A 71,254-nucleotide genomic window follows, 5' to 3' on the forward strand; every position below is an offset into this window, starting at 1 on the left:
TTTCAGAGTAGAATCAGCAGTGTGGCTCAGATTTGGACTCTCTCTCCATGGCCCCTCTGCAGGTGTACAGCAGCATGGAGCACCTGTCCCAGTTGGAGCAGAAGGCCCCCTCAGTGACTCGACGGGAACACAAGGGCTCCCGGGAGGACAACAGGGGGAAGAGAGAGAGTCTGGGAAGCTTCCCTATCAGGGACAAGAGCTGGAGAACCGGTTCACCTGAGATGTGAGTTTAGTGGGTTGAGAGAGAGAGATAGATGGGGGGGGATTTCATGTCTGAGTTTCATAAACAGGTTGGTTTATAGAATTGAGATCCACTGTCTATAATTGACTCTAGTGAGTGTGATAGTGTGAACTCTCATGCTGAGCTCCTGTATTGGGGAAGTGTCAGAACCTAAGGCGGTGGTAGCAGCCATTAAATCATCCAAACAGAGAGATGTTAACACTAAATTTAAGGGGGTATACATAGGCATTCATGAAATGTATACAAGTCATGACACCTTTATACCAACATTCACAACACATTGATTCAACATCAGTTTAAATACGTTTTCAAAATAAAAGTCCCTTAGCATTGGGAATAATAGCCTCTTCTCTTCTCCTGGCCCCTCAAAGGAAGCGTCTGTCCGGTTCTGAATCCCTCTACATGGACGGTGATTCCAGCCCTCCACTCGGGGCCCGGCGCCGTTTCTCCGCCCTCATGGACACCCATCGCTTCGCCTCACAGCAGGAGGACAACCCAGACCCCCTGACACGCCAGCCCCCTGTCAAGGCCAGGGGGACTTCACTGGAGGTGGCCTCCGTTCCCTCCACACCCCCCTCCACCCCCAGCACCACCCCTGACCCAAAGGAGGAACATGTAGGAGGTGAGAGAGAGAGATTACGGGGTAGTAGAGGTTTGTTTCACTTGTATTGTCACCGGACAAACTGGTGATTTTATCAGGTGAGGTGACAATTGAAAAGTCAGTAGAAAGTGATGATGTGTATAGATTGTAAGTAAGCCAAGAGAGGACATTAGCTAAGCTCCAACAATATACTTGAGACTGGAGAGTAATATTTTTTTCCGCCAACAGAGAAACCACCAAGCCCAGGCGAGACTCTGGGAGCCACGCCCACTCCATCCACTACTCCTGGACCTACATCAGCCAATAGGGAGCTGGGGGCAGGACCTGTGTATGACCCCCTGGGCCCCCGGGCCACGAATGACCTGGTCCTCCGCAGGGCGAGACACCAGCAGATGTCTGGAGACACAGGGGAGAAGAGGAACTCACGGCCTGGCAACAAGGTTATCAAGTCAGCCTCGGCCACAGCCCTGTCTGTCATCATACCTGCAGGTAACTATGCTGAATTGTTATGTGTTGTCCCTGGCTTGAGTAGCTTTATATGTATTTTAATAATCAAATACATTTAATCAGGCAGTCAATTAATCACTATGGTGATTTACACAGCATGCTTCAAACCACATGATGAAATAGTACACTGTAATATGTGTATCCCTATGCTTAAAACCTTTCTTACTCTTTTTCTTACCCACAATCACTATTCCATTCTCTCCCAATTTGTTATTCCTTCATCTTTCCCCTTTCACATTACTCCTCTCCCTAACATTCTCCCCCCCACCACAGTAGACCAGTACGTCCACAGTCACAGCTCCCCCTTGGCCAGCCCCATGTCCCCCCGCTCCCTGTCCTCCAACCCCTCCTCCCGGGACTCGTCACCCAGCCGTGACTACTGTCCGGCCCCCGCCGTCAGCGTACTGCGCTCTCCCATCACCATCCACCGCTCAGGGAAGAAGTACGGATTTACCCTCAGGGCGATACGGGTCTACATGGGAGATACGGATGTTTACAGTGTCCATCACATCATCTGGGTGAGGAGAGGGGGAGGAGAAGGGGGAGGGGTGGATTCATTAATTAAATAACTTGAAAGGTATACACCCTCCTATTTATTGATTGACAATGTATCCTCGTCCTATGGCAGCACGTGGAGGATGGAGGCCCCGCACAGGAAGCAGGACTGTGTGCTGGTGACCTCATCACCCATGTGAATGGGGAGTCTGTCCACGGATTGGTCCACACGGAAGTGGTGGAACTCATTCTAAAGGTATGATGGAAGAAGAGACTGAGTTCTACAATAGACTTTGTTGATATTCGTAGGTTTGCGTAACATCCATGCTCATTGTTGGTCTCTTAAGCTATGAGTAAGGGTGTTATTCGTCAATGTAGATGTGAAGGAGGTCGTTCTATGACCATGCTCATGTGATGCGTAACTTGCCTGCATACAAGCATTGGCTCCCTGAGCTTGTGCCCAGGCTTTAGCTCAGCAGGCTAACCTAGACTTGTGGCATGCAGAAAACCTGTGATCAAACCCCAGTCAGTCACATAGACATGGCTCATCATCATTCTGTGTGCCCCTGCAGAGTGGCAACAAGGTGACAGTGACCACCACACCTTTTGAGAACACCTCCATCAAGGTGGGTCCGGCACGCAAGTCCAACTACAAGTGCAAGATGGCCCGACGCAATAAGAGGCCCATCGGCAAAGAGGGACAAGAGAGGTACTCATTTACAGTAGCTGTTATCATGTATGCTGTCACATGGAGAAGAACAGTTACATGTATTTATTCAGCATTCTGCTAATACGTTTCAGTATCTCTCCATGTTATACATTGCAAAACTTTTTTTTAAATGAAAACGATTCTCTACTACCCTCTGCTACTCCATCCCCTATCCCTCTGTCCCCCTCCTCCCTCTCTCCTCCCTACAGTAAGAAGCATAGCTCCCTGTTCAGGAAGATCACTAAACAGTCTAACCTGCTCCACACCAGCCGCAGCCTGTCTTCTCTGAACCGCTCTCTGTCGTCCAGTGATAGTCTACCAGGTTCTCCCTCCCACAACCTGTCAGCCCGCTCCCCTACACAGCAGGGATACAGGTCCACACCTGAGTCCTCCTACCTGGGTGAGTAACAGACCTGAGGGGTACACTACAAAGCAGCATCAATGAGTTAGCCAGCTAACTTGCCTAACTATTCTAAAATATATATTTTTTTAAGATAAGCTTGAAATGTACGTGGTCTAATTGACTCAAACACATATCTAAGTTTAGCTTTCTTAATGAACTAGAAAGTCAATAGTTATTTCTGGTTGTTTATGGAAGTTAGCTGGCTAACTCATTGATCCCGCTTTGTAGTATACTCCTCAGGGTTCCAAATTGTATTTGTTTTCTTTGAAGTAAATAGAGTGTTTGAGATTGTCAGATGAGTGTCAGATGGTCAGGGTTTGGGAACCAGTTTTGGTTCCATTGCACCAGGCAAGCTGAATCAAACATTGTAATCCCAGTTGTGGCTGAACTGATTATTAATCTGTAGCTGAAGAATCTGTTTTTCCCTCTTCCTCTCTCACCTTTCTCTTTTCTGTCTATCTTCTCTCTTCTTGTCTCTCTTTCTCTACCCCTCTCTCTTTTCTCTCTATCTTCACTGTAACCTCTCTTGTCTTTCTCTTTCCTCTCCCCCAGGTGTGTCCTCTCAGAGCAGCTCTCCTGCCTCCAGCACCCCCAACTCCCCTGCCGCCTCCCAGCACATGCGCCCCAGCTCCCTGCACGGCCTCTCCCCCAAGCTCCACCGCCAGTACCGCTCGGCCCGCTGCAAGTCCGCCGGCAACATCCCCCTCTCCCCCTTAGCCCACACACCATCCCCCACCCAGTCCTCCCCTCCCCCACTCCCGGGCCACACCATCGGTAGCTCCAACACCACCCAGACCTTCCCTGCCGGGGCAAAGCTCCACTCATCACCACCCGTGGTCCGCCCCAGGCCCAAGTCCGCCGAGCCGCCCCGTTCCCCACTCCTCAAGAGGGTCCAGTCGGCAGAGAAGCTCACCTCGCCGCTGTCTCATTCCCAGTCGTCGAGTGGTGGGGTGGGAGGGCCTCTGAGGAAACACAGCCTGGAGGTATTGTGAATGTGGCGGTCTGAGATGTGTATTAGAGGTGTGACACATGGGTAACGTGTGCTATGGGTGTATTATGAATGTGTCCAGTTTGTAATGTACAGTATAGTGTTGATTTAGTATTTTCATCTCGTTTATTAGTTTAAGTATACACGGGGAAGACATTTAAATACAGTTAAAACAACACATTGGGAATTAAAAGAACTTGAGTCTTTTTTAGTAGACCTACTGTATACAGCATCACTATGTGTCTAAGACAATTTCCCCCTAAATAAAAGTTTATCCTATCCTATCCTAGGTCCAGCACTCTGACTTGTACCGCAAGGACCAGTTCCACTGTTGCGAGCTGGGGCTCCAGAGTTTGTTGGAGACGGAAGGGGAGAATCTACCACCTCTGAACCCCCCACTGCTGCCCTCCGCCCCAGGCTCCCAGGGTTCATCTACAGGGGCAACTACCACGACACCAGAGACGGGGGTGCTCAAGCCGATGAGGAAGTTAGGGAGGCAAGAGTCGCCGCTGAGTAGGGATACACTGCTGGCTGGTAGGGAGAGGGAAAGAGAGAGAGAGAGGAAGAGAGAGAGAGAAAGATCGAGGGAGAGGGTGGGAGAGATCATTATGGCTTATAGCAACAGGACAACAACCGTCCCAGAGAGGTCACCTAACCGAGGAGGAGGAGCCACAACAGATAATCACCAATCAATAGCTAGAAAACCCTCAACCAGTGAGCATACCTTTAGCCCTCAGAGTAGCCCCACCTACAGAGCCCAATCCAGCCAATCGTCAAATCTGGATTCCATCAAAACTACAAGTCCCAAAACTACAAGTCCCATTACTCCCACTGGGTCACCAGGTATCTTTAGGGGCCATCCAGAAGGAGCAGAGAAGAGCCAGCGTCAGACAAATATGTCTATCAAGCAACAGAGCCTCCGAACGGCCGTGAGTACAAGCCCTCTCAGCCAAGACTCCCAGGAGAATTACGGGGAGGACAGAACGGAACCAAAGCTAAATGGAGACAAGGTGTGTCCTCCTCCCAGGCCCAGCATGCCCTGTGGGGGCCCTCTAGGGAGAGGCACTAGTCCAGACAGAGGCATGGGTATGGGTGGATCATCAATAACGTCAGGGTCTACAGGTATGTTCAAGGCTAGTGTTAAACCATCAGGAATAGTAGGAGAGAGCCTGAGAAAGAATGGAGCCGAGAACAATGGCTCTCCAAGAACTTCAGAACTGGGGTTGAGAAGCCCCAAAAGCCCCAAACCTCCAGCCAGGGCCCTGGCTCCAGCTGTCCCACCCCACGGACAACCCCTCTCCCTGGGCAAGGTGAGGCAGGGCCTGGGGCCTGTCAACTGCTACCGAGGGACCCTGGACTGGGAGGATAAATGTCGGCTGGAGGTAGTGGAAGAACACTCTCCATCCCCCTCCCCCTCCCCCACAGGCATCACCCCCTCGCTCTGCGCACCCTCCTTCTGTCCAGGCAGGTCCAGGCCTGTTTCCCCCGGCGACAAGACCAGCTTTGTCACCCAGCTGACCAGTGCCGCTAAATTGGTCCTGGGGCCTATAAAGGGGTCAATGGTGTCCCAGTCCCATGAGGGGCCCAAGGGGAAGGAGCTGAAAGACATGCCCAAGCCGGGTGAGGAGAAGCAAGGTGCCTCGGCAGGAAAGTCTGAGGCTTCGTCCGGACTCGGAGTCCGGATGGTTGGCGGTGGCACCACAGTGGCCCAAAGTCCAGCTAACTCTGTTCCTCAGTCTGATAAGGCGAACACAGGTAGCCACCCCCCCAAATTGTAACCCTTCTATCTGAAAGGAGTTTAGAGAGGGGGGCATTGAGAAATTAGATGCCTTTTCAGATTTCTAGAACAATTCCACAATGTCAAGCACTTAAGACGACATTCCAGTTCTAGAAAAGAATATCAACATGGTATTGACTTATCTGTAACCATGAGTGAGCAGAACTATTGTAAAGGTGCTGTTACGGCCATTTTCTATTATACAGTTAGTATATATTAAGACAACGCTCCACTTTATGAACTATTAGATATCTATAACAGATCTGTATGTATGTATGTGAAATGAATGCATGTCATGTGGTACATTTTGTGTGTTTCTAGAATAAAAAGGAGTGAAAAGTGCTTTACTGATCAAAACATGCTGAATACTGTGAAACACCAAATCCAGTTACTTACTCGGTTTTTCTATCTCGACTAAACGACCAATCACTTCTGTTTCTGTAATTCACTCAAATAAACGTAATCACAAGCAGAGGGTATGCTGAGGCACAATCAAGTCATTACAACATTGACAGCAACAACAACAAAACACAAAATCCAATCGGCCTGTAGATTTGTCTTCGGAAAGTAAATGACTAAATTACTACTGTAAAAGACAATGACGCGGCCATTAGATTTTATCTTTAGAAAGACACTCGACTGGGCCACACAGGACCAATGACTACTGTAGTTTTCTGTTACTACTGTAAGGCCGCCCATGACAAAGAATTATGGTCCAACACTACACTCACTGAAGTCCTCAGTTGATTAGCATAGCCAGATTAGCATAGCATGCTGTCAGTGAATGTCTGTAAGTGAAGGATGAAGTGAAACAACCTTGAGTTAGTTCTGGGTGAATCTTGAAGGCTATGGCACACTTGTGTGCCATGGAATGCGTCTGAAAATGGCATCCTATTCCCTATAAAGTGGACTACTTTTGATCAGAGCCCCTGTGGTAGTGCACTATATAGGGAATAGGGTGCATTTGGTGCCTTGGTAAAGAAGAGTAAAGCTCCTCTGACAGTTCTGAAGCTCAGAGCGCTTATCTCTACAGAACAGGACTACTACTGCAGCCCACACACACACACACACACACACACACTGGTGTAAGCGGAGTTGATATTCATGGATTTAAATCCCATACCCCTGTGGTGGATGATTTGGGCTGTGTGCGTGTGTGCGTACCCCAATGTGTGTGTGTGTTTCAGGGATGGGTTCAGTAAACCAGAAACTATATAGAAACGAACAGAATCCAAACTTGAATAACATTGATAAATTAGAATAATTGTATTTTGTTGTGAATAAAATGATCTGTTACTTGATCCTGACTGCACAGCTACGGTAAGGAGATTACTGTAAATATCTGTAAAGACTATGGCTCTACTATTCGTACGTTCTAATTGTAACTCATCATGTTTTGTTTTGAACCAAAAAGGTGAAGAAGAAAAAGCAGGTGTAAATGGATGTAGCATATTTAATAGATGTAAAATGCATATTAAGGGCTTTATGGATGGATAAGGTTTTTCATTCTTTGATGTCAAATGTTCACTTGCTGTTGCTGTTATCGTTTATCCATCTGTTTTTCTATTAACCTTATTTTCATATTGCATTCCTTCCTAATTCTGGTGTCAGGTATCTGAGAGTTTAACTGTCTGTTTTTAGCCTGGGTGCCAGTCTGTTTCTTGCCATCTCTGTATGGAATTGTCATGTCAAACAATGGCAATGGAGTAGGCAAAATCACAAACAGATCTGGGACCAGGCTAGTCTGTGTTGTGAAATAATAATATGACTATGTTTCACTCACCACAGTAGGATTCACTGTAAGTTGAGCACTACAACTGTATGTGTGTTAAGATAATACACTGTGCATTATTTCAATGGTGAAATTATGATGATCTCGCTCTCTCTCTCTCTCTCTCTCTCTCTCTCTCTCTCTCTCATGTATCTTCTCTATCAAACATGTAACACCCATAATCTTTATGCGAATGATTGGCAAATGCTTGTTAGTGGGTGGAGAATATCAGATGTTGGAATTAGTCTGGTAGAATATGCAAGCTTTTATGTACTACATTACTTGGCTACTTTTCAGACAACTTTCTGACTGCAGCCTATACCTTGGACCATACCGCCCCCTTATGGTGTGTGTATATACACAGTACCAGTCAAATGTTTGGACACACCTACACGTTCCAGGGTTTTTCTTTATTTTTACTATTTACTACATTGTAGAATAATAGTGAAGACATCAAAACGATGAAATAACACATAAAGTAACCACCCTTTGCCTTGATGACAGCTTTGTACTCTCTTGGTGTTCTCTCAACCAGCATTATGAGGTAGTCACCTGGAATGCATATGAATTAACAAGTATGCCTTCTTTAAAGTTAATTTGTGGAATTTCTTTCCTTCTTAATGCATTTGAGCCAATGAGTTGTGACAAGGTAGGGGTGGTATACAGAAGACAGCCCTATTTGGTAAAAGACCACTTACATATTATGGCAAGAACAGATCAAATAAGCAAAGAGAAATGACAGTCCAACATTACTTTAAGACATGTCAATCCTAAAAATGTCAAGAACTTTGACAGTTTCTTCAAGTGCAGTCGCAAAAACCATCAAGCGCTATGATAAAACTGGCTCTCATGAGGACTGCCATAGGAAAGGAAGACCCAGAGTTACCTCTGCTGCAGAGAATAAGTTCATTAGAGTTAACTGCACCTCAGAAATTGCATCTCAACATCAACTGTTCAGAGGAGACTCTGTGAATCAGGCCTTCATGGTCGAATTCCTGCAAAGAAACCACTACCCTACCAATAAGAAGAAGAGACTTGCTTGGGCCAGGGAACACAAGCAGTGGACATTAGACCGGTGGAAATATGTCCATTGGTGTGATGAGTCCAAATTTGGGATTTTTTGGTTCCAACCGCCGTGTCTTTGTGAGATGCAGAGTAGGTGAATGGAGGATCACCGCATGTGTGGTTCCCACTGTGAAGCATGGAGGAGGAGGTGTGATGGTGTGGGGGTGCTTTCCTGGTGACACTGTCAATGATTTCTTTAGAATTCAAGGCACACGTAACCAGCATGGCTGCCACAGCATTTTGCAGCGATACACCATCCAATCTGGTTTGCACTTAGTGGGATTATCATTTGTTTTTCAACAGGACAATGACCCAACACACCTACAGGCTGTATAAGGGCTATTTGACCAAGAAGGAGAGTGATGGAGTGCAGCATCAGATGACCTGGCCTCCACAATCACCCTACCTCAATCCAATTAAGATGGTTTGAAATTAGTTGGACCGCAGAGTAAAGGAAAAGCATCCAACAAGTGCTCAGCATATGTGCGAACTCCTTCAAGACTTGTAAAAGCATTCCAGGTGAAGCTGGTTGAGAGAATCAAGGCAAAGGGTGGCTACTTTGAAGAATCTCAAATATAAAATATATTTTGATTTGTTTAATCATTTTTTGGTTACTACATGATTTCATATGTGTTATTTCATAGTTTTTATGTCTCCACTATTATTCTACAGTGTAGAAAATAGTAAAAATAAAGAAAATTCCTGGAATGAGTAGGTGTGTCCAAACTTTTCACTGGTATTGTATATATATAAAACATTGTTCCATATCATAATCATTATGCCATGTAATTTAACATTGTTTATTCAAAATAAATATCTCATTTTATACTATTATGGAGTTTATTATCATCATATCTGAGAGCTACATATTGTTGTAATGACAGGTCAAGGTACTTAATATAGCAAGATATATTTTAGGGATGCTGTTGTAATGAAGAGGCCTAGGGCCGTGGCTTATTCAGACTTGAGATAAGAACACTTAACTTGGACTTAAGTCAAGAAATGTGGACTTAAATCGAGGTTTTATTGACTTAAATCCATGTTAACTACTTATCTCAAGTCTAAATTTGGCCCCTACTGAATATACAGTTGTCTCTTGTTTTGGTAGATAACTGGAATGTTTGCAGTAGTTTACAATATATTCTTATTGTTATATGAATCATTCCACTTGTTGTTATTCTCTAACTGTTCAGAGATGGGTGGCTCTTTAGCGTTATTCTGTGACTGTTAGTTCTACCTTCAAATATAAAGGGAACCAGATAACATTTTGTCATATTTCCAATGTTATCAACCTGATCACTAAGGTGGTGTTTATTGTATTATAATCATTGAAACATCAGGAGTAGATAAATTAGTCAAAACTGGTCTGTGAAGAGAAAATACATGCACATTTTGAATAATAAACTCTCTCATTATTTGTATGTGAGGTTTTTTGCAGGCATATTTTACTCAAAACTTTGCATGGAGGAATTCCGTGGTATATAGAGATCTGTTTTATATGTTAACTATGGCAGAAAATGCACATCCTAATCATGGTTTTGATGAATTGTTTGAAATGCACTTTATATTTTCAAGCGTTTTTTTTCTTCATTTCTAAGTGTTTGTTTTGGTCTGTATTGCTACAGTTATGTATTATCTGGGCGAAAATAAAATCTAAACTGTACTTAAACAAATATACAATTATATTTATTCACAATTGCCACCAACGATTAATATGTCTCATTCACCTCATTTGAAAATGTTATGTAGATAAAGGGCAAGTATGATGACATTATACCTTTCTCTTGTTGTTTGTCATTTCGGCGTTTCTTATTTACATTGAACATGGTGGTCCGTTACCTAGCAGATGCTCTTATCAAGAGTTACTTACAGTCAGTATAGTCAACTAAGGTAGATACAGCCATCACATTTTACAGTCATTGCGGGTATTTCTTCAATAAACCAGATATCAGCAAAAATCAGTGCTAGTAAGAAAGGACAAATGGGAGCGTTAGTGCCAGAAAGACAAGTACAACAGTCTAATACTAGACACGTGAAGGGAAGAACGTGTAATACAATTCAGAGAATTTATCCAAACTTGAACTTCTGCCACCATCATTTTCTTGTGCATACCGATAATAAATACAGGCGTGGAGCTCATAACGTCAGCCTATGATCTGCACAACCTGGCTCCAGATGGCCAATGTTCAACAGCAAAAGGATACATAAACATTTTTATATTCTACAACCTTTGTTTTCCACATAACATCTTGTGTGAATTTATTAAAATTACTTAAGTCTAGTGTAACCTAATGTGCATTCATAACTACATTATGTCCATCATAAAAATATATATAATTATATGCAGATCAACTAGGCTAAATGTAGTAAACTAGACAACAGAGACCTTTGGTATTAGTAGTAGTGGTTAATCATAATAAAATGCATGAACTAATTTCATTCACAATTTTACCGGTACTTATCTGTAGCCAACACCCCATGGACGTCAGATGCTTTACATAATGTCAGTGTAAAATATTACCCTATGAAAAGCGCACTATGCCTTAAAAAATATATATATATATATATTTTGATATAATAAATCATTCATTTTTATTACAAATGATACAGTACATCGAGAAACAGTAAACGCAGAATTGTTACATAACAGATCAAATAACATAACAGATGACAGAAAAAGTGTCTACATTTGTCTCACTGCCCCCACTCTCTGATCATCGGTACTCTCTCTGATCACACTGATCGATCTTTTATCTCTCCAGATTAGACGAAAGACAGAATATCCACAGAGGGCATTCCCAGGCTCCATCACCACTGGCAGAGGCAGCCCCAGGCACTCCACCTGTCGCCTGTACTCATCCATCGCCTGGTCGAGAGCCTCCAGTGATAAAGGGTTGCTCAGGCTTCCTGCGACGAGGGCCCATCTCCCCAAGAGCTGCTGGTCTATTCGTGGTGGATCCATGGGCTTAAGGAGGTCCTCACAGCCTAGAGCAGCAGCAGTTGATTGGCTAAAAGACAGGAAGTAGAGGAGAGTCGTGGCACATAGACCGAACATGGCTTCAGTGTCTAGGTCTCAATATATCTATGCACCAGTATATCAATAAATCAAATGTATTTATCAAGCCCTTTTTACATCAGCCGATGTCACAAAGTGCTATACAGAAACCCAGCCTAAAACCCCAAACAACAAGCAATGCAGATGTATATCTATTTACTGTGGGTCTATCTATATCTATAAAATCTACAATATGTATCACTATATCTACGTTATATATTTCTACGTCTCAATATATCTATCTTATATATTTCTATATCTACAGTATCTATCTACTGTCTATGTGTCACTGATGTGTCTGCCTGTATCGAACACTGGTGCTTAGCTAGAGGGGTCCAGTCTTATACATGTAGCTCTCCTGTCATGCTATGGCACAATGTTCTTCAATATCAGAAAGTTCCCAGTTGCAACAGAATGCCAGTAAAATGGCAATTTCCCTGGCAAATCCAGGATTGTGAAATAAAAACAATACTTTTTTGGTTTATCTATGTTTTGTGCACGCATATTAAAACATATTGACAAAAAAGAACAATTCCATATTAAAGTCAGGCAAGATCTCACATTACACACACCACTGTACACATACACATCTAAATAAATAATATAAATCAAACAAAGATGAGAGATTGCAATTTCTTTATACATCAACAATAATATTTGAATGTACAAATGCTTTTTTTTTTTGTAACTAAAGGGAATTCAAAAGACCTACAAAGTCATATGTAAAGTCTTAAAATCTGGGGACATTAAAAAAGTAATTTATGAATATAGAATTTACTCATAAGTATCATAACATTAACAATGAATTTGAGTTTCTTATCTATGTTATTGGAATTTTTTTGAAAGTATTTTTTGGCTCAAGGTAAAGTTATATAGAGACTTAGCCAGTTGAGAAATATACAACAAGATCATCCCAGAGTTCTACAATTATGACTGAACGATATTTAGACAGCAGGCTTTTGGTAGTTTGCACGATTAGTCACATGACATGCTCAGGGGAGCATGACAAGGATATGCAGTACAGGTTAATCTTAATAAAATGCATGATCTCATTTCATTCACACAGTTACACTAGGTCTTTACACCCCATATACGCCAGTTTATTTACATAATATGACGAACGTCAATCTGTAAAATATTAGCCAATAAAACGCGCGCTATGATTTATTGTTAGGATTTAAATCAATATATTTGCTGTTTTCAGTAGGTTGACCAATCACGTTGTTATTACAGCCTATCAGGAAGTATCTAGAGCCCTCCTTATTGTATGTTGTCAACCCGCTGATCCTGCAAGCTAACTAGCTAGCACGCGAAGTAAATCGCTGGGTGAACTATAATTCGACTGAGTTTAACGTTACTCGTTGGCTGAAGAAAATTTCATTTTAATCGCTGACATTGGCTGTGGTTGTCCTGGAGTCGTCAAGAAAGGCGAGACATTAACGCGTTAGCCTATTTTCTACAAAGTTGCTAACCAGATCCGTTGACAGCTAGCTAGCTACTGTAGCTTGGTAGCTAACTGTCTGTATTGAGTTACCACAGCAAAGCTACGTAGTACGTGGTCTCAACCCTGCACTTCCGAGCCGTCGCCGTCCTATCAAGCAATTTTAAGATTTTACTTGGTTAAAGACCTCCCATGTCAATGACACTCTTCACAAAGTGGTAAGGTTATGATCTTGGCTATGTTGTGTTGGATGATGTTTATCTAGTAACTAGCTAGGTAAGTTAGTAGTTAAGCCAATATCATCTAATTTAGCCAGACTGTAGCTCCTTAATAGGTGTAACTAACTAGCTGTCATGTTAGAGCTAGTGATTTTTAAGAAACGTGACAGCTTGGTTACTTCTTTAAATAATAGGATGGTTATCATAGCTAATAGGTAGGCTACGATGTAGAAAAGGCTAGTTAGCTACATCTTTTGACCATCAGCTACCAAGGCTTCTCACTGTCACCCCCAGCTGTGTTGTTGTCACACACCAATCACATGATGGCTATTCTATCGTGTTTTCCCAGAAAGGACAGAAGTTCCTCATCATTAGGTTAAATAAACTATTTCCAGTTTCAGTACAGAGTAGGAAGTGAAGTCACTTGTTCTACATTCCAGTGTTACCGTGTCTGTTAACATCTGTTCTCTTGTCACTCAGGCTCACTCACAGTTTTTTTCAACTATACTGAACAAAAATATAAAACGCAACATGTAAAGTTTTAGTCCTATGTTTCATGAGATGAAATAAAAGATCCCAGACATTTTCCATATGCGCTAAAAGCTTATTTTTTTCAAATTTGGTACACAAATTTGTTTACATCCCTGTTAGTGACCATTTCTCCTTTGCCAAGATAATCCATCCTCCTGACAGATGTGGCATATCAAGAAGCTGATTAAATGGCATACAAAGCAACAGGTGCACCTTATGCTGGGGACCATAAAAGGCCACTCTAAAATGTGCAGATTTGTGTCACAACACAATGCCACAGATGTCTCAAGTTGAGGGAGTGTGCAATTGGCATGCTGACTGCAGGAATGTCCACAACAGATGTTTCCAAATAATTTAATGTTCATTTCTCTACCATAAGCCGCCTCAAGTCGTTTTAGAAAATTTGGCAGTACATCCGACCAACCTTACAACCGCAGACCACGTGTAACTAAGCCAGCCCAGCATGTCTGTATTCCCAGTCATGTGAAATCCATAGATTAGGCCATAATGTATTTATTTCAATTGAAGGATTTCCTTCTGTGAACTGTAACTCAGTAAAATTTTAGAAATTGTAGCATTTCGCATTTAATTTTGTTCAGCGCAGGGGAAGGAGGGAGAAGTGGTTTACTTTGAAACTGACTGTGACTAATATTGTTTTTCCCAATAGCATTCACTAGCCTAACCACTGCGACAGCTGCTCTGGTCTGCATAATAATAGCAAAGTCGTCAAAAATGTTTAATCCCTGCCACTTTCAGATCCACTTTCTTGTGAATCAGCATGAAATGAGAGAAAATCGGCCTCACATCAGTCATTGTTTAGATGTACAACTAGCTTAACCTCTCTGTCTTTCAATGTTAATGTTTAAACTTCATCTTAGTGCTGGACAGACAAAAGGAGAGCGACACATATAGCACTTACTCCATGGCTAATCAAATTACACATGCATGCACTGTTGTAGAAAATCAATGTTTATCTCTCTTCCCCACCCCTCTCTCTCTCATCCCTCTCTTCCGTCAGGTCCCTATTGCTATGAGGATCTGCAGAGCCCTGCTGTAAGCCTGAGCCATGAACTCCGTGTCTCCCAGTGCAGTTCAGTATGTGGGGGGAGTAGGAGTGGTGTGTCAGGATGACACCCTCCAGAGAGAGGAGACCAAGAGGCCTCAGCAGCCACAGCTGGTGGACCCTGGTGGAGGAAGTGGCTTTGGGAAGCGGCAGGGTACTGATGTCGGTGGGGGTGGAACCAGAGATGCCACCACCGCTGGAGAGCCAGACGAGGTGGACAAACTCAAGACCAAGCTGATGTCGGCGTGGAATAATGTCAAATACGGTCAGTCAGTGGGTTCATATGAACTTTTTTCCATAAGGTGGATAGTTCTATATAGCTGTTTAACTAGCGACAAACATAACTTCAAGTTTTTCTATACAGTCAGTTTTAACAATGGCTTTTTTTATTTTCTTAAGAAATAGCAACAAGGGGGATTTTATAATCTTTGTACTTTCTGTGTGAATAATCTTTGTTAGGTCTTTTTTTTTTTTTTTCTCAACAGAAGTCTCATACAAAGCTATGTGTAATAGCCCTCCCGAAGTCAACTTCCCCCTTCCTCACCCAGTCATCAAGACATAAAGAATCCCCTCTAAAAAGGTCTGTTCTGTTTCTTTTCTCTCTTTAGGCTGGTCAGTCAAGTCGAAGACCACATTCAACAAGAGCTCTCCGGTGACTGTAATGGGCCACTCCTATCTTCTCAATAGTGAAGGTAGCTAACCTCCAACAACCCCACTCCCAACTTCAAATAGATGACGCTCTCTGCTCCATACCCAGTGAGGAAAAACTGGTTGGAAATATGTATTTTAACCAGTTCTGCTCACTGGGTATCTCTCTCCCCTTCCAGACGAGGTGGAGTGGTTCAGGCGGGCGTTCGTGTCTCGGCTGTGGCTGACCTACCGTAGGGAGTTCCCCCAGCTGGAGGGCTCCACCTTGACTACAGACTGTGGCTGGGGCTGCATGCTGCGGAGTGGACAGATGCTGCTGGCCCAAGGCCTACTGCTACATCTGCTGCCACGAGGTGAGACAACTCATAGAGTTAGAAAGAGGGCTCTAAATGGGTAGAGATACAAAGATGGGTCCTTTAAAAAAAAAATCAAATCAAATTTTATTTGTCACATACACATGGTTAGCAGATGTTAATGCGAGTGTAGCGAAATGCTTGTGCTTCTAGTTCCGACAATGCAGTAATAACGAACAAGTAATCTAACTAACAATTCCAAAAAACTACTGTCTTATACACAGTGTAAGGGGATAAAGAATATGTACATAAGGATATATGAATGAGTGATGGTACAGAGCAGCATAGGCAAGATACAGTAGATGATATCGAGTACAGTATATACATATGAGATGAGTATGTAAACCAAGTGGCATAGTTAAAGTGGCTAGTGATACATGTATTACATAAGGATGCAGTCGATGATATAGAGTACAGTATATACGTATGCATATGAGATGAATAATGTAGGGTAAGTAACATTATATAAGGTAGCATTGTTTAAAGTGGCTAGTGATATATTTACATCATTTCCCATCAATTCCCATTATTAAAGTGGCTGGAGTTGAGTCAGTGTCATTGACAGTGTGTTGGCAGCAGCCACTCAATGTTAGTGGTGGCTGTTTAACAGTCTGATGGCCTTGAGATAGAAGCTGTTTTTCAGTCTCTCAATCCCAGCTTTGATGCACCTGTACTGACCTCGCCTTCTGGATGACAGCGGGGTGAACAGGCAGTGGCTCGGGTGGTTGATGTCCTTGATGATCTTTATGGCCTTCCTGTAGCCTCGGGTGGTGTAGGTGTCCTGGAGGGCAGGTAGTTTGCCCCCGGTGATGCGTTGTGCAGACCTCACTACCCTCTGGAGAGCCTTACGGTTGAGGGCGGTGCAGTTGCCATACCAGGCGGTGATACAGCCCGCCAGGATGCTCTCGATTGTGCATCTGTAGAAGTTTGTGAGTGCTTTTGGTGACAAGCTGAATTTCTTCAGCCTCCTGAGGTTGAAGAGGCGCTGCTGCGCCTTCTTCACGATGCTGTCTGTGTGAGTGGACCAATTCAGTTTGTCTGTGATGTGTATGCCGAGGAACTTAAAACTTGCTACCCTCTCCACTACTGTTCCATCGATGTGGATGGGGGGGGTGTTCCCTCTGCTGTTTCCTGAAGTCCACAATCATCTCCTTAGTTTTGTTGACGTTGAGTGTGAGGTTATTTTCCTGACACCACACTCCGAGGGCCCTCACCTCCTCCCTGTAGGCCGTCTTGTCGTTGTTGGTAATCAAGCCTACCACTGTTGTGTCGTCCGCAAACTTGATGATTGAGTTGGAGGCGTGCGTGGCCACGCAGTCGTGGGTGAACAGGGAGTACAGGAGAGGGCTCAGTACGCACCCTTGTGGGGCCCCAGTGTTGAGGATCAGCGGGGAGGAGATGTTGTTGCCTACCCTCACCACCTGGGGGCGGCCCGTCAGGAAGTCCAGTACCCAGTTGCACAGGGCGGGGTCGAGACCCAGGGTCTCGAGCTTGATGACGAGCTTGGAGGGTACTATGGTGTTGAATGCCGAGCTGTAGTCGATGAACAGCATTCTCACATAGGTATTCCTCTTGTCCAGATGGGTTAGGGCAGTGTGCAGTGTGGTTGAGATTGCATCGTCTGTGGACCTATTTGGGCGGTAAGCAAATTGGAGTGGGTCTAGGGTGTCAGATAGGGTGGAGGTGATATGGTCCTTGACTAGTCTCTCAAAGCACTTCATGATGACGGATGTGAGTGCTACGGGGCGGTAGTCGTTTAGCTCAGTTACCTTAGCTTTCTTGGGAACAGGAACAATGGTGGCCCTCTTGAAGCATGTGGGAACAGCAGACTGGTATAGGGATTGATTGAATATGTCCGTAAATGTGGTCTGCGCATGCTCTGAGGGCGCGGCTGGGGATGCCGTCTGGGCCTGCAGCCTTGCGAGGGTTAACACGTTTAAATGTCTTCCTCACCTCGGCTGCAGTGAAGGAGAGACCGCATGTTTTCGTTGCAGGCCGTGTCAGTGGCACTGTATTGTCCTCAAAGCGGGCAAAAAAGTTATTTAGTCTGCCTGGGAGCAAGACATCCTGGTCCATGACTGGGCTGGATTTCTTCCTGTAGTCCGTGATTGACTGTAGACCCTGCCACATGCCTCTTGTGTCTGAGCCGTTGAATTGAGATTCTACTTTGTCTCTGTACTGGCGCTTAGCTTGTTTGATAGCCTTGCGGAGGGAATAGCTGCACTGTTTGTATTCAGTCATGTTACCAGACACCTTGCCCTGATTAAAAGCAGTGGTTCGCGCTTTCAGTTTCACACGAATGCTGCCATCAATCCACGGTTTCTGGTTAGGGAATGTTTTAATCGTTGCTATGGGAATGACATCTTCAACGCACGTTCTAATGAACTCGCACACCGAATCAGCGTATTCGTCAATGTTGTTGTCTGACGCAATACGAAACATCTCCCAGTCCACGTGATGGAAGCAGTCTTGGAGTGTGGAGTCAGCTTGGTCGGACCAGCGTTGGACAGACCTCAGCGTGGGAGCCTCTTGTTTTAGTTTCTGTCTGTAGGCAGGGATCAACAAAATGGAGTCGTGGTCAGCTTTTCCGAAAGGGGGCGGGGCAGGGCCTTATATGCGTCGCGGAAGTTAGAGTAACAATGATCCAGGGTCTTTCCACCCCTGGTTGCGCAGTCGATATGCTGATAAAATTTAGGGAGTCTTGTTTTCAGATTAGCCTTGTTAAAATCCCCAGCTACAATGAATGCAGCCTCCGGATAAATCGTTTCCAGTTTGCAGAGAGTTAAATAAAGTTCGTTCAGAGCCATCGATGTGTCTGCTTGGGGGATATATACGGCTGTGATTATAATCGAAGAGAATTCTCTTGGTAGATAATGCGGTCTACATTTGATTGTGAGGAATTCTAAATCAGGTGAACAGAAGGATTTGAGTTCCTGTATGTTTCTTTCATCACACCATGTCTCGTTAGCCATAAGGCATACGCCCCCGCCCCTCTTCTTACCAGAAAGATGTTTGTTTCTGTCGGCGCGATGCGTGGAGAAACCCGCTGGCTGCACCGCTTCGGATAGCGTCTCTCCAGTGAGCCATGTTTCCGTGAAGCAGAGAACGTTACAGTCTGATGTCCCTCTGGAATGCTACCCTTGCTCGGATTTCATCAACCTTGTTGTCAAGAGACTGGACATTGGCAAGAAGAATGCTAGGGAGTGGTGCACGGTGTGCCCGTCTCCGGAGTCTGACCAGAAGACCGCTTCGTTTCCCTCTTTTTCTGAGTCGTTTTTTTTGTGTCGCTGCATGGAATCCACTCCGTTGTCCTGGTTGTAAGGCAGAACACAGGATCCGCGTCGCGAAAAACATATTCTTGGTCATACTGATGGTGAGTTGACGCTGATATTATATTCAGTAGTTCTTCTCGGCTGTATGTAATGAAACCTAAGATGACCTGGGGTACCAATGTAGAAAAAAAAAAAAAAACTGCATAGTTTCCTAGGAACGCGAAGCGAGGCGGCCATCTCTGTCGGCGCCGGAAGTCTTCCTAACTCTGAGACAACTGCACCAAATCTGTCCCAATCCAATCCCAAATGGACCCCAATGCACATACAATTGTGGAGATCTGAGAGGATTTGTTTGGTGTAAGCAATATGATCGGTGAAACTTACACCTAGCAGGGTGGAGCTATTAACATATTGCATACACTTGTCAGATCCTCTCAGATCTCCACCAGGGCGTAGGGGTCCATTTGGGATGGGGCCCCTGTCTCTCGCTCTCACACTTGTTTCTCTTTCTGCCACATCTCTCTTCAACTGTTTCCCTCTCTCTTTCCTGGTCTGTCTCCCTCTCTCTCCTCTGTCTCCTCCATCCACCTCTCCATCGATCACTACTAACTAACTGTCTGTATTGTGTTGTCTAGACTGGTCGTGGCCAGACGCCCAGCAGTTCGCTGATGTAGACTTTGAGGCTCTGAGACCCCGCTCCCCGTCCCGTGCTGGTGGCGTACCCATCCCCTCCTTCGGCTACTCCTCCTCCTCGCGGACCCCCACCACGTCCCAGAAGACCTCCATGCCAGGGGGCACGGCTCTCAACCATACCCAGAAGAAGAGGCCCGAGTCGGGCAGGGACAGGCAGGCTGAGCCCCTCCACCGGAGGGTTGTGGCCTGGTTTGGGGATGAGCCGCCGGCCCCGTTTGGGGTGCACCAGCTGGTAGAATTGGGGAAGAGCTCAGGGAAGAAGGCGGGGGACTGGTACGGCCCCTCAGTGGTGGCACACATACTACGGTGAGGAGCCCTCCATGGGGTGTGGTCAAGATAATGATGCTGTCAGAGCATCAGCCATAGAAGTAGAATCTATAGAACATACCTCATTCAAGTCAGTGATGGCATTAGCATGCATTTGATTTCTGTACTTAGATTTTTGATAGATGTCTGTAATGCCATAGTGCATCAGAATGATCTCCAGCAGACATGTTTACTGATGCACCTTTATTGTGTAGATGTTTTGGTTGCTATTATATTTTTAAAAGAATGCTCGGTGGTATGCCTGACTGCATGTTGACGTTTACCAGGGTTGGAGTCAATTACATTACAATTCCACTCAATTCAGGAAGTAAACTGAAATTCCAATTGTTTTCAATGTTGTTCAATGAGGAACATTTGGAATTAGAATCAACATTTGGTTTACTTTTTGAATTGAAATGGAATTGAACCAAACCCTGATATTTACTTCATGCCCAGTAGCATCAGTATGTTGTGACATTAAACATGAGCCGTATGTTTGTTTTCCAGAAAAGCAGTTGCCAAGACTTCTGAGGTTCACAACCTGGCTGTATATGTAGCGCAGGACTGTACCGGTGAGTTTGACTTTACACTGTACCTTTCCTACGGGGTAGTTGGTTGGTTGGTGTTGTTGGTTGGTGTTGTCATTTGTCGAATTCACCAGATATTGTATGTTTGGTCCATCTCAAATGTTCTTGTCATAAGTGATGTTTCTGCCATTGGTCTTCTGAATGTAGCTTAACTGTGTCTCATTTCTGTATCACAATTTAAATTTACAAAATGGGGAGGGCAAAAATTACATTTCAGAATGTGGGGGGGGACATGTCCCTAGTGAAACTTAGGCCCATAGTAGCATTGTGTGTTTCTTTCAGTGTACAAAAAGGATGTGGTGCATCTGTGTGACCAGTCGTTGAACCAGAGTATATCAGATCCTGAGCCCAGTGGTCCAGGCTGGAAGTCTGTCATCATACTGGTTCCAGTCCGACTAGGAGGAGACTCTCTCAACCCCTCCTACATCAAGTGTGTCAGGGTGTGTACACGCATGTACACACACACACTTTCATAACCTAACCTTCGTCACAAAGCTTGTTATTTCTCCATGGTTGATGTCGCTCTAACATGAATATGGATTTCTTTGTGTCTGAAGAACATTCTCAGGTTAGAATGCTGTATCGGGATCATTGGCGGCAAACCCAAGCATTCGCTGTTCTTTATCGGCTGCCAAGGTAAGAAATGCACTCTTCTTCCTGGTTCAGTTGCTTCTGATTGGACAGTGGGCTTCATTTAGCCTAACCTCGCCTTCTTCTTATTTTCTGTCCAATCAGACGAGCAGCTGCTGTATCTGGACCCTCACTACTGTCAGGGCGTGGTGGATGTCACTCAAGACAACTTCCCACTGGAGGTTGGTTGGACTTTATATCCCTCTGCTATGACCCAGATAAGCATGTTTTGACTGGATCAAAGTAGGTCATTTCAGATTCAGACGTGTACCTTGTCTGTAATGCTCTCCCTCTCTCCCTCCCCACCTCCCCAGTCGTTCCACTGTAGCTCGCCCAGGAAGATGCCCTTTAGTCGCATGGACCCCAGCTGTACTATAGGCTTCTACGCCAAGAACAAGAAGGACTTTGAGTCTCTATGTTCTGCCGTCTGTGTGGTGAGCTCAGCCTCTTGTCCTCATTTCAAGTCTCTTCTTACTCATGTATACATTCCTCACTTATGCATCATTTATACATTAGTTATGCATCACATATAGATCATTTATAGTTCTTTAATTTATAGATCTTTGACGCTGATATGATTTATAGATGCATGAGTTGAAGCGATGCAACTTAGATGGCTTATTCGTCACTTATAGATAGATAGACATGTTACACGTCTCTTATGCATCAGTGATACATCACTTATACATCCGTTACTGGATACATCACTTATACATCTGTTACTGGATACATCACTTATACATCTGTTACTGGATACATCACTTATACATCTGTTACTGGATACATCACTTATACATCTGTTACTGGATACATCACTTATACATCTGTTACTGGATACATCTGTTACTGGATACATCACTTATACAGAACCATTCAAAAGTTTTGACACCTACTCATTCCATGTTTTTCTTTATTTGGACTATTTTCTACGTTGTAGGACAGTGAAGACATCAAAACTATGAAATAACACGTATGGAATCATTTAGCAACCAAAAAAGTGTTAAACAAATCAAAATATATTTCAGATTGTTCAAAGTAGCCACCCTTTGCCTTGATGACAGCTTTGCACACTCTTGGCATTCTCTCAACCAGCTTCATGAGGTAGTCACCTGGAATGCATTTCAATTAACAGGTCTGCCTCTTTCCTCAATGCGTTTGAGCCAATCAGTTGTGTTGTGGCAAGGTAGGGGTGATATACAGAAGATAGCCCTATTTGGTAAAAGACCAAGTCCATATTATGTCAAGAACAGCTCAAAGAAGCAAAGACAAATGACAGTCTATCATTACTTTAAGACATGAAGGTCAGTCAATCTGGAAAATTTCAAGATCTTTGACAGTTTCTTAAAGTTCAGTCGCAAAAACCATCAAGCACTATGATGAAACTGGCTCTCATGAGGACCGCCACAGGAAAGGAAGACCCAGAGTTACCTCTGCTGCAGAGGACAAGTTCATTAGAGTTAACTGCACCTCATATTGCAGCCCAAATAAATGCTTCACAGCGTTCAAGTAACTAACGGTCACATCTCAACATCAACTGTTCAGAGGAGGCTGTGAAAATCAGGCCTTCATGGTCAAATTGCTGCAAAGAAACCACTACTAAAGGACACCAATAAGAAGATGAGACTTGCTTGGGCAATGTAGAAAATGGCAAAAATAATGAAAAAATCATGGAATGAGTAGGTGTGTCCAAACTTTTGACTGATTACACCAACTGTATACATCAGTTGCACTAACTGTTACTGTATACATCACTTACATAAAGCTTCTATCTTATTCTGGGTGACTTTAATAAGTGACCAATTCAACACTTTTTCCATATCCCCCCCACCCCAGGCCCTATCGTCGCCCGAAGAGAAGTACCCCATCTTTACCTTCGTGGAGGGCCAGGCCCAGGACTATGGACTGGTGGGCCACAGCTCCTCCTATCCTCACTATGACACCTCCCCCACCCCTGGCCCCGCCCACATGCTGCCCCAAGGCAAGCTCAGCAGGAGCAACAACATAGGCAGCTCTGACGACTTTGTCTTCTTGTGAGTACTGGTTTGTGTTCCTGAGGAACGAAATGTAAGCAAACGGGGAAAGACTGACTTAGAATTTTGGGATGGATTCCATTTCCCTATTTTTATAGAGCTCAAAGTGGATATATGCTTTCTGCTATATCACAAACTCTGGCATTTGTGTCCATCCTATTCGAGGCGAGGCTTCAACTGAATCTCACTGTCGGCCTGTCTCTGTCTGGGCACAAACAGGTCTTAGAAACTAACGCTAGGCATTACTAAATTGGACTGTTGCCCCATCCCAAATGGACCCTAAGCCCTATACACTTATGGAGATCTGACAGATGTTAATATGACTAACTAGGCTAGGTGTAAACTTCACCATATTGCTTATTTATACCAATCAATTTCGCTCAGATCTCCAAGGCCGTAGGGATTTGGGATGGGGCCTCTGACTTCATTTTGGGAACAATAACAACTGGAAACACGGAGCCTGTTTGATACATGCTACATGACAGGGGTCACTAGTAGTGGAAGACAAGGTACTCAGCCCTCTTCTCTCTGACTTGTATTATAAGACTGCTGTACAATTTTTACATTCATTTCTGTTTTGTAAGATTTATTGTGTGTGAAATGATTTGTGTGTGAACTGAAGCTGTTGGTGTGTTGATTTGCTGTTACGTTCACATTCCTCTACTGTACTCTTATATTCCCTATGCCATCTTAATTCAGTGTCATGGCTATAGTACTATATTCATACTACATGGCTATATGAATTTCATTGTAGCATTCCAACCCTCTCTTTAGTTGTGCTGTCCTTTGACACACCATTCAGGCAACAGTAAATGACCTGGACTGGGCTCCCTACATAACCTCGCTCACTGTTTTCCAGACATGGGTTCAAATAGTATTTGCTTTTTTCTTCTTCCAAAAGGTACTTACTTTTGGGACTTTTCTTTTTGCCCTAGCAAGCTCAGAAAACCAATACTAATTGAACCCCAGGTCTGCTACACTCTCACACTATTTCATCAGCTCTCTCTTGTCAATTAGTCTACCAGTATCAACTTGCAACACACTAACAGGAATCCAATGTTACAACAATTGCCCCTTTTGTGTAATGTGTTACACTAGCTCCTATCTGGATGATGGGAAATGATCCATTTACCAAGAGGCTGTCCAAAATGATGTCCAAAATGACACCCTATTCCCTACATCGTGCACTACATAGAGAATAGAATGTATTTTTGGATGAGGACAGTTTTTGGTTGTAGTGAGACTTGTTGAATGAATGATTCTGAACTCTATTCCTTTTAGGGTCCTCATAATGTTTTTAACAAGGTGGTGCTGCTGAGTACTGGCAGGGGGGATACCTCACTTTGGACTCAGATTTCTTTGCATTTTTGAACATGTGTAACTTCAATTTATTATGGTAGAGTTAAAAGCCTTGAACTTTGGAGACCTGCATATTAATATCTAAGCCAGGGCTGTTCAATTCTGGTCTTGGAGGGCCAAAACACTTCTGTTTTTTTGTTTCTACCTGGTAGTTAATTGCACTCACCTGGTGTCTCAGCCAGGTCTCTCCTTATTAGAAGGAGAGGATGAAAACCAGGACCGACATTGAACAGCCCTGATCTAAGCATTAAACCCCCCCAAGTTAGATATCAGTCACAAGCTCCCTCAACCCCAAAATAAAATGAAATAGTCTGGGAAGTGGTTAAAACACTGTTGATTGGATGCTTGATCTCACATTTTAATTAGGATTCTGACCTGTGTGCAACAGGTATCCTCTAAGGGGCAAATCTTGACTTTCACTTAACCTGAATGTTCACTGATCATTCATTGAAGTCAATGGGAGAATAAGTGAGAATGCGAGGTGAGTGAGTTAGGATTCACCCCAGTAATCTGTGTACTTCACTCTTGTCCATGTGTATATTATCTCATAAAGGTGACATTTATTTTCTAAATAAAGTGAAGAATTGGCATATGTAGAAATCTTAAATGTGCTAATGACCACCCTAATAAGGGACTGCATTCATGTGGACAACATGATTTTGTAAAGCTGTTGTATAGAATGTTATTAAAGGTAACTTTTTTGTATTTATTGTCTGAATATAAGATTGATTGAACTCTTGGCCTACATGTGTATGTTGTTTTGTGCCAGCCAGGATTCTGGTGAGTAACAACCTCCTTATCCAACTATCTATTGTCCCACATAGTCACAATCTTTATCCTGTATAAAAAACACTATCTCCTACAGTGCCTTGAGAAAGTAGTCACACCCCTTGACTTTTTCCATATTTTGTTGTTACAACTTGGGATTAAAATTAATTGACTTTTTGTGGAGGGAAAAATTCTAACACTTAAAAAAAATATATATTTTAGTGGGGAGAACAAGTATTTGATACACTGCTGATTTTGCAGGTTTTCCCACTTACAAAGCATGTAGAGGTCTGTAATTTTATATCATAGGTACACTTCAACTGTGAGAAACACAATCTAAAACAAAAATCCAGAAAATCACATTGTATGATTTTAATGTTATGCAATAAAATGCAAATTAATTACTTAAGTATTTGATCACCTACCAACCAGTAAGAATTCCGGCTCTCACAGACCTGTTAGTTTATCTTTAAGAAGCCCTCCTGTTCTCCACTCATTACCTGTATTAACTGCACCTGTTTGAACTTGTTACCTGTATAAAAGACACCTGTCCACACACTCAATCAAACAGACTCCAACCTCTCCACAATGGCCAAGACCAGAGAGCTGTGTAAGGACATCAGGGTTAAAATTGTAGACCTGAACAAGGCTGGGATGGGCTACAGGACAATAGGCAAGCAGCTTGGTGAGAAGGCAACAACTGTTGGCGCAATTATTAGAAAAATTGAAGAAGTTCAAGATATACGGTCAATCACCCTCGGTCTGGGGCTCCATGCAAGATCTCACCTCGTGGGGCATCAATGATCATGAAGGTGAGGGATCAGCCCAGAAATGCACGGCAGGACCTGGTCAATGACCTGAAGAGAGCTGGGACCACAGTCTCAAAGAAAACCATTAGTAACACACTACGCCGTCATGGATTAAATTAAAATCCTTAAATCCATTCAATCCTGCAGCGCACGCAAGGTCCCCCTGCTCAAGCCAGCGTATGTCCAGGCCTGCCTGAAGTTTGCCAATGACCATCTGGATGATCCAGAGGGGGAGTGGGAGAAGGTCATGTGGTCTGATGAGACAAAAATAGAGCTTTTTGGTCTAAACTCCACTCGCTGTGTTTGGAGGAAGAAGAAGGATGAGTACAACCCCAAGAATACCATCCCAACCGTGAAGCATGGAGGTGGAAACATCATTCTTTGGGGATGCTTTTCTGCAAAGGGGACAGGACGACTGCACCGTATTGAGGGGAGGATGGATGGGGCCATGTATTGCGAGATCTTGGCCAACAACCACCTTCCCTCAGTAAGAGCATTGAAGATGGGTCGTAAGCTGGGTCTTCCAGCATGACACCACCATGGTGGAGTGCTGCAGAGGTGGTTGTCTTTCTGGAAGGTTCTCCCATCTCCACAGAGGAACTCTGGAGCTCTGTCAGAGTGATCATCGGGTTCTTGGTCACCACCTCAATTTTGAGTCTCATAGCAAATGGTCTGAATACTTATGTAAATAAGGTATTTCTGTTTTTTTTTTTAAATTTTAATACATTTGCTAAAAATTATTTTAAAAATTGCTCTGTTTATTATGGGCTATTGTGTGTAGATTAATGATGGGGAAAATATATTTAATCCATTTTGGAATTATGCTGTAACAAAATGGGGTCTGAATACTTTCTGATTGCACTAATATATATATATATATATATATATATATATCTACAGTGTCTTCGGTAAGTATTCAGGCCCCTTGACTTTTTCCACATTTTGTTACTTTACAGCATTATTGTAAAATTGATTAAGCAAAAACAATTCCTCAGCAATCTACAAAAAATACCCCTGTTTTTGCTTTGACATTATGAGGTATGGTGTGTAGATTGATGAGGGGGGAAATATATTTTAGAATAAGGCTGTAGCGTAACCATGTGGAAAAAGTCAAGGGGTCTGAATACTTTCAGAAGGCACTATATATCTCTTGTATTCACCCCTGAGCCAATAAATGTTAGAATCACCTTTTGGCAGCGATTACAGCTTGAGTCTTTCTTGGTAAGTCTCTAAGAGCTTTACACACCTGGATTGTACAATATTTGCACATTTTATTATTTTTAAACTTCTTCAAGCTCTGTCAAGTTGGTTGTTAATCATTGCTAGACAGCCATTTTCAAGTCTTGCCATAGGTTTTCAAGCCTATTTAAGTCAAAACTGGTAATAAGCCACTCAGGAACATTCAATGTCTTCTTGGTAAGCAACTCCAGTGTATATTTGGCCTTGTGCTTTGGGTTATTGTCCTGTTGAAATGTGACTGTGTCCCAGTGTCTGTTGGAAAGCAGACTGAACCAGGATTTCCTCTAGGATTTGGACTGTGCTTAGCTCTATTCTGTTTGTTTTTATCCAAAAAGCTTCCTCGTCCTGGCTGATTAACAAGCATACCTATAACATGATGCAGCCACCACCATGCTTGAAATGATTAAGTGGTTCTCAGTGATGTGTTGTGTTGGATTTGCCCCAAACATAACGCTTTGTATTCGGGACATAAAGTTAATTTCTTTGCCACATTTTTTGCCGTTTTACTTTAGTGCCTTATTGCAAACAGGATACATGTTTTAGACAATGTTTTTATTCTGTACAAGCTTCCTTCTTTCCACTCTGTCATTTGTGGAGTAACTACAATATTGTTGATCCATCCTCAGTGTTCTCCTATCACAGCCATTAAACTGTTTTAAAGTCACCATTGGCGTCATGAGTGGTTTCCTTCCTTTCCGGCAACTGAGTTAGGAAGGACGCCTGTGTATTTGTAGTGTATTGATACACCATCCACAGTGTAATTTATAACATCACCATGCTCAAAGGTGATGTTCAATGTCTGCTTTTTTATTATTCTTTTACCCATCTACCAATAGGTGCCCTTCTTTGCATTGGAAAACCTCCCTGGTCTTTGTGTTTATAAAGGATCCCGTCAGCAGCTACTCTTCCTGGGATCCAGCAACGTTAAGGCAGTTATATACTATGTAAAATATTACATTTATATAACCCTTTACACAATACATTGTGTTTGTGGTTGAATCTGTGTTTTGAAGGCACTGTATGCCCCTACATGGATGGTGGTATTTGGTTTAGATAGAACATCTGTAACACAGAATAGACTCTTTGCTGTAATGGCTTCAAATCAAATAGTATCCTTGGAACTGATGTTGATCTAAATTCAGTCTGGAAATAAGTCACTGCTCAGTCTGTGCGAATGATTCATCTTTGCATTTGTTTTTTTTTTATAGAAATATCAATCATGAAATAACATATGACTTGGAAATCTAGACAAGACAAATAACTAATATACAATGTACAGTGTGTATCCTAGCCTACGGTCAGCTTGTAACAATACACAATAGGCTACCTTGGCTCTGTTGCTGCACAGGGACGCATGCGCAATTCTCGGCGGCCGTGACTCTACAGTCGGTCCTCACTGCAACCGTGAGGGAGGGGGCGCTCGAGCCACGTCGTTGAATCAAATAACCGCTTCAAGCGCAGCTCCACTGTTTACGAAAGAGCAAGGGTGAGAACATTAATTACGACAGTCGCGACGTGTCTAATAGAACCAAATTCAGGACAACGGGACACCGGCGAGCCTTGAATTTATCCCGGGTAAGTCCGACTGTGGCACAATCACAGACAGTCCGCCATTCCCCCTTCATCGAGACTCCCATTTAATGCTCTATAGGCAAGGGATAATATAATGTTCATGTTTCCCCCTTTTCAAGTTGAGTCGATAGACCGACGTGTATAAACAGCGGTGTAATTGCTATGCAACGAGAGGCTGTGCGCAACGAGTGCTTTGATGCAGCGCAGGGTGTGAGTGCATCAAACTGCAGGACAGAAAGGATGGATAACTAGTGAAATCATATTTTCTATGAAGCAATCGCGACTTAGTAGCGAAAGACAGATAATCGATAGGTTTGTGGCTTTATATATTTATTCAATAAACCTCCGGCATGTCATCATTCCAAACATTAATTGTATTATGGCCATACCATTTAGCTATCATGGGTGGGTCCTATTAAAACGCTTATTACATAGTAATTTATTTATAGACATGACAAACTACACACATTTTAAAGGATTAGGCCCAATGAGATTTCAATACTAATTAATGATCAGTCTTAATGCACGTTTATCCTCTGTCTCGCTCTCCAGTGGTCCCTACTATCATCCAATAGCAGGAGGGTCTTCCCCCTCCAACCATCCCATTCATTCAGGATGTCCACTCCAGACCCTCCCATTGGGGGTACCCCTCGACAGGGTCCTTCCCCAGGCCCGGGGCCCTCTCCTGGGGCAATGCTTGGCCCCAGCCCTGGTCCTTCTCCAGGGGGGTCCTCTCACAGCATGATGGGGCCAAGCCCAGGGCCTCCATCCTCAGGTCACCCCCTGCCTCAGCCTGGGCCCTCTGGATACTCCCAGGAGAACATGCACACTCTGCACAAAGTAAGGACACCTTGTGGATTATTGAGTGCTACTGTACCTAACCAGCGGTACCCATCAGAACCAAAGGCACATTTCCACATTGAGTGGACAATTATGTTTTTCTTCTTCTGTTGTGTTCTATTCTATTCCATGCTACTTTGTCTGCCATCTACAGTGTCGGTCAAGGGTTTTTCTTCATTTTTACTATTTTCTACATTGTAGAGTAATAGTGAAGACATCAAAACTATGAAATAGCACATATGGAATCATGTTGTAACTAAAACAGTATTAAATAAATACAAATATATTTTATATTTGAGATTATTCAAAGTAGCCACCCTTTGCCTTGATGGCAGCTTTGCACACTCTTGGCATTCTCTCAACCAGCTTCATGAGGTAGTCACCTGGAATGCATTTCAATTAACAGGTGTGCCTTTTTAAAAGTTAATTTGTGGAATTTCTATCCTCAATGTGTTTGAGCCAATTAGTTGTGTTGTGACAAGGAAGGGGTGATATACAGAAGATAGTCCTATTTGGTAAAAGACCAAGTCCATATTATGGCAAGAACAGCTCAAATCAGCAAAGAGAAACAACAGTACATCATTACTTTAAGACACTTTGACAGTTTCTTCAAGTGCAGTCGCAAAAACCATCAAGTGCTATGATGAAACTGGCTCTCATGAGGAACACCACAGGAAATGAAGACCCAGAGTTACCTCTGCTGCAGAGGATAAATTCATTAGAGCTGCCAGCCTCAGAAATTTCAGCCCAAATAAATGCTTCACAGAGTTCAAGTAACAAACATATCTCAACATCAACTGTTCAGAGGAGACTGAGTGAATCAGGCCTTCATGGTTGAATTTCTGCAAAGATATGGAATCATGTAGTAACTGTTGTTTCTGTTTCCTTATTTGAGCTATTCTTGCCATAATATGGCCTTGGTATTTTACCAAATAGGGCTATCTTCTGTATACCACCCCTACCTTGTCACAACACAACTGATTGGCTCAAACGCATTTAGAAGGAAAGAAATTCCACAAAATAACTTTTAACAAGGCACACCTGTTAATTGAAATGCATTCCAGGTGACTACCTCATGGAACTGGTTGAGAGAATACCAAGAGTGTGCAAAGCTGTCATCAAGGCAAAGGGTGGCTACTTCGAAGAATCTCTTTGTTTAACACTTTGGTTACTACATGATTCCATATGTGTTATTTCATAGTTTTGATGTCTCCACTATTATTCTACAATGGAGAACATAGTAAAAATGAAGAAAAACCCTTGAATGAGTAGGTCTGTCCAAACTTTTGACTTGAACTGGAACTCATCCCTATAAATACAGTGCATACACTTTTTTGAAACAATTCCTTGCAACAATCAAAACCTCTTGCCATGTAGATATATGTACATTTGTTTGTATCTATGTCTCCCTCCCTGTAGCCACTGGAAGGTATGGAGAGAACTACCATGGAGAGGACTACCATGGAGAGGACTGCCATGGAGAGGACTGCCATGGAGAGGACTGCCATGGAGAGGACTGCCATGGAGAGGACTGGAATGGAGAGGACTGCCATGGAGAGGACTGGAATGGAGAGGACTGCCATGGAGAGGACTGGAATGGAGAGGACTGCCATGGAGAGGTCTGCCATGGAGAGAAATGCCATGGAGAGGTCTGCCATGGAGAGAAACTGCCATGGAGAGGACTGGTATGGAGAGGACTGGTATGGAGAGGACTGGTATGGAGAGGACTGCCATGGAGAGGACTGCCATGGAGAGGACTGCCATGGAGAGGACTGCCATGGAGAGGACTGGTATGGAAAGGACTGGTATGGAGAGAACTGGTATGCATGAGAAGGGCATGAGTGAGGAGTCCCGCTTTGCCCAGATGAAGGGCATGCCCATGAGACAGGGAGGGCACAGTGGCATGGGCCCTCCTCCCAGCCCCATGGACCAACACTCTCAAGGTAGGTACACACTCTCACCAGGGGTCTGTTCAGGAGGGTGCACAGTTGATCAATGTTCAGAAATATAGTGGGGCAAAAAAGTATTTAGTCAGCCACCAATTGTGCAAGTTCTCCCACTTAAAAAGATGAGAGAGGCCTGTAATTTTCATCGTAGGTACACTTTAACTATGACAGACAAAATGAGAAAAAAAATCCAGAAAGGATTTGTAGGATTTTTTATGAATTTATTTGCAAATTATGGTGGAAAATAAGTATTTGGTCACCTACAAACAAGCAAGATTTCTGGCTCTCACAGACCTGTAACTTCTTCTTTAAGAGGCTCCTCTGTCCTCCACTCGTTACCTGTATTAATGACACCTGTTTGAACTTGTTATCAGTATAAATGACACCTGTCCACAACCTCAAATAGTCACACTCCAAACTCCACTATGGCCAAGACCAAAGAGCTGTCAAAGGACACCAGAAACAAAATTGTAGACCTGCACCAGGCTGGGAAGACTGAATCTGCAATAGGTAAGCAACTTGGTTTGAAGAAATCAACTGTGGGAGCAATTATTAGGAAATGTAAGACATACAAAACCACTGATAATCTCCCTCGATCTGGGGCTCCACGCAAGATCTCACCCCGTGGGGTCAAAATGATCACAAGAACGGTGAGCAAAAATCCCAGAACCACACGGGGGACCTAGTGAATGACCTGCAGAGAGCTGGGACCAAAGTAACAAAGCCTACCATCAGTAACACACTACGCCGCCAGGGACTCAAATCCTGCAGTGCCAGACGTGTCCCCCTGCTTAAGCCAGTACATGTCCAGGCCCATCTGAAGCTTGCTAGAGAGCATTTGGATGATCCAGAAGAATATTGGGAGAATGTCATATGGTCAGATGAAACCAAAATATAACTTTTTGGTAAAAACTCAACTCGTCGTGTTTGGAGGACAAAGAATGCTGAGTTGCATCCAAAGATCACCATACCTACTGTGAAGCATGGGGGTGGAAACATCATGCTTTGGGGCTGTTTTCCTGCAAAGGGACCAGGACGACTGATCCGTGTAAAGGAAAGAATGAATGGGGCCATGTATCGTGAGATTTTAAGTGAAAACCTCCTTCCATCAGCAAGGGTATTGAAGATGAAACGTGTCTGGGTCTTTCAGCATGACAATGGTCCCAAACACACCGCCCGGGCAACGAAGGAGTGGCTTCGTAAGAAGCATTTCAAGGTCCTGGAGTGGCCTAGCCAGTCCAGATCTCAACCCCATAGAAAATCTTTGGAGGGAGTTGAAAGTATGTGTTGCCCAGCAACAGCCCCAAAACATCACTGCTCTAGAGGAGATCTGCATGGAGGAATGGGCCAAAATACCAGCAACAGTGTGTGAAAACCTTGTGAAGACTTACAGAAAACGTTTGACCTCTGTCATTGCCAACAAAGGGTATATAACAAAGTATTGAGATAAACTTTTGTTATTGACCAAATACTTATTTTCCACCATAATTTGCAAATAAATTCATAAAAAATCCTACAATGTGATTTTCTGGATTTTTTTTTCTCATTTTGTCTGTCATAGTTGAAGTGTACCACCTATGATGAAAATTACAGGCCTCTCTCATCTTTTTAAGTGGGAGAACTTGCACAATTGGTGGCTGACTAAATACTTTTTTGCCCCACTGTAACTGTATTGTATAGAACCTGTATGATTATCTGTTATGGTAGAATTGGATATTGTGTCAAATCTTTTCATTTTTATGTCATGTTTCACCTCACTAAATATCCCCTTTCTCTCTCTCTCTCTCTCTCTCTCTTTCCGTCTCCCTCTCTCTCCACCAGGCTACCACTCCCCACTCGGCGGCTCTGACCACTCCAGCCCCGTCCCTTCCAACGGGCCCCCCTCTGGCCCTCTCCAACCCTCTAGCGCTGGCCCAAATTCCTCAGACACCTCCTCCAACCCAGACTCCCAAACCTTGGGGGGTCAGAACCAGCAGCAGAACCGGCCCGGTGGGCCCCAGCAAAGTGGCTCCGGCCCTGGCCCTCATGGCCCCAGCCCTGGCCCCACCACCCCTGGTGGCCCCGGAGGAGGCCCTACTCCTTTCAACCAGAACCAGCTTCACCAGCTGCGGGCCCAGATCATGGCCTATAAGGCATGTACAGAATATTGATGATTTAAGGGTTGAAAGACCGATACGTGTTTAAGATGATACATTATAAATGATATATAATGTGTAATGACTGCCTATGGTTATATATAATGTCTCCAAACTCTGAGTGGTCCACAATGTTGTTTTTAATATGTAGCTAATATGCCTTGTCACCTGTTGTATAAATATTGTAGAGTGACACTTTATATGCTTTTTAATTTAATCACAATTTCATGACTAAAGGGTAGACAAGCAAGTCAATGAACATCATTCACATGTTACAATAACTAACATTAACGTACTAGATTGCTACTTTAATAAACTTTTCTCCCTGTAAGATGCTGGCCAGGGGGCAGCCACTACCGGACCATCTCCAGATGGCTGTCCAGGGGAAGAGGCCCATGGGGTGCAGCCCAGGGATGCAGGGTCCGGGGCCAGGGCAGGGGGGACTGGGGCAGCCCATGCCCAGCCTGGCTCCTGGAGGTCCTGGAGGTGTGGGACCAGGACCAGGAGGACCCATGGGCCAGGGCTACAGCAGAGCTCACGGTGAGGGAGGCAGAATGAAGAGCATTGGATATTGATCAATGTAATTACAGTAGCTAGTTGAAACAGAAAGATTGATCAGTCAAAGCATTGATCAGTCTGCTCCAGCCTCAGTCTGCTCCAGTCTCAGTCTGCTCCAGTCTCAGTCTACTCTAGCCTCTCCGACCTAATGTGTGTGTATCGGGTGGGTTTGGATACAAAGCAGAAGACACATTTCCATCTCGTGTGGACTAATAAAATATATTTTATCTCAAGCATTTCACTGCACCCGCAATAACATCTGCTAAACACGTGTATGTGACCAATAAGATCTGTTTTGATCAGTCAATTAATCAGCATCTAAATGCTGTGAGAAGTAGCAAGCTTGTATTGTTTTGATCTGGTACAGTAGCTAGATATCTGTTTTCCAATAGGTCTGAAAAGAATGAAACATGAGTTTTTCTCTGAATGTACCACTGATATAATGTTGTAGGGATGATGGGACCCAACATGCCCCCTCCAGGCCCCTCTGGTCCAACCGGCATGCAGGGTCAGAACCCCAACGGAACCCCCAAGTCCTGGTCTGAAGGTGAACATAATAACACCAGCGTTATTGTCACTTTCTTCTGAGGGGCAATGAGTTCAAGTTTATTATAGTTAGTCACATAGTAGGAACAGATGTGGGATCTTAATTTGATCACTGTTTTGTTGCTGAGAATTTTCCTTCAAAGCTGGAAATGTGAACATGTAGTGTATTTGAATTTTTAAAAGTCTTCTAAAGTTTGTAATTTCCACTGAAATTGTTGACTTGATTTGCCCTAATGAACAATCTATCAACCCATACAAAAATGTCCTGTTGCTTCAGGATTATTTTCCTGCTGTAGCAAACTAAGATCCTACATCTGCACTCACATAGTAGTTAGTCACATAGAAGTTAGTCAACACAGAGTTAATTGTTAAAACATTATTCATGATGGCATTTCATGATTTAGTCCTGTATATCATTTTAATCCATGTTAGGTTTTGGTCAGTTACAATCACATCAATAAATTGATTGATGGTTAGTTACCTTTGCCCTTTCTTTCCTTCCCCCAGGTCCGATGGTAAACGCCGCCGCCCCCTCTAACGCCCCCCAGAAGTTGATCCCTCCCCAGCCGACGGGCCGTCCCTCCCCCGCTCCACCCTCCATACCCCCTGCGGCCTCCCCAGTCATGCCCCCCCAGACCCAGTCCCCTGGGCAGCCGGTCCAGCCCTCACCCATGGTGCCCCACCATGCCAAGCAGAACCGCATTACCCCCATCCAGAAACCCCACGGACTCGACCCAGTGGAAATACTGCAGGAGAGGGAGTACAGGTAACCTATGAACCCTGACCCTTAAGCCCTGACTCTTAAGCCCTGAACCCTGACCCTGTGGAGAAACTGCAGGAGGGGGATTACAGGTAATACACTAACCCTGACCCTTAACCCCTGATCCCTAACCCGGTGGAGATACTGCAGGAAAGGGATTACAGGTACAGTACACCGTTAATCAAAATGTATTTTTAAAGCCCTTTTTACATCACAAAGAGCAGTAACCTGGCCTAGACCACAAGGAGCAGTAACCTGGCCTAGACCCCAAAGAGCAGTAACCTGGCCTAGACCCCAAAGAGCAGTAACCTGGCCTAGACCCCAAAGAGCAGTAACCTGGCCTAGACCCCAAAGAGCAGTAACCTGGCCTAGACCTCGAAGAGCATTAACCTGGCCTAGACCCCAAAGAGCAGTAACCTGGCCTAGACCCCAAAGAGCAGTAACCTGGCCTAGACCTCGAAGAGCAGTAACCTGGCCTAGACCTCGAAGAGCAGTAACCTGGCCTAGACCTCGAAGAGCAGTAACCTGGCCTAGACCTCGAAGAGCAGTAACCTGGCCTAGACTCCAAAGAGCAAACAGCATTATACATCATTCATCATACATTAATTGAATAGATAGATACATAGTTACACATCTAGTCATACTATATATACATTTATAATAGCAGACTGAGTTCTCTACAGCACGAGTACTGTCTCTCTCTCATACTATCCCCCTCTCTACTTTTCTCTCTCTTTCTCTCTATCTCTCTCTCTCTCTCTCTCTCTGTGTCTCTCTCTCTTGCTCTCCTTTCTCTCCCTCCCTCCTCCCTATCTCGTGTCTCTGTGGTATCTCCAGACTGCAGGCTCGTATCACCCATCGTATAGCTGAGTTGGAGAACCTCCCTGGCTCTCTGGCTGGAGACCTGAGGACCAAGGCCACCATCGAACTCAAGGCCCTCCAGCTGCTCAACTTCCAGAGACAGGTAGACTACTGGCCCGCCCTGCGGATCACACACAGGACTGTGTTGTACTGCAGCACTCCTTCGTAGTGTCTACATGACACTGTCATTATAATGACCCTTCATAACGTCTACATGACACTGTCATTACAATGACCCTTCATAACGGCTAAATGACACTGTCATTACAATGACCCTTCATAATGGCTACATGACACTGTCATTACAATGACCCTTCATAATGGCTACATGACACTGTCATTACAATGACACAACAGAAGTCCTATAAACAGTCATGACTCTTTAACTGTGTTGTGCTGTTGAAACAGTCCTGAAAACACTGGAGCCTGTTGAGACCCTCTCCCCTACAGTATTACACATGATGGGGACGATGATGATGATGCATTTATATCCACATTTCTCCTTCCTCCGGTCTCTTCCAACCCCACAGCTGCGTCAGGAGGTAGTGGTGTGTATGCGTAGGGACACCGCTCTGGAGACAGCTCTGGACGCGAAGGCCTACAAGAGGAGCAAGCGCCAGTCCCTACGAGAGGCTCGCATCACAGAGAAACTGGAGAAACAGCAGAAGATCGAACAGGAGCGTAAACGTCGACAGAAACACCAGGTAGACTGACACAAACCTGGTTACACCTGCTGGTTACACCTGCTGGTTACACCTGCTGGTTACACCTGCTTCTAGACTAACAACTATTTACAATGGAGATTATTTGCGAGAAGTGTTGAGCTTTTCAAGGCACAATGTCAGATAACATCCTTTATGAAGTTTAGATTATTTTAACTCCTTTTATCCGTAATGAGGATATTTGGGAGAAGTATATCTCACTCTAATATATTTCACTCTTTCGCTGTTCATCATAAAAACAAAAAGTTATTAGATACATTATGTTAATCAGTAGTAGTAGTAGCAGTAGGGAAGGAGGATATCTAGTCATGTGGAACAAACGAATGCCTTCAACTGAAATGTGTCTTCCACATTTAACCCAACCCCTCTGAATCAGAGAGGTGCGGGAGAGCTGCCTTGATCGATATCCACGTCTTCGGCGCCCGGGGACCAGTGGTTTAACTGCCTTGCTCAGGATTAGAAGCAGCAGTAGTAGTAGTAGCAGCAGTACCACCACGCCAGCTGGAAATGCTATGGGACAGAACTGAATACTGACTCTCATCTTGTCTGTCTCCAGGAGTATCTGAGCATTATCCTGGCCCACGCCAAAGACTTTAAGGAGTACCACCGCTCCATCACAGCTAAGATCCAGAAAGCCACCAAGGCCGTGGCCACATACCACGCCAACACAGAGCGCGAGCAGAAGAAGGAGAACGAGCGCATCGAGAAGGAGAGGATGAGGAGGCTGATGGTGAGGACCATTACATACATAGACAGACAGTACATGTTCTTATTCACACATAAAGACACACACGTGCAAACACTCATACTCTTTCCCGTACTTAAGACACACACTCATGTGTATACAAAGACATACACTAATGTGGAAACACGCTCTTACAATGCACATTACTTTACACTACTCTCTCTACTCTGATTCCCGCACACAGACTCATCCATCTCACATCAATGAGTTTTGTCTGAATATCTCCCCCCTCTCTCTCTCGCTCTCTCTCTCTCCCTCCCTCTCTACACTCTCTCTCTCTCTCTCTCCCTCCCTCTCCACTCTCCCTCCCTCTCTCTCTCTCTCTCTCTCTCCCTCCCTCTCTACACTCTCTCTCCCTCTCTCCCTCCCTCTCTACACTCTCTCTCCCTCTCCCTCCCTCTCCACTCTCCCTCCCTCTCCACTCTCTCTCCCTCTCCACCCTCTCTCCCTCCCTCCCTCCCTCTCTACACTCTCTCTCCCTCTCTCTCCCTCTCCACTCTCCCTCCCTCTCCACCCTCTCTCCCTCTCCACCCTCTCTCCCTCTCCCTCCCTCTCTACACTCTCTCTCCCTCTCCACTCTCCCTCCCTCTCCACCCTCTCTCCCTCTCCACCCTCTCTCTCTCTCCACCCTCTCTCTCTCTAGGCTGAGGATGAGGAGGGCTACCGTAAACTGATTGACCAGAAGAAGGACAAGCGTCTGGCCTACCTGCTGCAGCAGACGGATGAGTACGTGGCCAACCTCACTGAGTTGGTCCGGGCTCACAAGCTGGTACAGGCCCTCAAAGAGAAGAAGAAGAAGAGGAAGAAGAAGAAGGTATGAGAGAGAGAGAGCGGTGCGACAAAGGACACATACACACATCCAATAGGTTCAGGTGCTGGACAGAAGGGGGGAGGACATTATGCCCATGACTGATATGTTCCTATAGTGATTAGTTGAGACAGACACATGACAGACGAGGTTTCAACCCAACTGGGATCTCCTGAGGAATTTGTGTGTGTAGATGTGGTTGTGAGCTGTCGTCAGCACTAGTCTCTGTAGGGAGTTGATAGAGTCGGTGTGTAGATGTGGTTGTGAGTGTGATAAACACACTGATGTGTGGATGTCTTTCCTACAGAAGCTGGAGAACGCTGAGGGTCAGACTCCTGTACTGGGACCTGATGGAGAAGTGAGTGGGATATTAAACTAACGTACTGGACATTTGAGTCATTTATCAGACGCTTGTATCCAGAGCAACTTACTGTATTGAGTGCATATATGTTCATACTTTTTCATAACCAATCTACAGTACACTGTTATAGATACATCACTATGGTTACCAATATGTTCCCTGTTGTTATACAGTACTACTAGACATAGTATTTGCCAGCACAAAAACATTCTGTGGCGTACTGCACTAGCATCGAATAGTCCCCACGATATGCAACTTTTCAGGGAAGTCAGGAACAAATACACACAGTCAGTTAGGAAAGCAAAGGCTAGCTTTTTCAAGCAGACATTTGCATCCTGTAGCTCTAACTCCAAAAAGTTTTGGGACACTGTAAAGTCCATGGAGAACAAGAGCACCTCCTCCCAGCTGCCCACTGCACTGAGGCTAGGTAACATGGTCACCACCGATAAATCCATGATAATCGAGAACTTCAATAAGCATTTCTCTACGGCTGGCCATGCTTTCCTCCTGGCTACCAGAACCCCGGCCAACAGCTCCGCACCCCTGCAGTTACTTGCCCAAGCCTCCCCAGCTTCTCCTTAGCTGATGTTCTGAAATAGCTGCAAAACCTGGACCTGTACAAATCATCTGGGCTAGACAATCTGGACCCTCTCTTTCTAAAATGTTCCACCAACCATTGTTGCAACCCCTATTTACTAGTCTGTTTAACCTCTTTCGTATCGTCCGAGATTCCTAAAGATTGGAAAGCTGCCGCAGTCATCCCCCTCTTTGAAGGGGGTGACACTCTAGACCCAAACTGTTACAGAACTATATACATCTTTCCCTGCCTTTCAAGTCTTCGAAAGCCAAGTTAACAAACAGATCCCTGACCATATCGAATCCCACCGTACCTTCTCCGCTGTGCAATCCGGTTTCCGAGCTGGTCACGGGAGCACCTCAGCCACGCTCAAGGTACTAAACGATATCATAACCGCCATAGATAAAAGACAGTACTGTACAGCCGTCTTCATCGACCTGGCCAAGGCTTTCGACTCTGTCAATCACCGTATTCTTATCTACAGACTCAACAGCCTTAGTTTCGCAAATGACTTCCTCGTCTGGTTCACCAACTACTTCTCAGATAGAGTTCAGTGTGTCAAATCAGACGGCCTGTTGGCCGGACCTCTGGCAGTCTCTATGAGGGTACTACAGGGTCAATTCTCGGGCTGACTCTTTTCTCTGTATATCTCAATGATGTTGCTCTTCCTGCGGGTGATTCCTTGATCCACCTCTACGCAGACGACACCATTCTGTATACATCTGGCCCTTCTTTGGACACTGTTAACAAACCTCCTAACAAGCTTCAATGCCATACAACACTCCTTCCGTGGCCTCCAACTGCTCATAAATACAGGTAAAACTAAATGAATGCTCCTCAACCGATCGCTGCCCGCACCTGCCCGCCCGACTAGAATCACTACTCTGGATGGTTCTGACTTAGAATATGTGGACAACTACAAATACCTAGGTGTCTGGCTAGACTGTAAACTCTCCTTCCAGACTTATATTAAGCATCTCCAATCCAAAATTAAATCTAGAATTGTCTTCCTATTTCGCAACAAAGCCTCCTTCACTCATGCTGCCAAACATAGCCTTGTAAAACTGACTATCCTACCGATCCTCGGCTTCAGTAGTGTCATTTACAAAATAGCCTCCAACACTCTACTCAGCAAACTGGATGCAGCCTATCACAGTGCCATCCATTTTGTCACCAAAACCCCATATACCACCACTGCGACCTGTATGCTCTCGTCGGCTGGCCCTCGCTACATATTCGTCGCCAACCCACTGGCTCCAGGTTATCTATAAGTCTTTGCGAGGTAAAGCTCCACCTTATCTCAGCTCACTGGTCACCATAGCAACACCCATCAAAGCCAACACCTCCTTAGGCCGCCTTTCCTTCCAGTTCTCTGCTGCCAATGACTGGAACAAATTGCAAAAATCGCTGAAGTTGGAGACATATCTCCCTCACTAACTTTAAGCATCAGCTATCTGAGCAGCTTACCGATCGCTGCAGCTGTACATAGCCCGTCTGTAAATAGCCCATCCAACTACCTACCTCATCCCCATATTGTTTTTATTTACTTTTTTGTTCTTTTGCACACCAGTATTTCTACTTGCACATCATCATCTGCACATCTGTCACTCCAGTGTTAATTTGCTAAATTGTAATTACTTCGCTACTATGGACGATTTATTGCCTTACCTCCTTACTCCATTTGCACACACTGTATATAGACTTTATTTTGTGTTATTGACTGTACTTTTGTTTACCCCATGTGTAACTATGTGTTGTTGTTTTTGTCGCACTGCTTTGCTTTATCTTGGCCAGGTCACAGTTGTAAATGAGAACTTGTTCTCAACTGGCCTAACTGGTTAAATTAAGGTGAAATAAAAAAATAGTTAAAAAAATAGTCATGGTTCAGCAGGTATCTGCATCAGTATCCAGAGACGGCTCTTGTCACCAGACATAATGGACCCCAGGGAGAGTAGCTGATGTGTTAGCAGCAGCTAATGGGGATCCTAGTAAAATGCAAAAAATTATCAGTATTTGTAGACGCCAAGAATAGTAAATTTCCCCTTCAACGTCAGCATCCAGTGTTTTTCTGACTCGCCCCCCCCTCCCTCCAGCCTCTAGATGAGACGTCCCAGATGAGTGACCTACCAGTGAAGGTGATCCACGTGGAAAGTGGTAACATCCTGACAGGGGCGGACGCTCCTAAAGCTGGACAGCTGGACACATGGCTGGAGATGAACCCTGGGTACGAGGCTGGAGGAGGAGGATGAGATGGACCTATTAGGTTTTAGGGGTATATTTTAGAGGGGGTAAAGGTATGTTTGTGGTTGTAATACTGATGTTTTCTGCTGTTCCAGGTACGAGGTGGCCCCTCGCTCTGACAGTGAAGACAGTGGATCGGAAGAGGAGGAGGTGGGTTGGGTCATAAAAGAGTACCCAACCATGACTAAACTCTTATTATAGAGATTACACGATGAAAAGGATGAAAGTAGGAACCAAATCAACTGAATTGGTTGAACAATCATAAAGACTAGATTCGTTCCACACTCTCTCTGTACCAAAGCTATGACCAGTCTGTCTGAGTGGTGATTGACAGGTTGTTGTTGTCCCGCCCCTGGCCTGTCATTGGCATATCAGGAGGAAGAGGAGGAGCCCCAGCCGGCAGTTCCTCCAGTAGTGGTCCTCCCAGTGTTAGTGGGGTTAGAGGAGAAGAAGAAGAAGATCCCAGACCCAGACAGTGAAGAAGTATCAGAGGTGGACGTACGACACATCATAGAGTGAGCACACTCCACCTGGGTCCCTATAGAGTCATAATACCCATAAAACCTAGCGGTCAAGCAGGGAAATGGTTCCAATCGTCACCATTCCTTTTCCCCACGTCTAGATTTTATAAACACTTCAAATAAGGGTTGTGTTTCGTGTAGGCTTACCCTGGCATGATGTTTTGATAACCGTGGAAATCTCTCTTATCAATATTTACCCCCCAAAAATGGAATGCTAATGAGCTCCTAATGTAGCATTTTTGAATCGTAGTAAATAGAGACGAATATATTGATTAAAGTCACCTTGTCCGAGAGAGATTTACATGGTTATCAAAATGTCACGCCAGGGTAAGCCTACACGAAACACAGCCCTTATTTGAAGTGTTTCTAAAATTGAGACGGGCCCATAAGTAAGCATTTAACTGTTAGTCTACACCTGCTGTTTACAAAGCATGTGACAAATACATTTAGATTAGATGATTTGATTTGAAATGTCTGGTGTATGATTCAGGGTTGGAGTCAAAAGAAACATTGATTTTCAGTGAGGAATTGGGTGAATCTCAAACCTCTGACCTTCTCCAATGTGTTTTGAGGAGGCAAGAAGAAAGGCTACAAGGAGACACAATTGAGATTCACCTGTTGTGCACTCCTGCCTACACATTGGATTTATTTAAATAAGCCATAAAGACAGAAATGCCTACAATTCAGGTTTGGGGTCAAAAGTTCCATTTAATATTCAGTGAGAAATTGACCCTAATGGTGTTTTGCTGACTTGCAAATCCTTATCAATGACGGAGTGAATTTTCCAGCTAAAGATGCTTGTCTCTCAGAGCGCTAGAATTTTTTTTAAATAGCACACTGACTTTATAGGGCTCATGCCAATATGTAATAATAAATAATAATACATTGAATTTATAACACATTTTTCATTGAAAAACTATCTCAAAGTGCTAAGGTGATTGCATTAAAGCCATTCAGCCACTGATATTGTTTCTTCCCTGGTTCCGTCCTAGGCACGCTAAACAGGATGTGGATGATGAGTATAACAGTGCGGAGGCAGCGTTCGCTCGGGGACTCCAGTCTTACTACGCTGTCGCCCATGCTGTCACTGAGAGAGTGGAGAAACAGTCCACTATACTCATCAACGGACAACTGAAACAGTACCAGGTGAAGCAGCACTAACAAGAGGCTGAATAAGCCTGAGAAGTGACATTTCCTTTCTTAAGTCATTAGAAGAGACCCAGACCAACCTGTACAATTGTGGCTGGCTGACATTGTCCTTTGTCTTCCTCTGTTGATTCTCTCTCCTCTTCCTCTCCTTGTCTCTCTCCTCTTTCTTTCCTTGTCTGTCCTTTCCACTCAAACTGTTTGTCCCTCCCTCCCTCAGATTAAAGGTCTGGAGTGGCTGGTGTCTCTCTACAACAACAATCTGAATGGTATCCTGGCTGATGAGATGGGACTAGGAAAGACCATCCAGACCATCGCTCTCATCACGTACCTGATGGAGAACAAACGAGTCAATGGACCTTTCCTCATCATAGTACCGCTCTCGTGAGTACTGTACCGCTCTGCCACGCACGGAGAACCATGGCTTCAATTACAATTAAACTTTAAAGGGACATTACACTCCAAAATCAATCACGTTTTCAAGACCCCAACATTGGTTGTATGTTGAGCTACTGTAAGTCTGTGTCACAGGCCGTTTTGTAGATTCAGCTATGTGCCACAGTCCAAAATGAATGGAAGACATAAGCTCCACATCATTTCCAGATTTCCTGTACTTATTATATCCATTAATTTGTGGTTGACGGACAAGTATATAGCTGGATATACACAACTGATGGTGTGGGACTTTTGAAGAGTACTGTCCCTTTAATTGTAACTGTATTCATAGTACACTTAACGTGACTGTCATACATGATATGATGGAGTACAGTACTAATGAGAGGGAAACAATGATCCGGAGAGAGGGGTGGGTAAGGTTTGGTACAGTCGCATCATTAAAAAGTAATAATTCAAATAGAAATAGAATAGTAATATATATGTATCTATCGCTATGGGTACAGTGCTATTTGTTTGCTTAGGTAAGTTTGGCCCTCTGTTTTCCTCTCTTCTCACATTGACAGAACTCTCTCTAACTGGGTGTATGAGTTTGACAAGTGGGCTCCGTCTGTAGTGAAAGTCTCCTACAAGGTGAGTTGGAGCAGCTAACCTTCCGCCAACTATATGGTAACCATGGAAACACTGATTACTTGGGGTCCTGAAATACAGCCATATGGGCGGCCGTGTGGAAGCCTGTCTATAATGCATTCAAATCAAAAGTGTATCACTTGCAGCCAGAGCAACAACAACTAGGCCTATTATGAATACAAATGTAATGTCACGCCATTCTAGTAATTATTCATTTAATTAATTCATTAATGTCAAGTTAAATCCGAGTTCCTGTCCTTCATGTTGTCTCTGTAGGGTTCCCCTCAGGCCAGAAGGGCCTTCATCCCCCAGCTACGCAGCGGCAAGTTCAACGTTCTCCTCACTACCTATGAGTACATCATCAAGGATAAACAGGTTCTAGCCAAGGTAACACACTGACACACACTCTACCTACAGCGTGATTCTGAACAACTCTCACCATGACCATTTGACTGATGACCTATATACCCTCTTTCTGTCTTCTCGTACTCCCCAACCCTCTTTCTCCCTCTCTGTCTCTCTCTCCCTCTCTCTCTCTCCCCCTCCCCTCCTCCTCCTCCTCCACCACTCCCCTGCTCCCTCTCCCCCCACAGATCCGGTGGAAGTACATGATCGTGGATGAGGGCCACCGGATGAAGAACCACCACTGTAAGCTGACCCAGGTCCTCAACACCCACTACCTGGCCCCCAGGAGAGTTCTCCTAACTGGGACACCGCTCCAGAACAAGCTGCCTGAGCTCTGGGCCCTGCTCAACTTTCTCCTGCCCACTATCTTTAAGAGCTGCAGTACCTTTGAACAGTGGTTCAATGCACCATTCGCTATGACTGGAGAGAAGGTGAGTTTATTTTAGCTGAAAGAAGTTGAGAAATGCTATATAAACTGAACAAAAATATGACCGCAACATGTAAAGTGTTGGTCCCATGTTTCATAAACAGAAATAAAAGATCCCAGAAAGTGTATTTCTCTCACATTTTGTGCACAAATTTGTTTACATCCCTGTTAGTGAGCATTTCTCCTTTGCCAAGATAATCCATCCACCTGACAGGTGTGGCATTTCAAGAAGCTGATTAAACAGCATGATCATTACACAGGTGCACGTTGTGCTGGGACTTGAAAATGTGCAGTTTTGTCACACAACACAATACCACAGATGTCTCAAGTTTTAAGGGAGTGTGCAGTTGGCATGCTGACAGCAGCAATGTCCACCAGAGCTGTTGCCAGAGAATTTAATGTTAATTTCTCTACTATAAGCCTCCTCCAACGGCGTTTTAGAAAATTTGGCAGTACGTCCAACCGGCCTCACAACCACAGACCAGGGGTAACAAGGAGTCGCTAGAGCGCAATGAGCCAAGTACTGCCCCCCAGCCAAACCCTCCCCTAAACCAGACGACACTGGGCCAATTGTGCGCCACACTATGGGACTTGCGGTCACGGCTGGTTGTGACACAGCCTGGGATCAAACACGGGTCTGTAGTGACGCCTCAAGCACTGCGATGCAGTGCCTTAGACCGCTGCGCACTTGGGAGGCTGCGGCCCACATTTAATCGGCTCATCTGTCCCGCGGACTGCCAGCTGCCAATCACTGCTACGTACCCTACTGTTCAAAAGTTTGGGGTCACTTAGAAATGTCCTTGTTTTTGAAAGAAAAGCATGTTTTTTGCTTATTAAAATAATATCAAATGAATCAGAAATACAGTGTAGACATTGTTAATGTTGTAAATTACTATTGTAGCAGGAAACTATTGGCAGGTCCTCTGTCCAGTGTCTGTGTTCTTTTGCCCATCTTAATCTTTACTTTTTATTGGCCAGTCTAAGATAAGGCTTTTTCTTTGCAACTCTGCTTAGAAGGCCAGAATCCCGGAGTCGCCTCTTCACTGTTGACGTTGAGACTGGTGTTTTGCAGGTACTATTTAATGAGGCTGCCAGTTGAGGACTTGTGAGGCGTCTGTTTCTCAAACTAGACACTCTAATGTACTTGTCCTCTTGCTCAGTTGTGCACCGGGGCCTCCCAATGCTCTTTCTATTCTGGTTAGAGACAGTTTGTGCTGTTCTGTGAAGGGAGTAGTACACAGCATTGTATGAGATCTTCAGTTTCTTGCGATTTCTCGCATGGAATAGCCTTTATTTCTTGGAACAAGAATAGACTGACAAGTTTCAGAAGAAAGTTCTTTGTTTCTGGCCATTTTGAACCTGTAATCGAACCCACAAATGCTGATGCTCCAGATACTCAACTAGTCTAAAGAAGGACAGTTTTATTGCTTCTTTAATCAGAACAACAGTTTTCAGCTGTGCTAACATAATTGTAAAAGGGTTTTCTAATGATCAACTTGGATTAGCTAACACAACGTGCCATTGGAACACAAGTGTGATGGTTGCTGATAATGGGCCTCTGTACACCTATGAAGATATTCCATTAAAAATCAGCCGTTTCCAGCTACAATAGTCATTTACAACATTAACAATGTCTACACTGTATTTCTGATCAATTTGATGTTATTTTAATGGACAAAAAAATGTGCTTTTCTTTCAAAAACAAGGACATTTCTAAGTGACCCCAAACTTTTGAACAGTAGTGTACCTTTAGTCATTTGTATACATTTCTGTTCATGAAATGAAATAATATTTAACTTCGTTCACTTCTTCTCTCCAGGTGGATCTAAATGAAGAGGAGACCATCCTGATTATCCGTCGCCTCCACAAGGTGCTCCGCCCCTTCCTGTTACGCAGGCTCAAGAAGGAAGTAGAGGCTCAGCTACCGGAAAAGGTCTCCATCTTCACATTTCTTTTAAATACAAACTCATGTTCACAGCTTTCTTCAGTATCTTGTCCGTTGGGTGTCCTCTTACCTGTGTTCTCAGGTATTTTTCAGCTGACTGTGTTTGCATAATATCTCCATTCTGTGGTTTTAATTGATTGCTTGGTTTATAGATGTCTCTCTCACTGCGTCTCTCGCTATGTCTCTCTCTATCTCTCTGTCTCTCTCTCTCTCTCTGTCTCTGTCTCTCTCTCTCTCTGTCTCTCTCTCTCTCTCTATCTCTCTGTCTCTCTCTGTCTCTCTCTCTCACTGCGTCTCTCTCTCTCTCTCTCTCTCTCTGTCTATCTCTCTCTCTCTGTCTCTCTGTCTCTCTGTCTCTCTCTCTCTCTCTCTCTCTCTCTCTCTCTCTCACTGCGTCTCTCTCTCTCTCTCTCTCTCTCTGTCTCTCTGTCTCTCTCTCTCTCTCTCTCTCTCACTGCGTCTCTCTCTGTCTCTCTGTCTCTCTGTCTATCTCTCTGTCTCTCTCTCTCTCTCTCTCTCACTGCGTCTCTCTCTCTCTCTCTCTCTCTCTCTCGTCTCTCTCTCTCTCTCTCTCTCTCTCTCTCTGTCTCTCTGTCTCTCTCTCTCTCTCTCTCTCTCTGTCTCTCTCTGTCTCTCTCTCTCTCTCTCTCTCTCTCTCTCTCTCTCTCTCACTGCGTCTCTCTCTCTCTCTCTCTCTCTCTGTCTCTCTCTCTCTGTCTCTCTGTCTCTCTGTCTCTCTGTCTCTCTCTCTCTCTCTCTCTCTCTCTCTCTCTCTCTCTCTCACTGCGTCTCTCTCTCTCTCTCTCTCTCTGTCTATCTCTCTCTCTCTGTCTCTCTGTCTCTCTCTCTGTCTCTCTGTCTCTCTCTCTCTCTCTGTCCTCCAGGTGGAGTATGTAATAAAGTGTGATATGTCAGCGCTCCAGAGGGTTCTGTACAGACATATGCAGGCCAAGGGAGTCCTACTGACAGACGGCTCTGAGAAGGACAAGAAGGTGAGAAGGAATAACTCAAGTTCTTTGTCCAAAACATACAGTTTGTAAAATATGCTTTTTTTAGATCATATTCTGTATATATGAATATGTGTAAAGAAGCTTTTTGATTATATTGCAAGGTGAAATAATTATAAAATGTACAAGACAGTATTAGTTTTGTCTTGTTTTAAAAACATTCTCACATGCCTCACTTCCATCAATTCAAAGCTTGTGGTGGCTAAAGTCAGCTAAAGTAGTTGCAGTTTAAAGAAAACAGATTAGTTTCCCCAGGCCCATATACATGGTGAGGAACCATCTAACATCAAGTGGTAAAATCCTGAACTCCTCCTGTAATATCTGTGTGTCTATTGTCGGGTAAATCCTCCTGTAATATCTGTGTGTCTATTGTAGGGTAAATCCTCCTGTAATATCTGTGTGTCTATTGTAGGGTAAATCCTGAACTCCTCCTGTAATATCTGCGTGTCTATTGTAGGGTAAATCCTGAACTCCTCCTGTAATATCTGTGTGTCTATTGCAGGGTAAATCCTCCTGTAATATCTGTTTGTCTATTGTAGGGTAAATCCTCCTGTAATATATGTGTGTCTATTGTAGGGTAAATCCTCCTGTAATATCTGTGTGTCTATTGTAGGGTAAATCCTCCTGTAATATCTGTGTGTCTATTGTAGGGTAAATCCTGAACTCCTCCTGTAATATCTGTGTGTCTATTGTAGGGTAAATCCTCCTGTAATATCTGTGTGTCTATTGTAGGGTAAATCCTCCTGTAATATCTGTGTGTCTATTGTAGGGTAAATCCTCCTGTAATATCTGTGTGTCTATTGTAGGGTAAATCCTCCTGTAATATCTGTGTGTCTATTGTAGGGTAAATCCTCCTGTAATATCTGTGTGTCTATTGTAGGGTAAATCCTCCTGTAATATCTGTGTGTCTATTGTAGGGTAAATCCTCCTGTAATATCTGTGTGTCTATTGTAGGGTAAATCCTGAACTCCTCCTGTAATATCTGTGTGTCTATTGTAGGGTAAAGGAGGTACCAAGACTCTGATGAACACCATCATGCAGTTGAGGAAGATCTGTAACCATCCCTACATGTTCCAACAGATAGAGGTACAATGTCAATACACACACACACACACACACACACACACACACACACACACACACACACACACACACACACACACACACACACAGATAGAGGTACATACAGTGGGTGTATACTTTCTATTGATGAACTAATCCCACCACAATTCTGAATTTGTTCACAGGAATCTTTCTCTGAGCATTTAGGATTTTCTGGAGGGATAGTGAGTGGGTAAGTGCATAAGTTGATTGAGAGTAATTTTCACAACAACGACCCGAAATGCTTTCACTCTATTGGCCTGGTTGTGTTCTCTCTCTGCCCCTAGTCTTGACCTGTACCGAGCCTCGGGGAAGTTTGAGGTGCTGGACCGTATCCTGCCCAAGCTGAGGGCCACCAACCACAAGGTGTTGTTGTTCTGTCAGATGACCTCGCTCATGACCATCATGGAGGACTACTTCGCCTACCGCAACTTCAAGCACCTGCGTCTGGACGGTACGGTGTGTGTGTGTGTGTCTCGGTATCAGAACTGGGTTCAAATAGTTACTTGGCGTCTTTTCTAATACATGCCTGGTGCAATGGAACAAACGGTACAAAACCCACCCATCTGGCAGTCCATAAAGACTCAATCATACTCAATGTATTTTATAGTCTAGAAAATAAATACTTTTTGAACCCATGTCTGCTATGCATATGATACAAAATCAAAGTTGGGATTTCTGTCTCTCTTAGTTGCTGTGTTTTACTCATCCATTTCCCTCTCCCCTCCTCTCTCCCTCCGCCCCCATCCCCCTCCCTCCGCCCCCCTCTCCCTCCCTCCAGGCACCACCAAAGCAGAGGACAGGGGCATGCTGTTGAAGGCGTTTAACGACCCAGCCTCCCAGTACTTCATCTTCCTGCTCAGTACCAGAGCCGGCGGGCTGGGCCTCAACCTGCAGTCAGCTGACACCGTGGTCATCTTCGACTCTGACTGGAACCCTCACCAGGTAGGGGAGTAACACACACACACACAACTCCTAAGGGATTGGCTGGAGCCCACAGCAGGTAGGGGGAGTAACACACACACACACAACTCCTAAGGGATTGGCTGGAGCCCACAGCAGGTAGGGGGAGTAACACACACACACACACACACACAACTCCTAAGGGATTGGCTGGAGCCCACAGCAGGTACACTTAGTAGCGTTAGTAGTTGAAGTCATATTTTAATATTACTTGAGTGAGTATTCAGTTAGATGTACAAAATATCCCACTGAACTTGCCATGTTAAATCTACAATCGGCTTCCTATTTCGCAACAAAGCATCCTTCGCTCATGCTGCCAAACATACCCTTGTAAAACTGACCATCCTACCAATCCTCGACTTCGGCGATGTTTACAAAATAGCCTCCAACACTCTACTCAACAAATTGGATGCAGTCTATCACAGTGCAATCCGTTTTGTCACCAAAGCCCCATATACTACCCACCATTGCGACCTGTACGCTCTCGTTGGCTGGCCCTCGCTTCATACTCGTCACCATACCCACTGGCTCCAGGTCATCTACAAGACCCTGCTAGGTAAAGTCCCCCTTATCTCAGCTCGCTGGTCACCATAGCAGCTCGCTGGTCACCTGTAGCACGCGCTCCAGCAGGTATATCTCTCTGGTCACCCCCAAACCATTTATTTCTTTGGCCGCCTCTCCTTCCAGTTCTCTGCTGCCAATGACTGGAACGAACTACAAAAATCTGGAACTGAAATCTCCCTCACTAGCTTTAAGCACCAACTGTCAGAGCAGCTCACAGATTACTGCACCTGTACATAGCCCACCTATAATTTAGCCCAAACAACTACCTCTTTCCCTACTGTATTTATTTTATTTTATTTATTTATTTATTTTGCTCCTTTGCACCCCATTATTTTTATTTCTACTTTGCACATTCTTCCACTACAAATCTACCATTCCAGTGTTTTACTTGCTATATTGTATTTACTTTGCCACCATGGCTTTTGTTTTGCCATGAATTACCTGAAAACTCCTTATCTCACCTCATTTGCTCACATCGTATATAGACTTGTTTCTACTGTATTATTGACTGTATGTTTGTTTTACAAACCATGAAACATGTAACTCTGTGTCGTTGTATGTGTCGAACTGCTTTGCTTTATCTTGGCCAGGTCGCAATTGTAAATGAGAACTTGTTCTCAACTTGCCTACCTGGTTAAATAAAGGTGAAATAAAAAAAATGTTAGTATTGACATGCCACCATGGGCCAGATACTAACTGAATCATTGCCATCGGAATTTGAACTACGAATGCCTAACGATTCAGCCCAAAGTATCCTACCGTATTCTAACCACCTCTCCTCCCTCTCTCTCCAGGACCTGCAGGCCCAGGACCGTGCGCACCGCATCGGCCAACTGAACGAGGTCCGCGTCCTGCGTCTCTGCACCGTCAACTCCGTAGAGGAGAAAATCCTGGCGGCGGCCAAGTACAAACTCAACGTGGACCAGAAGGTCATCCAGGCCGGCATGTTCGACCAGAAGTCATCGAGCCACGAGCGCCGGGCTTTCCTGCAGGCTATCCTGGAGCACGAGGAACAGGACGAAGTCGGGGCCCCGGGCGGCGTGTGGAAGTCTGGGGGGTCTTGGGTGGGTGTGACCGACAAAAGCCCGGAACTCCCACACCCTCAGAATTCCCACGCTGCCCACTGACACACCTACCTCTCTCCGTTGTACTGTTCTTCCCTCTTCCTTTTTTTCATCCATTGTACATCTCTCTCTCTCTCTCTCTCTCTCTCTTCTCTCTCTCTTCTCTCTTTCTCTCTCTCTCTCTCTCTCTCTCTGTCTGTCTGTCTGTCTGTCTGTCTGTCTGTCTGTCTGTCTGTCTGTCTGTCTGTCTGTCTGTCTGTCTCTTTCTTTCTCTGTCTCTCTGTCTCTCTCTTTCTTGCTTTCAATCCCTATTTCTTCTTTTCACCACTCTCTTTCTCTCTCACACATTTTGTCCCTTGTGTATTTGTCTTAGGTGGTGGACAAACACAATGTGGATTGTATTTCATCTACACTTCTTTTGAATGCTAATACTGTTTTAAAGACTTTACATGTTGTGTATATTGACCCATTCCTTGATGTTGTCACAGAGCTCTTCTTTACAAAGTGGTGGATTGGATAGTCTGGTCCCAGACCTGTTTGTTCTGTCTGACAATTCCTCTTGTCATTGGTCATATGGTCACAAACAGATCTGGAACCAGGCTAGAGTGGATAGAGCTTTAGCTTTGCTCATGTCCTCCTGTCCTGCTGTGTGTTGTGTCTGTCTGTCTATTGATGTGTGTTTGACCGCTCAGGAGGAGGACGAGGTGCCAGACGATGAGACGGTCAACCAGATGATCGCCAGGAGCGAGGAGGAGTTTGACCACTTCATGGTTAGTTAGTGTCTGTTGGTCATCGTGGTCATTTCTCTGGGTCAACTTATCAAGGGCCAATCCAATATCTATACATACAATGATGCAGAATACTCTGTTCTTTTCTCTTCCTACTACCTTACACCTTTGTTTCCTCTTTCTCCTCTCTCCTGCCCCTTCTCCTGGTCTCTATCTCCCCTTCCAGCGTATGGACCTGGACAGGAGGCGTGAGGACGCTCGGAACCCCCGCCGTAAGCCCCGTCTGATGGAGGAGGACGAGCTGCCCACCTGGATCATGAAGGATGACGCAGAGGTGGAGAGACTCACCTGTGAGGAGGAAGAGGAGAAGATGTTCGGGAGGGGGTCCCGCCAGCGCAAGGAGGTGGATTACAGTGACTCACTCACCGAGAAGCAGTGGCTCAAGGTTAGAGGTCAAGGGTCAGATTACACTCTGGGATTGGTGTATTCATTTGATGTTGTTTATTAAGTGACAAGGTGCTCATCATGTTTGCCTCCCTCTCTCTCTCGCTACTCCCTCTCTCTCCCTCTCCCTCTCTCCTCTCCCCTCTCTCTCTCTCTCGCACGCTTTCTCCCTCCCTCTCTTTCTCTCTCCCCCGTCCCTCTCTTTCACTATCTCTTTCTCTCCTCCCTCCCTCTCTCTCTCTCTCCCTCTCCCTCTCTCTTTTTCCCTCCCTCTCTCTCTCTCTCTCTCTCTTTCTTTCTCCCTCCCTCTCTTTCTCCCTCCAGGCCATTGAGGAAGGCACGTTAGAGGAGATCGAGGAGGAGGTGCGTCACAAGAAGACCACCCGGAAGCGAAAGCGTGACCGCGATGACCTCCCTGGCCCCTCCTCTTCCTCCTCGGGGGGCAGGCGGAGCCGGGACAAGGACGAGGACGGGAAGAGACAGAAGAAGAGGGGACGCCCCCCCGCAGAGAAACTCTCCCCCAACCCCCCCGCTCTCACCAAGAAGATGAAGAAGATAGTGGACGCTGTTATTAAATACAAAGACAGGTAAGACTGGGGCTGGTGTTCTCTTCAGCTTGCTTTGCCATTTTGACTTACATGCTGGTTGGAGCTAGCCTGGGTACCAGTCTGTTTGTGTCGTCACGCCACTCCTTGTCATGCCAAACGTGTTTGGGACCAGGCTAGGTTGGATCAAGGTGCTTGCAACACCAGAGTTGTGAGACATGCACAACATGCTGCAATACTGACTGTCTGTGTAACATCGGTACTACGGGCACTAACATCAGTATCTCTGGTGATGTCTTTCACAGCAGTAATGGTCGTCAGCTGAGTGAGGTCTTCATCCAGCTGCCCTCGCGCAAAGAGCTGCCAGAGTACTACGAGCTCATCCGCAAGCCTGTCGACTTCAGGAAAATCAAGGTAAATTAACACACACACACACTCTCATTCTCATCCCCCCTCTAATCTCTCTCTCTCCCGCTCTCCTGTCTGCCCCTCCTGTAGGAGAGGATCCGTAGCCACAGATACCGGAGTCTCGGAGACCTGGAGAGAGATGTGATGCTACTCTTTCAGAACGCACAGACCTTCAACCTGGAGGGATCACTGGTGAGACACACACACACGTTACACTGGAATGAGTACACAACAACACAAGCACATCGATGACAATAGATGTAACAGTAGATTAAATAAGTGAATGACTTTGTGTGTGTTTATCGACTTTAACTCACATCGTCCAGTAACTTCATTAGAGATGCTGATTACAGGAGTTGTAACTGCTCTTCCTGTATGCCCTCTTGTTACTGTATAAAAATGTATCAAGGGACCAGTCCTTTTTTGATCAACTTTTTTATTTGCATGTTTTGAAGCAGGTTAAGGCTGAATAACAATAAGCAGTGGACCCAATAACCATACCATTGTTGGCACATGTCCAACTGCGTCTGTGCATGAGCCTAAAATAGCTACATCGGTCTGGTTGCTGCCTCGTTCCCAGATCTACGAGGACTCCATCGTGCTCCAGTCGGTGTTCACCAGTCTGAGACAGAAGATCGAGAAGGAGGAGGACAGCGAGGGAGAGGACAGTGAGGAAGAGGAGGAGGACCTGGACGAAGGCTCAGAGTCAGAGTGTGAGTCATCACTGAAGAAAGGAAGTAAGGAACGAAGAAGCACAGGAAGGAAGCAGGAAAAAAATATATATTGAGAAATATAAAGAATGAATGAAAGACATTGAAAGAACGAATAAACCAGCCACCTCTGTGACCTTGCAATAAACTGTGTTGTGTTGATCCTGTGGCGTGTGTGTTTGTATGTGTGTCTGCATGTGTATGTGTATGATATGAATGTGTGTGTGTGTGTGTCCATCCTCTAGCCCGCTCAGTGAAGGTGAAGATCCGTCTGGGACGGAGAGAGAAGAGTAGTGACCGGGGGAAGGGTAGGAGACGTCTGGGACGCACCCGAGCCAAACCTGTAGTCAGCGACGACGACACTGAAGAGGAGCAGGAGGAGGTGAGAGGAGAGGAGGTGTGTGTGTGTTTGCACCTTCTATTTTTGATGTTTTGTTTTATAATCCCTCTGCAAAAAATGTGTTGCACATATTGTGCATGGCACCCAGAAATATTCCCCCCTCTCGCTCTCTCTTTATGTTTCTGTCTCTCTCCTGTTCCACCTCTCACAGGAACGCTCCCCCAGTGGCACAGATGAAGAATCCTAAATGGAAACTAGCTACTTACTCCAACTCTACTTCCATCATTACCAGGTTTTGTTCAACTCCATTTCATATCTACTTGGGACTGGGGAATTTCACTTCATATTGACGCCAACTCTCTCCCTGTTATGTAGATTAGCACAGCTTTCATAACAACAACTACTGGACCTGAAGCACTGCTTAGGTGTGTAAAATAGACGAATTCTGCCTCATACTGTTAGTCGATCTAAACAACCTTGTTAATGTAATATGTGTCAATTACTAAAAGTGTTATTTATTATGTCTGGTGTATTTTGGGGGGGGAAGTTGAGGCCATATACAGCGCCTTCAGTAAGTATTCATACCGCTTGACTTATTCCACATTTTGCTGTGTTACAGCCTGAATTCAAAAATATATATTTTTTGACACCCATCTCCACACAATACCCCATGATGACAAAGTGAAAACATGTTTTTAGAAATATTTGCAAATCTATTGAAAATGAAATATCTAATTTACATGACTTGAATCAATACTTTGTAGAAACATCTTTGGCAGTGATTACAGCTGTGAGCCTTTCCGGGTAAGTCTCTAAGATCTTTACACACCTGGATTGTGCCACATTTGCCTTTTATTCTTTTCAAAATTCTTCAAGCTCTGTCAAAGTGGTTGTTGGTCATTGCGAGACAACCGTTTTCTGGTCTTACCATAGATTTTCAAGTAGATGTATGTCAAAACTGTAACTCGGCCACTCAGGAACATTCACTGTCTTCTTGGTAAGGAACTCCCGTGTATATTTGGCCATGTGTTTTAGGTTATTGTCCTGCTGAAAGGTGAATTCATCTCCCAGTATTTGGTGGAAGGCAGACTGAACCAGGTTTTCCTCTAGGATTTTGACTGTTGTTTCTTTTCTATCCAGAAAAACTCCCCAGTTTCCAGTCCTTAACAATTACAATATGTAGAATGGTACTCGGTAATGGATTTGCATTTTTTGTAGTATTACTTTAGTGCCTTGTTGCAAACGGGATTTAGTTTTATTCTGTACAGGCTTCCTTCTTTTCACTCTGTCATTTAGGTTAGTATTGTGGAGTAACTACAGTGTTGTTGATCCATCCTCAGTTTTCTCCTATCACAGCCATTAAAATCTGTAACTGTTTTAAAATCACCATTGGCCTCATGGTAAAATCCCTGACCAGTTTCCTTCTTCTCCGGCAACTGAGTTAGGAAGGACGCCTGTATCTTTGTAGTGACTGGGTGTATTGATACACCATCCAAAGTGTCATTAATAACTTCACCAAAGGGATATTCAAAGTCTGCTTTTTTAAAATGTTTACCCATCTACAAATAGGTGCCCTTCTTTGCTAGGCATTGAAAAACCTCCCTGGTCTTTGTGGTTGAATCTGTGTTTGAAATTCACTGCTCGACTGAGGGACCTCACAATTATCTGTATGTGTGGGGTACAGAGAGGGGGTAGTTATTCAAAAATCATGTTAAACACTATTATTGAACACAGAGTGAGTCCATGCAACTTATTATGTTACTTGTTAAGCACATTTTACTCCTGAACTTATGTATGCTTGCCATAACAAAGGGGTTGAATATTTATAGACTCAAGACATTTCAGCTTTTAATTTCTTATTGATAAAAAATAAATAATCCACTTTGACATTATGGGGTATTGTGTGTAGATCAGTGACACAAAATCAATTTAATCAATTTTTAATTCAGGCTGTCGCAACCAAATGTAGAAAAAAATCAAGGGGCGTGAATTCTTTCCGAAGACACTGTATGTGTGTGTTAATCGTCTATTTTGACAGAGGCCTTCTGTTAGAATTGCCACCGTTTCTTTCTGTGGTGGTTCTAGGAATCTGTGTACATTTGAGCAAGGCTCCGTCCTAAACTGACTTGAGTTGAAATGGAATTGACCCCAAGCTAAAACTGACATACAGTACCTGTCCATGTATTATACCATAACTCGCCCAGTAACTGCACCAGAGATGCTGCTTACAGTAGTTATTACTATACTATTACTATCCACTCTGTTATTACTGATGATTGTATAACAATTCATTAAGGGGCAAATCCTAACTTCCATTTAGGTCAAGTTTTCACTTAGTCTCACTTAGGCCTGGATTCAATCCAGAAGCGTGGATGATCCTCGTCATAGCGCACTTGACATTTAAAGGTAATTCCCGATTGAGCCTACATAGGCAGCATTTACCGTGAATGCGGTCTCTGCCAACATGGAAATGTTGCCTTTCAAAGGTGCATAGCCGGAAAGGGCCAATCGAATGAAATGTATCCCAAAGTCTCCCATTGACGTCAATGCTGACCACGTGAAAATTATATTTAAATGGACGTTAAGTTTGCCCCTAAGTATTAATAATACATTAAGTTATGTAGCAGTACGTGAAATTTCAAATGCTTCTATTTGGATGTTGTGCTGCTTTCCTAGCGTAGCTAAACAAAATGTCAAACTGTTTGAATCTACTTTTTTGCACATTTTCTTCCATGTTTGTTGTTTTTAAGATGACGGACCAGAGGGACAGTAGTTCTTCTCTGTATTCATGTACGCCTCATGGCGGTACGGTGTTAGATATCTATGGTTATGTCATTCTGGAGATGCATGTATACACTGAGTGTACAAAACATTAGGACCACCTTCCTAATATTGGGTTGCGCCTCCTGTTGCCCTCAGAACAGTTTCAATTCATCGGGGCATGGACTCTATAAGGTGTTGAATGCATTCTACAGGGATGCTGGCCCTGGTTGACTCCAATGCTTCCCACAGCTGTGTCAAGTTGGCTGGATGTCCTGTGGATGGTGGACCATTCTTGATACATATGGGAAACTGTTGAGCGTGAAAAACCCAGCAGCGTTGCAGTTCTTGACACACTCAAACCGGTGCACCTGGCACTTACTACCATACAGTACCCCGTTCAAAGGCACTTAAATATTTTGTCTTGCCCATTCACACTCTGAATGGCACACACACACACAATCCACGTCTCAATTGTCTGAAGGCTTAAAAGTCCTTCTTTAATCTGTCTCCTCCCCTTCATCTACACTGATTGAAGTGCATTTAAAAGTGACATCAACAAGAGATCATAGCTTTCACCTTGATGCACCTGGTCAGTCTGTCATAGATAGAGCATGTGCTCTTAATGTTGTGTATACTCAATGTATGTGTGTAGGATACAATCCAATGTACTGTATTTTTTTCATATGACAAAGTTAATGTTATGAGTAGGTCTGAGTGTTTTGTGCAATTATGTGACATGCCTGGATTTGAACCTTTTATTTAAAGCTTTTTCATCAAACTGTCCTCTTTTACTTTCATGTCATATAGTTCAGGGCCATCCTACCTCAATTGCTTCGATTTTTGGTGTAATTATCATTTGTGGAAAAGGTTTTAGATACAAGATAAATGATTGCGCAAAACACAGGGCCCTAGAAGAGGTATCAACCAAAGCGACAGTATTCGACTCCCTCATTCGATGTCGGGGAGCTCTGTATCGTGTTGTCATTCACTGGATCTCCAAGACTACAATACACTACAGTAAGGAAACCATTGAGATATATAGGCTACAGTATTCATATTCAATTTCTTATAAAGAAACGTGATGATTTCCATTTTTATTTCAGATCTACAGGTAATTGTGCTTAGTGCATGATGGTGTAATGGCAGTTCTTGTCCACAGTGAGGCGATCTCACTCAAACCTTCCAAGCAGCCTTTCCCAGCTGAACTGAGGTGTGTTCTTATCTTATTAGTAGACTAGATAGGTCAGATTAATGCCTTTTTATTTCTTCTGTTTCCTTCTTCCGTCTCAGTCTGAGTGTGTGTGTGTTAGTGGGGTATTTTGACAGAGGGTGTATGACTTGGAAGGGTTTCTCTCTGACAGAGAAACAGTGATGCGAAGAACACTTCTTGACAGGTCAACCTCAACCAAAAACACATTTTATGTTATTCCACAGACACAAACTCTCATCAACAAGAGGTTGCAAGAGGTCCATTTAAGGTCAGGTGACTCAGGTCAATTAATTCATGTATTTCTATCTAACCTGCTTAAACAACATGGAATACGCCAATCAGAACTGATGTTTATTTTTGAGGCACATTGGGTGGATTGGGGCACCAGGCAAAGGCCCGTCACCTCATTGGGCAAAAGCTAGTAGGGAGCAGCAGCCTTCTCAAATAGAACAGTTTAGGCCATAGATGTTGTTGTAATGTTTGAGTCACTCAAATATCACATGAATAAACATTAGATATGGCAAAATGTATATAGTTGCAAAAGAAATTAGCTTTAAACTGCTAAATGTTCTCTCCGCCAACAAGAGGGGTGTGAACAGGTCGAAATAGACGTGCAGCGTGCGTAGGGTGGGCGGGATGTTCCCCCAATGGGACCTGAGTGAAAAAGTTTGGGAACCACTGATTTAGGGGGTTAGAAATCGATTCTAACGCCACCGTGATGTGGACTAGAACAGCATTCTGGAGATATTTTTGCATGTATACCAATAGACTATTCGAAGGGGGACGGAAACTCTTTTTTTGTTGAATGTTAAATGAAGCAGCCAATAGAAGAGTGAACGCGTGATGGCGGTAGGCTATAGCAGTTATTTATTCAGACCCATAACCATTCAATCTTCCTGAAGAGAAGTGAAAGCCTTCTGAATCTAATTCTAGTTCTATATTATACAAGGATGTCATAGGAATGATGAAGATGAGGACAACCAAACTTATTTCATTTAACTGTTGAAAGCGAGAAAGGAATGAAGCAACATTGGAGCGAGAAAGAGGGGGTAGGCTAATAACATTAGGGGAAATATTATGAAAGGAATGGACACGTCAGTTTACTATTATTATAGGCCCTATTATAATTTCAACATTTAAATCCAATTTGCTAGCCTATACTTTGTAGGCCGCATGTGCTGCACCAGAATCACATGTTCTCTTCTGCTTTATCATGGTTTGAACGATATGCATAATTCCAGTCCGTATAATACACTACAGTAATACAGTTCACACTCAAAAATATGAGTCTACTGGAGCTAATTTCAGGTATTTACCCAAGAGAGCATATTGCTAGCTACATCTATGGGCGTTTGTGTTTTTTTTCTGTTGTGCGAAGCCTTTGTATATCATATACAGTGCTTTCCCGAATGTATTCAGACCCCTTGACTTTTTCCACATTTTGTTACTTTACAGCCTGATTCTAAAATTGATTACATTATTTTGTTCTCATCAATCTACACACAATACCCCATAATGACAAAGCAAAAACAGGTTTAGACATTTTTGCAATTCTATTGAAAATGAAATAAAGAAATACACTGCTCAAAAAAATAAAGGGAACACTAAAATAACACATCCTAGATCTGAATGAATGAAATATTCTTAAATACTTTTTTCTTTACATAGTTGAATGTGCTGACAACAAAATCACACAAAAATTATCAATGGAAATCAAATTTATCCACCCATGGAGGTCTGGATTTGGAGTGACACTCAAAATTAAAGTGGAAAACCACACTACAGGCTGATCCAACTTTGATGTAATGTCCTTAAAACAAGTCAAAATGATGCTCAGTAGTGTGTGTGGCCTCCACGTGCCTGTATGACCTCCCTACAATGCCTGGGCATGCTCCTGATGAGGTGGCGGATGGTCTCCTGAGGGATCTCCTCCCAGACCTGGACTAAAGCATCCGCCAACTCCTGGACAGTCTGTGGTGCAACATGGCGTTGGTGGATGGAGCGAGACATGATGTCCCAGATGTGCTCAATTGGATTCAGGTCTGGGGAACGGGCAGGCCAGTCCATAGCATCAATGCCTTCCTCTTGCAGGAACTGCTGACACACTCCAGCCACATGAGGTCTAGCATTGTCTTGCATTAGGAGGAACCCAGGGCCAACCGCACCAGCATATGGTCTCACAAGGGGTCTGAGGATCTCATCTCGGTACCTAATGGCAGTCAGGCTACCTCTGGCGAGCACATGGAGGGCTGTGCGGCCCCCAAAGAAATTCCACCCCACACCATGACTGACCCACCGCCAAACTGGTCATGCTGGAGGATGTTGCAGGCAGCAGAACGTTCTCCACGGCGTCTCCAGACTCTGTCACGTCTGTTGCGTGCTCAGTGTGAACCTGCTTTCATCTGTGAAGAGCACAGGGCGCCAGTGGCGAATTTGCCAATCTTGGTGTTCTCTGGCAAATGCCAAACGTCCTGCACGGTGTTGGGCTGTAAGCACAACCCCCACCTGTGGACGTCGGGCCCTCATACCACCCTCATAGAGTCTGTTTCTGACCATTTGAGCAGACACATGCTCATTTGTGGCTTGCTGGAGGTCATTTTGTAGGGCTCTGGCAGTGCTCCTCCTTGCACAAAGGCGGAGGTAGCGGTCCTGCTGCTGGGTTGTTGCCCTCCTACGGCCTCCTCCACGTCTCCTGATGTACTGGCCTGTCTCCTGGTAGCGCCTCCATGCTCTGGACACTACGCTGACAGACACAGCAAACCTTCTTGCCACAGCTCGCATTGATGTGCCATCCTGGATGAGTTGCACTACCTGAGCCACTTGTGTGGGTTGTAGAATCCGTCTCATGCTACCACTAGAGTGAAAGCACCGCCAGCATTCAAAAGTGACCAAAACATCAGCCAGGAAGCATAGGAACTGAGAAGTGGTCTGTGGTTGCCACCTGCAGAACCACTCCTTTATTGGGGGGTGTCTTGCTAATTGCCTATAATTTCCACCTGTTGTCTATTCCATTTGCACAACAGCATGTGAAATTTATTGTCAATCAGTATTGCTTCCTAAGTGGGCAGTTTGATTTCACAGAAGTGTGATTGACTTGGAGTTACATTGGGTTGTTTAAGTGTTCCCTTCATTTTTTTGAGCAGTGTATATGATTGGAGTACACCTGTGGTAAATTCAATTGCTTCAATTGACACCTGTCTCTATAAGATCCACAGCTTACCGTGCATGTCAGAGCAAAAATGACCTGGTCTGATGAAACCAAGATTGAACTCTTTGGCCTGAATTCCAAACGTCACGTCTGGAGGAAACCTGGCACCATCCCTACAGTGAAGCATGGTGGTGGCAGCATCATGCTGTGGGAATGTTTTCCAGTGGCAGGGACTGAGAGACTAGTTAGGATCGTGGGAAAGATGAATGGAGAAAAGTACAGAGAGATCCTTGATGAAAACCTGCTCCAGAGCGCTCAGGACCTCAGACTGGGGCGAAGATTCACCTTCCAACAGGACAATGACCCTAAGCATACAGCCAAGACAACTCAGGAGTGGCTTCGGGACAAGTCTCTGAATGTCCTTGAGTGGCCCATCCAGAGCCTGGACTTGAACCCGATGAAACATCTCTGGAGAGACCTGATAATAGCTATGCATCAACGCTCTCCATCCAACCTGACAGAGCTTGAGAGGATCTGCAGAGAAGAATGGGAGAAACTACCCAAATAGAGGTGTGCCAAGCTTGTAGCGTCATACCCAAGAAGACTTGAGGCTGTAATTGCTGCTGAAAGTGCTTCAACAAAGTACTGAGTTAAGGGTCTGAATACTTTTGTAAATTTGATATTTCTGTTTTAAATGTTTAATAAACTAGCAATAAATAAACTTTGCTTTGTCATTATGGGGTATTGTGTGTAGAATGATGAGGGGGGAAACAACTATTTAATCCATTTTAGAATAAGGCTGTAACCTAACAAATGTCGTTAAAGTCAAGGGGTCTGAATACTTTCAGAAGGCACCGTGTATATATCACACACACACACACACACACACACACACACACACACACACACAGTACCAGTACCAGTCAAACGTTTGGACACACCTACTAATTCAAAGGATTGTCTTTATTTTTACTATTTTCTACATTGTAGAATAATAAGTGAATACAACAAAACGATGAAATAACACATATGGAATCATGTAGTAACCAAAAACGTGTTAAACAAAATATGTCATATTAGATTCTTCAAAGTAGACACCCTTTTCCTTGATGACAGATTTGCACACTCTTGGCATTCTCTCAACCAAAACAAAAAGAGATCTAGCTTAAAGGAAAAATCCACCCCAAACCACTCATTCATTTAATTTACAGTGTTAAATAACACTAATATGTGAGATCAATATTTTTGGTAAACAAATGTTTCATTTTGGCATTATAATAAGGTTGGTAGCAACCACAAAATCCATAATGCAGTGCTCTCTCTATTGGCTGGCTGGCTAGTTAGCTAGCAAACGTAGCTACACACAATAATACCAAATGTAAAGTAGCTAGTTAGTGCAGTTTGTTTAGGTGAGTTTGCAGCTATCAATTTAGGAGTCTACAATCTCACCATGTTCAACCTGCAGATCGATGTCCCACACAGAGTGGAGTCTGACATTCGCAACGGCAGATATACTTTTGAGGAGATGGGAAACGTTGCCCATGTTACGTCAATGGGACGCGCTCTCCTTCAAGGAGTGAATGGGAGCCTATTGGGCGCTAGCTCAAATACCCAACATTAGCACAAATTTCGTCAACAAGAAGTACAACATTACATATCTTTTCCAAGATGTGAGAATAATAGGCAAGTTTCTCGACACCAAACCTTGAGAAGGGATTGCGTGATGATTAGCTTACCAACCGCATAACACAGCATGACAACGTGAATGCGATTGGTCGACAGTCTGCTGGGTGGGGCGTTAATTGGATTAATTTCTCCTCTCTATAATATCTCTGGCAATGGCACCATGCAATGCACCCTGGACTAGAGGCAGAATATGACAAATGTACTAGACACTGTTAAATTACACATTTCTCGAGGTAGGAATATCACAAAAATATGATCAATGGCTCATTTGAGAGAAGACATCCTCCCGAGTTATGACATCAGCCAGTATTGAAATTTGACATGTATGATAGACGTTTCTGCCGATGTTAAAGTCTTATTCCTGTTCACTTCCAGTGAAGCGAGAGACTTTATCACAGTGTTACGTCATACCGTCCGGATTTCTGCCTGCTTGAACGCTAATAATACACGTGATGATGAAGGGAATCGATAGAACATCACTCAGAGATGCACAAAAACAATATAATATAAAACATCAGTGAACCTTTCCTTTAAACTGATGAATTTCGATGGGGATTTTTCTTGTGCACCAATCAACTCTGGGGGATTAATTACAAACTGCAGCAAATGTTGTTATGGTATGGAGCCTATATTTTAGTTTCTGGTTGATGTTAAGCCACAACATTAGGTCAAAGTTCAACCTTAACTGTTAATTAAAAACACATTTCATGTTTGTCCACAACATGACAAGAAGTCCAATACATTACTCACTATCTGATATAAACAACCTGGATTACACCAATCAGAACTGATGTTTATTTTTGTGGAGCATTGACAGTAGCCACAGGACAGAGAACGGTCAGTGTAGTGTGCAGTCTTTCTAGGGAGGCGAGTTGATGGCAATAGAGTGTGTGTGTGTTTTGACAGGGGCCCCAATGTTTGACTTGGAAGGGTTTCTCACTCTGGAGCCATGCTTCGAGGAACACTTCCTGACTTCTAGGAACCCCTTGTCTGGACCTCTGGAGGAACTCGCATACACACATCCAGAGCAAGTCTCAGCCAGCTGTTCACATCTGTCAAGGGGAGGGGCGGCACGTTCATGTTCTCCCAGGGTTGGAGGGAGGCCATGGGCTCAAAGCCATGTGTGCTAACTCAAAGCCATGTGCCTAAAGCTAGCTCAAAGCCATGTGCCTAAAGCTAGCTCAAAGCCATGTGCCTAAAGCTAACTCAAAGCCATGTGCCTAAAGCTAGCTCAAAGCCATGTGCCTAAAGCTAACTCAAAGCCATGTGCCTAAAGCTAACTCAAAGCCATGTACATAGAAAGGGTCCTAAACGTGAGTAAGAACAGGTAGGGTAAACACTACCTAACTTGGAAAACAAGTTGTTGTTTTGAATGTAGAGTCCTTAGGATTGCTATCTAAAGGTCACATGAAAAAAGTTATATGAAGTCAATCAATAGCCTCTGAGAAAATATGTTTTACACTCGCACACACCAACAGGGCCAGACGAGATTAAAGCTAAAGCCGTCCTGTCCGTTACGAGGGATGGGGAGAGGTCCCATTTTCACAGGCCACATGAGTCTGTGTGTGAGTACTAATGTGTGTATGGACACAATGGTCATCACCCCTCTTGCTGTACCAAAGTATGAAGCACTTCTCAGAGTCAGAGGTCTTAAACGTTAGGCCCTAATTGGAGCAGAGTGTAGTCCTCTTCCTCCCACCCTATCCTATCCTAGCACTGGAGATGCTGTATACAGAGTACAGGGCCGTGGTGTCAGCTTCCAGTCCAACCGGCACATGGCACACTGGCTGCATCTATCGATCTATCAAGGACACATACATACACACACACACACAATGTTACTTGATTGAAACCTACTGCACTGAAAACCCTGTGTTGTTAGATAATGTGATATAGGATATTGCTGGAGTGTTGCCCAGGCAGGGTGTTTGGTTCCCACAAATGCTCCATGTTGCACTTTCTGTCTGAAAGCGAGATCAGTTGTCAGCCTCGGGGTTCGTTTAAGTTCAAGACTCCATTGTGTTTTATAGGAGTCAATGATTCAAATCAAACATTTAAAGTGCATTTAAAATCGCAACACATATTACAGAAGTAAAAGCAAACAGGAGCAGTGAAAGGGAAGCATGAAAGAACATAACACACAAAGGATGTCGAAAACAATCAAATCCAAGGTGTGACAGTGGTGTGAACTACCTCGATTCAGCACCTGAGTGAGCCAACTCATCCAGCATGCAACAGTAGATAGGATGGAATGTGATGAAAATGAGTCATCGTTATCAACAAGAAGTGTAGGGAAGTAATCAACACTTCACAGTTTCTGTTGGGCAATCATTTTTGGTAACAGTAGTAGCCCTAACCCTACCTTCATGTCCACATCCTATTTTCACTGGCCACGTGTGTATGGACACAATGGTCATCTCCACTCTTGCCGTGTCAGAGGATGAAGCACTTATCAGAGGCCTTGATAGTTAGACCTGAGATGGAGCAGAGTGTGGCCCTCCTCCCGCCCTATCCTATAGAGCTGGGCCTGAGAGTACAGCAGTGGAGGCTGCTGAGGGGAGGACTGCTCGTAATAGTGGCTGGAATGGAGTGGTATCAAATATATTTTGTAGTACCATTCCATCGACTCCATTCCAGCCATTATTATGAGCCACCCTCCCCTCAGCAGCCTCCACTGGAGTACAGGGCCGTGGTGTCAGCTTCCAGTCCAACCAGCACATGGCCTGACTGGCTGCATCTCTCTATCTGTCAAGGACACACACGCACAAAACATTCTACTGTTCAGCAGAAAACAAAATAATCACTCTCTAGGACCTACAGTGTAGACTACCACTAACCCTGTGTTTTTAGATAATGTGATACAGGATACTGCTTGAGCGTTGCTCAGTCAGGATGTTTGGTTCTTTAATGTTCTGTTGTACTCTGTCTGAGAGAGACATATCCATTGTGATAGGAGCCACTGATTCATGGATGTGACAGTGAACGCCTTGATTCAGCAACCAAATAATCCAGCATGCAACAGTAGATGTAATGGAAATGAGTCGTCATTATCAACATGGAGTGTAGGAATGTAATTAATACTTACAGTTTCTGTTGGGCAAGAATTTTCGGTAACAGTAGTAACACTAACCCTAGTTTCATGTCCACATCCCAGTTCAACAGTAACCCTCAACCCTAACACTAACCCTAGTTCAACCCTAACCCTAGCCTCGACCCTAACCCTAGCTTCATGTCCACATCCTAACATCAACCCTAACCCTAGATTCATGTCCACATCCTAGTTCAAATCTAACCCTAGCCTCAACCCTAACACTAACCCTAGCCTCAACACTAACCCAAGATTCATGTCCACATCCCAGTTCAACAGTAACCCTAGTCTCGACCCTAACCCTAGCTTCATGTCCACATCCTAACATCAACCCTAACCCTACCTTCATGTCCACATCCCAGTTCATCCTAACCCTAGCCTCAATCCTAACCCTAGCTTCATGTCCACATCCTAGTTCAACCCTAACCCTAGCCTCAACCCTAACACTAACCCTAGTTAAACCCTAACCCTAGCCTCAACCCTAACACTAACCCTAGCTTCATGTCCACATCCCGGTTCAACCCTAACCATAGATTCAGGTACACATCCCAGTTCAAGCCTAACCGTAGCCTCAACACTAACCCTACAACATAGTTACTATGGATACCTTAACAGGAAGTGTCAGTCAGGGAGTTGACCGACATCCACTTCCTGCTCACCTATGTTCCTTCCAGTAGAAGTCAGAATATAATGTAGTTTACAATGACAGGAAGTCACAACTATCGTAAACCATGTTTAGTTTGATAACTTAAAGGAAGTCAAGGCCATAGAGTACATTGTATAGTGAACATTTCCACTTAATAAGTTACATATTTGACCACCCATATCTAAATTGGAATAGGATGGAAGATAGTTTATTGCCCATGAACAAAAGATGACAGGGATTTGCTCTGACAATGATTAACTCAGTACACAAGTATTTCTGTTACTACTATTTGTTCTTCTTCAGTCATGCCATGCTGTATGTAGGTAGGTAATTAACGTGCCTCTTTCTATGTCAGTCTGTCTACATTTATGTGTAGCTAAGGAATTAACATACACTAATTCATACACTTGTCTCTGTCATGTTAGTCTTGTGTATTTATGTATGTATTTACACAACATGATCAAAGTATGTGGACACCTGCTCATCGAACATCTCATTCCAAAATCATGGGCATTAATATGGAGTTTGTCCCCCCTTTGTTGCTATAACAGCCTCCACTCTTCTGGGAAATCTGTCCACTAGATGTTGGAACATTGCTGCGGGGACTTGCTTCCATTCAGCCACAAGAGCATTAGTGAGGTCGGGCACTGATGTTGGGCGATTAGGCCTGGTTTGCAGTTGGCGTCCCAATTCATCCGAAAGCTGTAGGGTGGGGTTGAGGACAGGGCTCTGCAGGCCAGTCAAGTTATTCCACACCAATCTCGACAAACCATTTCTGTATGGACCTCGCTTTGTGCACGATTATTAACTATCCTACCCCATCCACACACACAGACAGGCAGATACACACCTCTCAAGCAGGAGCCAGCTAACAGGGGCCGACCAGAAGTGAACTGTACATTTCCCCTCTTGGAGGATGAATAAAGTAGTATCTTATCTTATAACTGATAACTAACTAACCCCTCCTACTGAAACACAAACACACATATCACCCCATGGAAAGATTTCCTCTATTCTGTAAATGTTAACAAGGCTTCCCCCTCTTACACGCACGCGCACACACACACACACACACCTCATGGAAAGATTTGCTCTGACACAAACATTCTATAAACATTAGATCCACCTCACATTTTTAGAATCTCTCTCTCCATTCCAATGGGCTTGCTCACAGACGACCTCTCGGTCTTTCCTTTATCCACTAGGGGTGTGTGGGACATGTCCTCTTGACATGTCATGTTTTTTTGTGTTTGAATTCCTGGTGATTTTACAGTGGAGAGTTCCCAGAGTTTCATGTAATATATTCCAGGAAAATGTATGACTTTCCTCTAAACAACTAGAGGGGCTGGATAGAGGAGAGGAGGAGCGGAGAGACTAGGAGAGAGAAAAGGGGGGCAGGATTTCCATCATCCCTCCCTAGTTTTATTCCGGGAATCCCCAACCAGCATCCAACCGATGATTGTACACCAAACTTGTGCATCAATACAGGCTGAATGGAGGGGACAACATGATGGCAGGAAACATAACATAAACATAATAACATAAAACGATTGTGTCAACAAAGATTTTCATTTATTTTGTCCTTCCAGTTACTGAATCTGTGTAAAAAAACAGATTTATATATAAATACTCACTAAATAGAAGAGTGACAACAATGTGGAGAATAGATATTGAATATACAGTGTATATACATAGATAGATATGATGGCTAATGTGATTTAAAGGTATCTTCTAAGTGTGACATCCCTCCCACTCTGTCTGCTGGGATCTCCTGTTTGGCAGTCTGCGTGTTGCAGGAGGCCAGTGGGCAGAGCTGGGAAGATCGTCAGCTGATGTGGCGCACCTGGGCAGGCTTGGCCTGCAGGCTATAAAGGGTTGTCACATCAGCCAACTCTCGGTCTTCCCTGACTGGCAGGCCAAGCCTGCCTTTAGTTTATATTGGTCTGTTTCACTGATCCTACAGACGTCCACAGTATGTTACATTTTTGTATTTCTTATTATTTCGTTGAATAAATGTATTCCTTTTTGCATTTAAGTCACGTGAAGTCTCCCTTTGTTGTTACGAACTACGAGTCAGGTTGTAATGCAAGTTACTAAATCTGTTTCGAACTGTCTGTCACACCCTTGGGAGTCAAGGCATCTTGCTCAACAACCCAAATACCTCAGTTACATCAGCCAATAGGACTCCTGTAAGGAGTAGCCTGTTCACTCTAGTCAAACTTCACATACAGCAAATCATTTAGGATCCACAAGACTTATGTTTTGCAATATTTATTAAGCCTTACATTTGTTTTGCATATCTGTCCACGTTGCTTACTTAGAGAAACTAGGCTAATTCAGGATGTGGTAGAAATGATGAACATTTGAATACAGATAGCATGCTGCCATTGGCTCAGGATAGACTTGACAGTATGTAAAGTAGTGTCTAGTTGATTTCGATATTTTAAAATGTTCCATTCATTTAATACATTTTCCAAAACAAAAGTCTGTCTAGGTGAAGTTGAACTTTCTGCTGTGAGAAAGAGCCTTCGATTCAAGGAGGAGCTGCTATTATTTCTATTCAAATTGATTCCAGTGCAAGAGAATGGTTATTGGATTCTCAGACCGGTTTTGATATGGAATAGAATGTGACCGCTAACATCATAACTGTTATCTTGTGTAAATGGCACTTTGTTCATGGGAGTAACATTGAAACTGTACATTTTTATTGTGTAAGCGTTTTGAAATACTTTTCAATGGCCAAGAACAAACCATTGAAGCTTAGATTGACACAGCTGCCGAAGGCTTCTAGTGAGTTTCCTAATATTGGACTTCTTGAAACTATCTTGCAAATTTTCTGCAAAGCATTTGGCAATGATTTCACTACTGAATAGGGCATTTTCTTATGTAATACTTACAATAGGCTTCATGTATGATTCAACAAAGATACATTCCTACATGTACAGTAAAATAGCTTATTGTTGTTATTGTATAACACTTACAAAAATTAAATGTGATTTTACCTCCACCAAACTTTACCCAGGTGGTAAATTCTATATCTTGAATTCATCCTGTTTAACTTTATTAAATATTGAATTTCTTGTTTTTAATTCTTCTTCTTCATGAACACAACAGAAAAACACAAGCTTTTCTTTTGCACAT

The 71,254-nt window shown here is 44.0% G+C and overlaps 3 protein-coding genes across 7 annotated transcripts in view; all 3 read left to right on the forward strand.

Moving 5' to 3' along the window:
• The window catches only part of LOC112241461 (microtubule-associated serine/threonine-protein kinase 1-like), a 63,710-nt gene extending 57,647 nt beyond the window's left edge, over positions 1-6,063 (forward strand). The window contains exons 19-27 of the mRNA XM_042318704.1: positions 63-223; positions 613-863; positions 1,071-1,331; positions 1,623-1,867; positions 1,978-2,100; positions 2,417-2,553; positions 2,763-2,953; positions 3,509-3,939; positions 4,235-6,063. Of these exons, the coding sequence (XP_042174638.1) occupies positions 63-223; positions 613-863; positions 1,071-1,331; positions 1,623-1,867; positions 1,978-2,100; positions 2,417-2,553; positions 2,763-2,953; positions 3,509-3,939; positions 4,235-5,722 (3,288 nt within the window). The 3' untranslated portion in view covers positions 5,723-6,063. The remainder of the gene's footprint in view (positions 1-62; positions 224-612; positions 864-1,070; positions 1,332-1,622; positions 1,868-1,977; positions 2,101-2,416; positions 2,554-2,762; positions 2,954-3,508; positions 3,940-4,234) is intronic.
• Positions 6,064-12,839: 6,776 nt separating this feature from the next.
• On the forward strand, positions 12,840-25,448 carry LOC112241462 (cysteine protease ATG4D-like). Of its 2 annotated transcripts, XM_042318706.1 has the most exons (11): positions 12,840-13,271; positions 14,821-15,130; positions 15,474-15,557; positions 15,693-15,866; positions 19,774-20,137; positions 20,645-20,709; positions 21,007-21,164; positions 21,282-21,360; positions 21,460-21,536; positions 21,669-21,788; positions 23,188-25,448. In XM_042318706.1, the coding sequence occupies exons 2-11, from the start codon at positions 14,869-14,871 to the stop codon at positions 23,386-23,388; spliced, it is 1,584 nt and encodes a 527-aa protein (XP_042174640.1). In that variant the 5' UTR covers positions 12,840-13,271; positions 14,821-14,868; the 3' UTR covers positions 23,389-25,448. The 2 variants fall into 2 exon arrangements, with proteins under 2 accessions (XP_042174640.1, XP_042174641.1); XM_042318707.1 differs by lacking the exon at positions 12,840-13,271 and having other exon boundaries at positions 15,039-15,130; positions 15,351-15,557.
• A 3,487-nt stretch (positions 25,449-28,935) lies between these two features.
• Positions 28,936-56,206, forward strand: LOC112230178 (transcription activator BRG1). Of its 4 annotated transcripts, none has more exons than XM_042318713.1 (35): positions 28,936-29,134; positions 29,684-29,971; positions 31,391-31,914; positions 33,739-34,049; positions 34,385-34,592; positions 35,062-35,157; positions 35,664-35,922; positions 36,754-36,880; positions 37,308-37,481; positions 38,056-38,229; positions 38,888-39,058; positions 39,360-39,410; positions 42,084-42,214; positions 42,327-42,381; positions 42,607-42,746; positions 43,745-43,898; positions 44,119-44,282; positions 44,858-44,924; positions 45,198-45,308; positions 45,515-45,757; positions 47,573-47,686; positions 48,583-48,690; positions 49,705-49,791; positions 49,953-49,999; positions 50,094-50,260; positions 50,588-50,751; positions 52,128-52,397; positions 53,090-53,167; positions 53,352-53,570; positions 53,894-54,156; positions 54,420-54,528; positions 54,613-54,714; positions 55,103-55,259; positions 55,478-55,629; positions 55,784-56,206. In XM_042318713.1, exons 3-35 carry the CDS (start codon positions 31,608-31,610, stop codon positions 55,817-55,819), a joined length of 5,016 nt encoding a protein of 1,671 aa, XP_042174647.1. In that variant the 5' UTR covers positions 28,936-29,134; positions 29,684-29,971; positions 31,391-31,607; the 3' UTR covers positions 55,820-56,206. The 4 variants fall into 4 exon arrangements, with proteins under 4 accessions (XP_042174647.1, XP_042174648.1, XP_042174649.1 ...); XM_042318714.1 differs by having other exon boundaries at positions 55,478-55,614; XM_042318715.1 differs by having other exon boundaries at positions 55,103-55,235.
• Positions 56,207-71,254: the final 15,048 nt, after the last annotated feature.

This window comes from Oncorhynchus tshawytscha, unplaced genomic scaffold, assembly GCF_018296145.1.
Source record: "Oncorhynchus tshawytscha isolate Ot180627B unplaced genomic scaffold, Otsh_v2.0 Un_contig_4934_pilon_pilon, whole genome shotgun sequence".
Classification (NCBI taxonomy): Eukaryota; Metazoa; Chordata; class Actinopteri; order Salmoniformes; family Salmonidae; genus Oncorhynchus; species Oncorhynchus tshawytscha.

Excerpts from the sequence above, each read along its gene's own strand:
- LOC112230178 (XM_042318713.1), top strand. The coding sequence starts at position 31,608 with ATGCCATGGAGAGGTCTGCCATGGAGAGAAACTGCCATGGAGAGGACT. Across the intron at positions 45,758-47,572 it reads TCGCTATGACTGGAGAGAAG|GTGGATCTAAATGAAGAGGA; the intron begins GTGAGTTTATTT and ends TCTTCTCTCCAG. Across the intron at positions 55,630-55,783 it reads AGGAGGTGAGAGGAGAGGAG|GAACGCTCCCCCAGTGGCAC; the intron begins GTGTGTGTGTGT and ends CACCTCTCACAG.
- LOC112241462 (XM_042318706.1), top strand. The coding sequence starts at position 14,869 with ATGAACTCCGTGTCTCCCAGTGCAGTTCAGTATGTGGGGGGAGTAGGA. Across the intron at positions 20,710-21,006 it reads TGTAGCGCAGGACTGTACCG|TGTACAAAAAGGATGTGGTG; the intron begins GTGAGTTTGACT and ends TGTTTCTTTCAG. Across the intron at positions 21,361-21,459 it reads GTTCTTTATCGGCTGCCAAG|ACGAGCAGCTGCTGTATCTG; the intron begins GTAAGAAATGCA and ends CTGTCCAATCAG.